Below are 72,089 nucleotides of genomic sequence, written 5' to 3'. Positions count from 1 at the left end.
TACAGAGAACAAACTAATGATAACCGGAAGGCAGGTGGCTGGGGGTAGGGTTGGGTGAAATAGGTGAAGGATATTAAGATACCTACCATAATAAGCACTGAATAATATAATTATTGAATCTCTATGTTGTACACCTGAAACTAATATATCACTGTGTTAATTATACTGGAATTTTAAAAATTAATTTTAAAAACAGAATTCTTCTAATACGGCTTTTTTCTTTTGTAATGGGAACAATATAGAAAATAAAGATAAATGACTTTTTCAGGCTGACACTTTTACAACCTATCATCAGGTTCATAGACTGTAGCACATTCTTTCTCCAAGTGGCTATATTTCAAAGGATACCACTTTAAGAAACAGTAGGGGAACGAAGTTTAAGTCCAGGCCCCCTTAGTAACTAAATGTTTGGACTGAGAGCGGCACTTGGCAGGATGAGTACTGGGTGTTATGCTAAATGTTGGCAAACTGAACTCCAATAAAAAAATTTTTAAAAAATAGCCATTTGGGCTTGGGTAGGTATTTTCATATATAAACCTCAGTTTCCTCCTTTTCCAAATAGGGATTAGAGACAATGTATATAAAACATGCAACAGAAGAGTATCTACTCAAATGAGAAATAGCCATTATTACTATAACTAAATGTATAACAGTGAACTCCTAAAGATGGACTTCTATTAAATCATTAAACAGGTATACTCAGGGATGGCAGGAATACAGAAGTGTCTAAGTGGAGAATGTTCTAGGCTATACAACCTGGGATTTAAAAAAAGAAAAAAAAACTATTTATAAAAAAAATGTCTGATCTGACATTGTCCAAAATCAGTCTTTGGCCATTTGATTTGATATTCATGGAATAAATTTTTGATTTATCCTTAAAGAGGACCAAAAGCAAGAAAGACAGCAAAGATTCAACTCTCATTTTAGAAGACAAAAGAAGAGTGGGAATTGTCATTACCTTCAGGGGTTCGCTACAATTCTGCAGCTCGCAGCAGTCCTGAAGAAGTGAAATTCAGAAGAGTGGAGAAATGTGAATCTGGAATTTGCGTTGACTTTCCACTTAGGCAATTCAGAAACAACCCTGGCTGTCTTAGAAATTTATTTTCAGGGGCACCTGGATGGCTCAGCAGTTGAGCATCTGCCTTTGGCCCAGGGCGTGATCCTGGAGTCCCGGGATCTGGTCCTGCATCAGGCTCCCTGTGGGGAGTTGGTTTCTCCCTGCCTGTGTCTCTGCCTCTGTGTGTCTCTCATGAATAAATCAATAAAATCTGTTTAAAAATTTATTTTCAGGAAGTAGCATTATCAAACACTATTACCTTCCTCAGAGTGAGAATGTAAAGTTGAATTTATTACTTTTTGCCACATCAAGAATCTTGTGTATGGTGAACTTTGGTTATATTCAGAAACTGCACTATATAATTCGGATATATCGCAGGATAATTCATTGATATACTTGTCCTCCTTATATGACCACCTCTATTAAAACTATTTCAGGGACACCTGGGTGGCTCAGTGGTTGGGCGCCTGCCTTCAGCCTAGGGGGTGATTCTGGAGTCCCGGAATCGAGTCTCACATCAGGCTCCCTGCATGGAGCCTGCTTCTCCCTCTGCCTGTGTCTCTGCCTCTTTCTCTCTGTGCCTCTCATGAATAAATAAATAAAATATTTAAAAATTTTAAAAAAAACTATTCAAAAAAAACTATTTCAAGTAGTTGGTTCAATTTTTAATTTCTGGCTTCAAGAGATTTGGGTCTGGCATGCACATATATATATATATGTATGTGTGTGTTGTTGCAAAAATATATCATGATTAATAAGAGACTTTCAAGTATAAAATATGTTATATAACTAACATTCTTGGAGGGATAGTGGGATGGAAGTTAAACGATGAAAGGATTAAAGGAGAATTATATATTTTTAACAATTGATTATTGGTAAAATCAAATTGCTATCATATTTATTCCATTGAATACATCTAAAATAGTCTTATGCTGTTTTATTTTAAAATCTTGTTACTATGAGCTGAAAATTGCACTTTTTTGTACTTAAATTTATGATAAAAACACTTCAACTTAAAATATGTGAAGAGGAGCATTGTTTTTCAAATTTTTTAGGGACTTCATAGGCAAAAATGTTTGAAGACTGCCTGGGTAGACCACTTCTTCTTGTTAATTATGCTGATAGTCTTGCCATCATTTACCCCCTTCACCACTTCAAGAAAAATCTTTCCAAAATTCTCATCTAATCATCCCGTTCCCTGGCTTGAAAACTTCTGGTGGTTGCTTTCAGAGGAAGAATAAAGTCTAACTTCTTTAGCTCTACTTCAGCCTATGGTGCTCCCCAGCCTCTTATTACATTTTGTCACATCTTTCCTAAGACACAGTCTCCAAGAACCCTCCACTGACACCCCTGTGCATTGGTTCTTTGCCTTAGAAGCTATATTCCTTTACCCTATATGGTGAAATTCTACTTATCCTCCAAGGCTGAACTAGAAAAAAAATCATTACTCTCCTGTCAAACAAATGCCTAATCTCTCAAACAATATAAACGTTCTGCTTTGCCCTATGTTACTTGCTGCCTGTCCCGATTATAACATCCATTATGTATTGTACTTTTTCCATGTTTTATATTGTTCACTCAGGTTCACGGAGGATATTCTTATTGCTTCATGTCATTTCAAATAGCAGAAATCCAAATTAAAACAAAGCAAACAATAGAATAATGGTATATAACATGTAAATCAGGAAAATCTTGTACAATTATGTGCCCTGTTTTTAAAATAGCTTCTGTGTTCTTTTTTTAAAGATTTTATTTATTTATGAGAGACACAGAGAGTAAGAGAGAGAGGCAGAGACACAGGCAGAGGCAGAAGCAGGCCCCACGCAGGGAGCCCAACGTGGCACTCGATCCCGGGTCTCCAGAATCAACCCTGGGCTGAAGGCGGTGCTGAACCACTGAGCCACCTGGGCTGCCCAGCTTCTGTGTTCTTTGAAGTGCCCTTATTGCTGAGCACCCAATGAATAATTGCCAAACTTTAATCCACTTGATTCATTATAAACCAGTGCCACTGAAATTAGTCAAGATATGCCAAGGAAACAAAAGCAGAGCAGATATTTCCAAAAGGCAAAGAAGACAAGAGAGGAGGAGGAAGGGAGGGGAAGGGTGTGTGTATGTGGGGCTACTGAAGTGAATTTTACTATTAGCAACAAATTGAGTATGAAGGAAAAGAAATAAAGATGTAGCAGCATACAGAGTAAATCATTGTTGAGCAGTAGTACATGCTAGAACATGTCTAAGCAAGGACAAAAAGAAACAAAATGGCAAGGTGAAAGGTTTTAAGAACTCCTTATGCAACCCAGGGAGGGAAAGAAAAACATACCTTTAGTTCCAAGAATATTTCCACATCAGTGGAATTAGAACAGACCTGTGGCTTATCTCTTGCAGTCAAATGCTCAACCCCCAAACAGGCAAGTGGCAACTGAAATAGTTGCAATAGTTGCTATTAACCAAACTGCTCCTAAGTACCAGACACCACAGCTGACGTGTGTGTGTGCATGCATATATATATGCAAGGATTATGATGCAAAAGCCATGTGGAAGCATGGTTGCAACTGGTTGAAAATTTCCTTTCTCAGATTATAACTGATTCTAGTCGCTAGAGGTAGAAAATTTGTAGATAGAGATAAAATTGCCAAACATGAGGAAAGGAAGGAACTTAGAGATAAATCAGCAGGTCGTACTCAAAATAATCATCATGCCTTTGGATCCAAGAATATCTATCTATAAATCCACTCAGCCTAGCTGGTAAATGTGAGACACGTAGACAGGAAAACCCATCCTTCCATCCCAAGTCAAAATATCTGAATGGTTGTAGCACCTTGTACCTATACTAGTTACTCCATAAGCATGTACAGAACGACTAGATATCTGGATATACAAGAATAAATGATTTATGTTACCATCAACTTGGTAAGATTTTCAAAATTAAGACTGGGGGAAATGGCAGAGGAGGATCCTAGGCTTACCTTGTTACATGGAGGTAACCTAGGTAACACCTTGTCACCTAGGTAACACCCAGTCAGTGTAAACAATGCCCCAAAGACTGACAGAAGATTCTCCAAAGCAAAATGTAGAGAAGAAGCCACAACAAGGAGGGCAGGAGGACACAGACATGGTCAGCAGCCAAACTGACCTGCAGGAAGGTCCATGTGAGGCAGGAATGCTGTAGGTACACAGAAGGGAGAGGAGTAGACCTAACAGCAAGCACCCCAAGTGCAGGAGACCCACATTTAGAAGACAAATCCCTGATAACATTTGGCTTTGAAAACCAGAGATGCCTAACTTCATGAGTTTTTACAATCAGTGAGGCTTAACACCCAGAACTTTAAAAACTAGTGAGTGTGGCTCTGGAGAGCCAGGAGGGTGAGTGGAAACTGAGCTCCTGTCCTTGAAGAGACTGCACAACAAATGGACCCTCTGATATGCCATAGAAACAGCAGTTTGAAAGATGCCTGGAGTATATGGTAAGATTTATTTACTAACCTCAGAGAGTATCCTGGAAGGGCAGGGATCTTTGGATGACTTTTCTAAGAACAGAATTGCTGGCAGGTACCACTTCCCTCACCTGCCCCCCAGTCTACATAGAGGGACATCTGTGGGAAAGAACACAATTCCAACATTCTCCACCTAGTTTGCTAACAGTGTGCCTTGCGCCCAAGTTCTCCTGTGGACTCATTCCCTCCAACACGCCCTCCACAGGTATACATCCAAACTAGCACCATAAGTGTGTCATTGTGCAAGCAGCTGTCACAGGGGTCAGCGCCACCACAAAATGACTCCTGCCTCAGGGAGAGGGGAAGAAAACCACACACACCAGTTCAACTGCTGCCCCAGCAATGGGCTGGGAGCAGTCAAATGGTCTCACTTGCAGCCCCCACCCACCAACAAAATCTGCTCAGGGGACAACACAGGGAAGGTACCTGCAAGGAGGTACTATTGCATCTCTGGCAAACACCTGGTCTGACTCAACTAAGCCCAAGGCAGCCCAGACTGGCCAACACAGGGATCAAACTCTACCCACAACAGGCAAAAAGAGCCATCGCGAATGATTGGACTGAAGGCAAAACACAGCTCAGCTACAACAATTGGGCACACACAACACACATAGGAGACACCCTGGAAGTGCTAGGTTCTGGTGAACAGGGGAAAGTGCGTGGCAGGCTCTACAGGATCTCTTCTTCAGAAGGCCACAACTTTCAAGAACTGGAGACATAGACTTTCCTAACACATAGAAACAGAGATTTATTTAACTTTTTTTTTAAAAAATTTGTTTATTCATGAGAGACACAGGCAGAGGGAGAAGCAGGCTCCATGCAGGGAGCCCGACATGGGACTCGATCCCAGGTCCCTAGGCTCAGGCCCTGGGTTGAAGGCAGATGCTCAACCGCTGAGCCACCCAGGCTGCCCAGAAACAGAGATTTAGACAGAAGGAGTAGACAGAAGAATATGTGACAAATGAAAGAACAGGACAAAAGCACAGCAAGGGAGCTAAAATAATAATAATAATAAGAAGAAGAAGAAGAATAAAATTAAAAAGATAAAAATTTAAAAATGGAGATAAATATACTTGATAGAGAATTTAAACTAAGGGTCATAAAGATAGTCACTAGACTTGGAAAAAAAAAGATCTCAGTGAGCCCCTCAAAAAAGAGATAGAAAACACAAAAAGAACTTATCAGAGATGAAGAACTCAGTAACTGAAATTAAAAACATACCACAGGGAACAAATAGACTAGAGGAAGAATGGATCAGCAACCTGGAGAGAGAGTAATGGAAAACAATCAAGCTGAACAGAAGAAAAATTAAAAATGAGAATAGATGAAGGGAACTCAGGAACACCATCAGGTATAGCAACATTTGCATTATACAGATCCCGAAGGAGAAGAGGAGTAAAGGGAGCAGAAAATTTACCAGAGGAAATAACAGCTGAAAACTTTCTGAATCTGGGGAAGGAAACAGAAACACAGATCCAAGGAGACACAGTCTGTGTTCCCTGCACCCCCACCCTGTCCTCCCACACACACAAAAAAATCAACCCAAGGAGGTCAACACCTAGACACATAGTAATTAAAATGGCAAAAAAAGTGATTAAGATAATTTTAAAAGCTGCAAGAGAATAAAAACAAAAACAAAACCAGTTACATACAAAAGAACCCCATAAGGTTATCAGTGGGTATTTCAAAAGTTCTGTAGGCCAGAGGCGGTGGCATGATATATTCAAAATGCTGAGAGGAGAGAAATCTGTAGCCAAGAATACTGTATTCAGCAAGGCTATCATTCAGTCCAGGAAGAGAGATAAAGAGTTTCCCAAACAAAAGGTGAAGGAATTCATGACCACTAAACCAGCCCTACATATGAGAAAGGGGAGTCTTTAAGTGGAATAGAGAGACCATAAGCAGCAATAAGAAAAGTAGGAAGCACAAAATCAGTAAAATTAAATATATCTGTAAGAATCAGTCTAAGGATTCAAAAAAATAAAAGGATGTAAACTATAACACTGCATACCTACAGTATGGTATCAGGGGAAGAGGAGTAAAAATGCTTCTCTAGTAAAGAGTTAGAGTAAAAAGCTCCTTTAGTGCTTTTAGAATAGGTTTAAACACAAGCAACCATCAACTTAATATAGACTGCTATATGCATGTTATATATAAATCTAATGGTAACCAGAAATGAAAACTCTGTGATATGTAAAAAATGGAGAAAGAAATTCAAGTATTTCACTAAAAAAACCCCAGCAAACTATGATAGAAGAGAGCAAGAGAAGACAGGATCAGAAAAGAACTACAAAAGCAAGTAACAAAATGGCAATAAGAGCATACCTATCCATAATTACCTTTGAATATAAATGGGCTGACTCTTCCAACCAAAAGACATAGGAAGACAGAATAGATTAAAAAAAAAAAAAAAAGACCCATCTATATGCTGCCTATAAGAGACTTACTCAGCACTAAACACACCTGCAGACTGAAAGTAAAGGGATGGAAAAGCAATTATTATGTAAATGGAAGTGCAAAGAAAGTAGATAGCATAATTATATCAGACAAGAGATTTTTAAAACAAAGACTGTAACAAGAGTCTAAGAATAACATTACATAATCATAAAGGGAACAATCCCACAGAAGATACAACAATTACAAATATTTACGTACCAAACATGGGAGTACCCAAAACAAAGCAGTTAATAATAAACATAAAAGAACACATTAATAATACAATAACAGCAGGGGACTTTAACATACCACTTACATCAATAGATAGATTATCCAAACAGAATATCAACAAGGAAGCGTTGGCTTTGAATGAAACATTGCACCAGATGGATCTAACAGATATATTCAGAACATTCCATCCTAGAACAGTAGGATACACATTCTTTTCGAGTGTACATGGAACATTCTCCAGAAAAGATCACGTTAGGCCACAAAAGAAGTAACAGCTAATTCAGAAAGTTTCATGTCATACCAAACATCTTTTCTGACCATGGTATGAAAGTAGAAATCAGCTACAAGAAACAAAATCTGGAAAGAAAACAAATAGATGGAGGTTAAATAACATGCTACTAAACAATGACTGGGTCAACCAAGAAACTGAAGAATTAAAAAAACATATGCAGACAAATGAAAATGAAAACACTATGGTACAAAATCTTTGGGATGCAGCAAAAGCTGTTCTAAGAGGAAAGTTAAGAGCAATACTGGCCTACCTGAAGAACAATCTCTAATAAACAGCCTAACCTTTCAACTTTTCACCTAACCTTTCTAAAGGAGCTAGAAAATGAATAACAAACAAAACCCAAAACCAGTAGAAAGAAGGAAATAATAGTGATTAGAGCATAAATAAATGATACAGAAACTAAAAGACCTCAGTAGAACAGATGAATGAAACCAGGAGCTGATTCTTTGAAAATATAACAAAATTGGTAAAACTTTAGCCAGATTCATTTAGAGAGAAAGAGGGGGGTGGGGTAGGGAGAGAGGGAAAGAACTCAAAATGAGAAATGAAAGAGTAACAACCAACATCACAGAAAGAAGTTATATGCCTACAAACTGGACAACCTAGAAGTGTATAAATTCTCAAACAGAAGCTCCTAAAACTAAATCAGGAAAAAATAGAAAATTTGAACAATTACCAGCAATGAAATTGTATCAGTAATCAGAAATTCCCAACAAACAAAGGTCCAGGGCCAGTTGGCTTCACAGGTGAATTATAGCAAACATTTAAAGAGCAGTTAACACCTATTCTTCTGAAACTATTTCCAAAACATGGAAGAGGAAGGAAAGCTTCCCAATTCATTCTGTGAGGCCAGCATTAACCTGATACTGAGGGACACCTGGGTGGCTCAGTTGTTGAGCCTCTAACTTCGGCTCAGGGCATGATCCTGGGGTCCTGGAATCAAGTCCATATGGGGCTCCATATTAGGCTCCATATGGGGTCCTGCTTCTCCCTCTGCCTGTGTGCCTCTACTTCTCTCTATATCATGAATAAATAAATAAAATCTTAAAAAGCAACAACAACACAAAAACCTGATACTAAAACCAGGTAAGGCACTACAAATAAAGAACTACAGGCCAGTATCTCTGATGAATACAGATGCCAATTTTTAAAAAAAAGTATTAGCAAACCAAATCCAACAGCACATTAAAAAAAAATCATTCACCACAATCAAGTGGGATATATTCCTGAGATATAAGGGTGATTCAATATTTGCAAATAATCAACATGATCTTTTCTCTTGTTGCTGTGATGTATTTTTAAAAAGATCATTTTAATAGATGCAGAGAAAGCATTTGACAAAGTACAATCAATCTGTGGAAATCTCTTCATTTCTATATGCTAATAATGAAGCAGTGCAAAGTGATACTAAGAAAATAGTCCCCATTACAATTGCATCAAAAATTGTAAAATTCCTAGAGTAAAATATCTAGGAATAAGCATAACCAAGGAAGTGAAAGATCTGTACTATGAAAACTATAAAACAATGGATGAAAGAAATTGAAGAGGACACAAACAAATGGACAGGTATTCCATGCTCATGGATTGGAAGAACAAATATTGTAAAAATGTCCCTACTACCTAAAAAAATCTTTATATATAAAATTTATATATTTATATATATAATTTATATATAATTTATATAATCTATCAAATACTAACATTTTTCACAGCACACTAAAACAAATAATCCCAATTTTCTATTTGTATGGACTCACAAAGACTCCAAATAGCCAAAACAATCTTTGAAGAACAAAAACAGATATTATAACCCCAGATTTCTAGTTATATTACAAAACTGTAATAATCACAACAGTTGGTACTGGCACAAAAATAGACACATAGATCAATAGAACAGAACTGAGTGTTCAAAATAAACCCATGTTTATATGGTCAATTAATCTTTGACAAAGCAGGAAAAATTATCCAATGGGGGAAAAGACAATGTCTTTAACAAATGGTATCATAAAAACTGGACAGCTAACTTGCAAAAGAATGAAACTGACCCATTTTCTCACACCATACACAAGAAGAAATTCCAAAAAGATTAAGGACTTAAATGTCAGACCTGAAACCATAAAAATCCTAGAAGAGAGCACAAGCAGTAGTTTCTCTGACATTGGCCATAACAACGTTTTTCTAGATAGGTTCCCTAAGAGAAAGAAAAGCAAAAATAAACTAGTGGAACTACATCAAAACAAAAACTTCACCACAACAAAGGAAACAATCAACAAAACTAAATGACAACCTCCCGTACGGGAGAAGATTAATGCAAATAACATATCTGATAAAGGGTTAGTATCCAAAATATATAGAGAAGTTGCACACCTCAACACCAAAAAACCCAAATAATCTAATTTCAAAATGGGCGAAAGACATGAACAGATACACTTCTTCAAAGATACACAGATGGCCAACAGCCACATGGAAAGATGCTAACTCCCACTAATCATCAGAGAAATGCAAATTCAAACCACAATGAGCTATCACCTCACACCTGTCAGAATGGTTAAGATCAAATCATAAGAAACAAGCATTGGCAAGGATGTGGAGAAAAAGGAACCCTTGATGGGTCCCACTGTTGATGAGAATGCAAACCAGTGCAGCCATTGTGGGAAACAGTATAGAGGTTCCTCCAAAAATTAAAAATAGAACTACTATATTATCCAGTAATTCCACTGCTGAGTATTTACCCAAAGGATACAACAACGCTAATTCTAAAAGCTTTACGCACTCCCTATGTTTACTGCAAAATTATTTACAATAGTCAAATTATGGAAGCAATCCAAGTATGCATTGATAGATGAACAGATAAAGTGGTATACACACACACACACACACACACACACCCATACACACAGTGGAATATTACTCAGCCATAAAGAGAAAAGAAATCTTGCCATTTGCAACAACATGGATGGATCTAGAGGGTATCAGTAAGGAAAAGACAAATAGCATGTTTTTGCTCATCTGTGGAAGAAACAAATGAACAAAGAAAAAAGATACAAACAAAAAATACCTTTTTAAAGATTTATTGATTTTAGAGAGAGAGGGAGAGAAATAATGCATATATGTGTGGGAGGAGGAGCAGAGAGAGAGAGATTTTTCAAGCAGACTCCTGCTCAGTGTGGAGCCAGACACTGGGCTCCATCCCACGGCAAATGAGATCACAACATGAGCCAAAACCAAGAGTCTGACACTCAACTGACTAACCTGCCCAGGTGCACCACACAGATTCTTAACTATAGAGAATACCCTGATGGTTACCAGGGGGAGGCAGGTGGGTGAAATAGGTGAAGGGGATGAAGTACACTTATCATGACGAGCACTGAGTAATGTAGAGTTGAATCAGTATACTGTATGCCCAAAACTAATAACACTCTGTTAATTACATTGAAATTAACGTTTTAAATTTAACATTTTCAAAATTAAAACAATGGGATCTACAAGGAAATAAAAATTTTATGAAGTCATAGGTATCTGTATTTATTAGGACAATGCAGTCCTTAAGTTATTTTCATTCTTAATTTTGCAGATTCTAATACTACCTGTGTTTCATATTGTTGACTATGAAGGTTAGGAATGCCAAATAGAGAAAATCTAGAAGTCTGTAAGTGACACACTTGTCACTTGGGCTCTAAAACTATGCATTAGCATCTACCTTGTGCTCAACGTTGGGACAGGTATTTGCATTACTTGTATCAACCTTCTGAAGCTTATAGTTTAGTAGGAAAAAAGTCTATAGATGAGTTAGGTGCCCAGTTAATGTGCCAGGATTGGCTGTGCTATCTGGGGAGTAGGTGGCAGCTGTGAAGTAGATGAAGAGAGCATAGCAGGTAAGTGATAAAGGCCAGCATTGGACAGATGTGTGTGTGTGTGTGTGGGGGGGTTGTCCACATAAAAGGGTCAGCAAAACTACAGGGAGTTTTTCATGGCTTATAGTTTGGCCAAAAAGAGAATGGGGGAGGGATGATGGGGGCCTAAGCCAGCTTGATGGGGCAGCGGTGTCAAATTATAAAGGCATTAGAAAGAACTAGGACCTTCTCCTAGAAAGCATCCCTTATCAGATATTCATCTGTTCATCTCACCCTGCATAATAGACCACAAAGAGCTGCTCACATTAGACTGACCCCATGTTGTTTCTGCATTCAAAAGTTTATAAGAAAAATATCCACAGCCAGAATATCAAAATAGCTTTAAGTAGTAGATGAAATCAGTTGTCCAATCTACCGTTTGTTGAACTTTATGCTATTGGATAGCTTTTAGATAATAAAATCTCATTCCTGTTGATTTTAAATCTCTGGGTTGTTCAGAGATGGTAAGAAAAAGATTTATATGTGTTTTAACTTTTTAATTCAAAGTATAGCAGATATGTAGAAAAGTGAACAGACCATAAATGTATAGCTTAACATTTTGTGAAAACAAAATGAAGGTCTCCGGTTGAAGGATAAGAACATAACTGGTACCTAGAAGTTCCTCTTGTACTCACTCTGAATTGCTAACCTTACCTTCTCCCCAGATTTAACTATTTCCTTAACTTCTATGCCTTTGATTCATTCTGCCTATTTTTGAATTTATGAAAATGGAATATTGTTTTGTCCAGTTTATTTCAATCAACATTATAGTTTGTTCATTTTTCTTGCTGTATAGCATTCCATTCTATAAACCTACCACAATTTCTTTCTTCTCCTGTTAGTAGACATGTGTGTTACATCTTTTCTTTTTTTGCCCTCATCAGTAATGCATTTGTGAGTATGTCTTAAGAGGACCCAGCACACACATTAGGAAGGTCAAAAAAGATCCTGAATCTAAGTGTAGTGGCATCACTTTCAACTATTGGGAAATCCCAGGAACTGGTTGGGGCTGGGGTTTGTGCTGTCTTGTGTTAAACTGATGGAAGATTGATTTGCAATGTAACCCAAAATTTGGAAGGAAACCTGTTTTTCAGTTACTCTGGGGGGGAGGGTAAGTCTAAGATAGGTCTTGACTTTTTTTTTTTTTTTTTTTTACCACATAGGGGCACGAATATACGAATTTAGAGTTTAAATATGAGGATGTTCAGACAGAAATTAGAATATTTTCTTTTCCTAATTGAGAAAATAGAATTTCTTACCAAGATAAAATTTTCTGATCTGCTCACAAAAGTGTGTGAAAAAACACCTATACTCCATTTCTCCTTGGGTTAATCTGTTGATTTGTCAAATGTTTCTAATTTCTAAAAATTTCTGCCTAGATGATTTCCCTATAGAGACACACAAATGCCACCTAGTGTTCAGGAAGATCAACTGCAGGCTGAAATGTCCAGCTTTCAGAGCTCTTTCTAGCCTGTTTTCCTGAGGAGTCCTTGAGGGGTGGAAAGTAAGAGGAAATAAGGGGACTTGCTGGTGGGTGTCAAGGCTACGACTCCTCCCCGCTGGGAGAAAGACTTGTAAATGCAGTGAAGAATACTGCCTAAACCCTGAAAAGTGAGGGTTAGGTGGACTATCCACCATACGCTGACTTAGATGATTGTTCAGTCATTTGTGTTAAGTATAATGCACATCTTAAAAGAAAATTAAATATAGAAATTTAAAAAACAAGAAGCAGAATTTTCCCATCATTCCAATTATCCAACCCTACAAGCGCTCTGTTCACTGTTTGGACATGTTTTTAGACAGAAGAGGCTCACTGGAAGTTTCTTCATACTAAATTGGTAGAAATTTGGAAGAAAAACAATGCGGTAGGAAGCACCATCTGCCACATTTCCTCAGTTGTAGCAATAAATATTAATAAATCTAAAAATTCCCCCATGAGCTTTCAAAGATCCAAAATTCGTAACAATTGACACTAATAGATGAATAAAAACCAAATCTCAAGCTTCATGCTGTCTCTTAAAATGATACCATTTAAAGACAAGATGTGGCAGGCACATTTTCATCCTTAACCCGATCTTACTAGTTTATACCTCATTTGGTTGATACTTTCTTGCTGCTGACGGTGTAAAGTATGAAATATTGCAGTGAGTTGTCAAATTGAGCTTTTTAAAAAATATTTTATTTATTAGAGACAGAGCGGGCACAAGCAGGGGGAGGGACTCAGGCTCAATCCCAGGACCTTGGGATCATGATCTGAGCCCAAAGCAGATGCTTAATCGACTGAGCCACATTCAAATTTGACTTTTTAAAACAGTTGTCTGATCCTAAAGACATCTGCATTTCTGTGAGCTAGCTGAGCTGGCAGGTTTTCTCCTTTCATTGATACTGTTGCCCCCTGCTTTTAGGCTCAGGAAATTACCTGAGGATTCTCCTTCAATGATCTATTACCATGTTATTGTTCTTTATGCCTCTTAATGACTGTGTTTGACACTGTCATTGCTGTGGTCCACTCTGACATCTGTCACATCTTAAATTCAAGCCAGTCCTTGACCCCACAATCTGAGAAATCACAGAGGTCCAGGAGAGCTTTGGCTATAGAACCACCTTTAAATGTTCTTTCAGGGCAACTGAAAGTGATTTTTTTTTTTCTTTTCTTTTTTTTTTTTTTTTTTAAGATTTATTTATTCATGAGAGACAGAGAGAGAGAGAGAGAGAGAGAGAGAGAGGCAGAGACACAGGCAGAGGGAGAAGCAGGCTCCATGCAGGGAGCCCGATGGGGGACTCGATTCTAGGACTCCAGGATCATGACCTGAGCCAAAGGCAGATGCTTAAGCACAGAGCCACCCAGGCGTCCCCAACTGTGTTTTCTGTATTCATTCATGCAATGATCACCTAATCTGTCCCACCAAGTGCTTGGCAACAAAAATAACACCAAATCCCTGCCCTCAGGGAGAGCTCATTATAGTGGAAACAATGAATGGAGAAACACCCCGGGGCATTATGTAAATTTTTTATGATTATTTTTTATTGAATTTCGATTTGCCAGCATTATGTAAATTATAAAGATGGTCACTTAATCCTCTGGAGTGTTGGGTTGGCTATGGTGTTGTGCAAGGCTCCTGGAATCAGGGACTCTAGCCTGTCTTAAAGATGAAATGTGTTTAATTAGTGAAGAGGAATGAACTCGGAGCAGCATGAACAGAAACCTAGAATTCTCTATAAACTACAGTAATTACTGAGGAAGACAGGTACACTTGGGCACAAGAGCTCACTGTTAGCCTGGGATGTGTCTGCCAACCTCCTAGATGAGAAATGATTCAGATACCATCTGAAATTTCATAAGCTTCCCTGCATCAATAGACACGTATAATGTTTGATTACCCCATAAATGCAAAGAAATACATATATTTATCTCTGCTTCAAACTAGTTTATGTATTGATAAAATAAATGCTAGGAGTTAAACATGATGAGAACAAAAAACTAGTAATCAGTTTGTCTTCTTTGTAGAATGTCTGGTAAATGCCTTTGTTTTAGGGCAAACCTAAATGACAAATCATGAAGATTTCATCTCTAGTAACCTAAGAGAACTTGTTTACCAAATTCAGATAGATGATTGAGTCAAATGGGCAAAACCCTGTGTTTGGGTGGCAAGAGGAATTTTCAGAGTGGTGCTATTTAATCTTGATGACTCATCAAAAGGTATTATCAGATAAATGAAGAACTCTTTATAATGAAAGCCAATTCAGGAAAAAGGACAAAAACTCTTTGACACAGTAAAACCAGGATTATAGTTTACAAGGAATCTGTTCAATGTCATGTTAATAGAATATAGGCATTCACTGAGTAGATTGGGCCATCTAACATTTGGAAGGGAAATATAAAGCAGATATGAGATTCACTAAATGTGAAGGATCCAACAGTCTTGGAAAAACCCATCTAAACTCTCAATAAAGAACATGGACTTCCTTCTTTTGTGATAAATAGTTCGATATATCATTGTATTTTTACTTATTTCTGTTGTGCTGTGATTCTCCTCCTTTGGATAGTAGCCCTAGTGGAAAAAATGGCTCAACAAATTTAAAAAAGAAAAAAAAAAAGTAAAACTCCAGGCTTTCTAGGAAAGAAGCCGAATGTAATGCAGTGAATATACCACAATTTTACATAAATAGGTCCCTGAGATGGTGCCCTGTGGCCATCTCATCCCCTTGCTTCTACAGCAATCCTAGAGAAAAGAACAGGAAGGGTGGTTAAAATGATTGAAATGGTTTTCAACACTCCAGAAAGAAAAAAAAGAAGAAAAAAAAAGGACTAAAAATATAAATTAGGTTAATTTATAATTGTTCTAAAAAGAAGAGGGAGCATATCTCAAACCAGCATTAAAATATAGCATAAAACTATGATGAGTAATAAGAAAAACATGTCATTGGCCTAGAATAGACAAGTAGAACAATGGGTCAGATCACTCTCATACCATTCATTATACGGTCATTCCACTTCAATGAGAAAAGCTTAGGTTATTCAATAAATAGTGTTGCTGCCAGTGAATTCACTTAGGAAAACATAGGAAAATAAGACTGTTTGATACTCTATCCAGAGTTAATTCCTGAAGAATAAAGTGCTAAACATAAAGAAGTAACACAAGATTTGTAGGAAAATATATAAAAGTATATTTTAACCTTGCAGATAAGACACAAAAACTTAGATAATTTTGACTACATACTTATTATACACTTCTGTATAATTGAGACATCCTAAATCCAAAGACAGAACTGATTAGAATAAAACATTGATAACTTGTAAGATAAAAGGCTCTATGCAGAACACATAAGTAGCTCCTATAAATTGGTAAGAAAAAATAATCCAATAGAAATCTTCAAAGCATACGAATGGCCAACCCACAGAATACAGGACAAGAAATACAAATGATAAATTGTTCAACCTCAATCATTGTCAGGAAAATGCAAATTAAGATAATAATAGTACATCATTTTTATAACCTATTAGGTTAGAAAACAATTTAAAAGATTATTAGCATCTAGTATTAACTAAGGGATGGGGAAATGGCACCCTTGAACTCTGCTGGTGACAGTATAAATTAGTGTGTTGGGAAGAAGGAATCTTTGCAGTTTAAATTAAAAATGTTCATAGTCTGCAATCCAGAAATTTTGTTTTGAGGTATATTTCTTAGAGACAAGGACAAGGATTATAGAATGTTTATAGCAACATTATTTATAATGCCAAGAAATAGAAAATACAAATGCTCACCAGTAGAAGAAGGGATAGTTAAATATACTATTTAGTTATGGACAATAGAATATTATGAAGCATTTAAATATGAGCTTTGTCCAGAATACACACACTCTTTTCAAGTATACATGGAACATTCTTTAGAATATATCACATAGATCACAAAACAAGCTTCAACAAATTCAAAAAGATCAGTCATATCATGCATCTTTTCTGACCACAGCACTATGAAACTAGAAATTAACCACAAAAAAAAAAAAAAAAATCTGGAAAGACCACAAATACATGGATATTAAGTAACATGAAAGGGTCAACCAAGAATCAAAGAAGAAATCAAGAAGTACATGGAAACAAACAAAAATGAAAACACAACAGTCCAAAACCTCGGGATGCAGCAAAAGTGGTTCTTAAAGGGAAGTTTATAGCACTATAAGCCTAGCTCAAGCAGCAAGAAAAGTCTAATATAAACAACCTAACCTTACATCTAAAGGAGCTAGAAAAAGAACAACAAATGGAACACCAAACCAGAAGGAGGAAAATTAAAGCAGAAAAAACTGATATAGAAACTAAAAAAACAAAAACAAAAACAAACAGAAGATATTGATGAAACAAGGAGCTTTGTTCAAAAAGATCAACAAAATTGATAAAACTCTAGCCAGATTCATCACAAAAAGGACTCAAAATCAGAAATGAAAGAAATACCACCATAAATACAATTGTAAGAGATTATGAAAAATTATATGCTAATAAATTAGACAACATAGAAGAAATGGAGAAATTCCTAGGAACATATAAAATCCTAAAACTGAAGTAGGAAGAAATAGAAAACATGAACAGATTGATTACCAGCAAGGACATTGAAACAGTAACAGCAACAGCAACAACAACAAACTCGCCCAAAACAAAAGCCCAGAACCAGATGGCTTCGCAGGTAAATTCTACCAAAGATTTGGAAGAGTTAATACCTATTCTTCTTAAACTATTCCAAAAAATAGAAGACAGAAAACTTCCAAACTCGTTCTATGAGGCCAGCATCACCTGATACCAAAATCAGATAAAGACACCACAAGAGAAGAATAGGCCAATCTCTCTGATGAACATAGGTACAAAAATCTTCAACAAAATATTAGCAAACTGAGTCCAAAAATACATAAAAACCAATTATTCACCACAATCAAGTAGGATTTATTCCTGGGATGCAAAGTGGTTCAATGTTCACAAATCAATCAACATAATACATCACAACAAGAGAAAGAACAAAAATCTTATGATAATTTCAATAGACACAGAAAAAGCATTTTATTTTATTTTATTTTATTTTATTTTATTTTATTTTTTTTTAGAAAAAGCATTTTAAAAAGTACATCCATTCAAGATAAAAGCTCTCAACAAAGTAGGTCTAGAGGGAACATACCTCAACATAATAAAGATAATATATGAAAAACCCACAGTGAACATCATTCTCAATGGGCAAAAACTCATAGCTTCCCCCCTAAGGTCAGGAATAAGACAAGGATATCCACTCTTACCACTTCAATTCAACATAGTACTGGAAGTCTTAGCTACAGCAATTAGCCAACAAAAATAAATAAAAGATGTCCAAATTGCTAAAGAAGTAAAACTATACTATATACTATTATTATTTACAGATGACCTGATACTCTATATAGAAAACCCAAAAAGCTTCACCAAAAAAAACCTACTGTAACTGATAAATGAATTTAGTTAAAGTCACAGGATTAAAAAAAAAAAAAAAAAAAACCAATGTGCAGAAATCTGTTGCATTTCTATACACTAATAATGAAGCAGCAGAAAGAGAAATTAAGAAAACAATCCCATTTACAACTGTAACACAAATAAGATACTACCTAGGGAAAAAAAAACTAACTAAAGAAGTGAAAGATCTGTACTCTGAAAACTATAAAACACAGATGAAAGAAATTGAAATGACACAAAGAAATGGAAAGACATTCCATGCTCATGGATTGGATGAACAACCAAGATGTTAAGATGTCTATACAATCCAAAGCTGTAGTGATCAAAATAGTATGGTCCTAGCACAAAAATAGACACATTGATCAATGGAACAGAATGGAAAACCCAGAAATAGACTCACAATTGTATGGTCAATTAATCTTCAACATAGCAGGAAAGAATATCCAATGGGAAAGGTCTCTTCAACAAATGGTGTTGGGAAAACTGGTCTGCTACATGCAAAAGGATATAACTGCATCACTTTCTAACACTGTACACAAAAATAAACTCAAAATGGATTAAAGACCTAAAAGTGAGACCTGAAACCATAAAATTCCTAGAATAGAGCACAGGTAGTAAAATCTTGATACTGGTCATAACATTTTTCTAAGTACATCTCCTGAGGCGAGAGAAATAAAAAAAAATAAACTATTGCCACTACATCAAAATAAAAGTTTTCTGCCCAGCGAAGGAAACAACCAGAAAAACTAAAAGACAACCTCCTGAATCAGAGAAAATATTTTTACATGATACATCCAATAAAGGGTTAGTATCCAAAATATATAAAGAACATACACAGATCAACACCCAAAAACCAAATAATCCAATTTAAAAATGGGAAGAAGATATAAACAGCCCTTTCTCCAACGAAGACATCTAGATGGCCAACAGACAAAAGGAAAGATGCTCATCATGACTTACCGTCAGGGAAATGCAAATCAGAACTATAATGAGATATCACCTCACACGTGTAAGAAGGTTTAGACTAAAAAATAAGGAAAAAAAAAAAAACAAAAAACAAGTGTTGGGGAGGATGTGGAAAAAAAGGAACCTTCCTGCATTGTTGGTGGGAATGCGAACTGGTATAGCCACTATGGAAAACAGTATGGATGTTCCTCAAAAAGAAAAATAGAACTACCCTACAATCCAGTAATCATACTAGGGGATATTAACCTAAATATAAAACACTAATTTAAAGGGATACCCTGATGTTTATAGCAGCATTATTTACAAAAGCCAAGACATGGAAGCAGCCCAAGTGTCCATTGGTTAATGAATGGGTAAAGAAGACATGGGTATATATACACGATGGAACATCATTCACCAAAAAAAAAAAAAGAATGAAATCTTACTGTTTGCAATGACATGGATGGAGCGAGAGAGTATAATGTTAGTAAAATAAGTCATAGAAAGACAAACGGCATATGATTTCACTCCTATGTGGAAAATAAAAAGCAAAACAAATGAGTGAAGGGGGGCGGGGAAGAGCGAGAGAGAGGCAAACCAAGAAACAGACTCTTAACTATAGAAAAGAAACTGATGGTTACCAGAGGAGAGGTGGGGGGTGGGGGGTGAAATAGCTGATGGGGATTAACAAGTGCACTGGTCAAATGAGCACCAGGTGATCTGGGGAATTGTTGAATCACTATATCATACACCTGAAACTAATATAAGACTGTTAAATAAATATCCTGGAACTAAAATAAAAAATAAATTTTTAAAAATGACAATGAGCTTTATTTCTGCTGACATGCAGAAAGGGAAGCTCTGGGAAGCTCTGCGAGAACATTTCCCAGAGTGGGATAACCAGTCGCTTTATTGAAAGGTTTACCAAGTACCCACTGATGCAGGAAACAAAGGCAGAAGAAAAATTATTAAATTTCCTTACTACCTACAGCCCATTGACAAGTCCTTGAAACAGGCAGAGTGACATTCCTCTAGGAACTCAGCTGCCTCACTATTAATAGTTTGCTAGGAGCAAAAGGCAATCTTAGCCCAACTCTCAGGACCTTGAAAGCCCACTTTCACATAAAAATTCCTTTGGAAACTTCCTTTATCTCTACCTCCCAAGATTCATGTTGGCGATCATCCCCCAAGCAAATGACCCACGATATACATCTGAAGGGTCTCGTGACTGAGTTTTTACTAAGCAGTAGTAAATGATCTTTTCCTAACAATAGCCAGCCTTCTCAGAATTCTGGAAACCTTGTTTCCAAAATACCTGGGAGACTTTACACTCTCCCTAACCCCCTCCCAACTTGAAAGGATATAATGGGCCATTCCTTATGATCCCGTACAGCTCTTTCTGCCCAGGGTCCTGTCCTCGTGCTTTACCAAAATCACCTTTTTGCACCAAAGACATCCCAAGAACTCTTTCTTGGCTGTTGGCTTCGAACTCTAACGTCTTTCCTACATCACTCACCATAGTAAGTGATCCAAAGGCCCCACCCAGGGATATCACTGTGAAATCACACATCCGCTTTCTCTTCTTTTTTTGAAAATCCCATTTAGACAGATTTTCCCCACTTAGCTTTGCTCTCACCTTCTAATTTCTTTTGTCTTCTAATTTTCTAGCTACTTTTTTATGTTCATGGAATTTATAGAATTCCTCAATCTTAACCTTCCAAATTTATGATTTAAATGACTATTTTTATAAATTTCAATGAATTCTCTATTTTTTCTGATTTCTTTAAAAAACAAAACACACATTTTCTTCTGACTGTCCAAATTAGTAATGAGAAGTCTCACTGAAACAGTCAGGAGGTCCTGACAGGGGGAGCTCTTGTAGTCAGTTGCAGACCCAACAGGAAGAGCCATGTTTGACCTTACATGGATTTGACCTTACAAATGGATATTATTCTGCTACTCCAGCTGGAGGAAGGGATGCTTTCCTCATCCACAATAGCTCAGCCAATGAAAAGCCACCAGACTTTGAACTCCCAGCTTACTCCTATAACTGTGTTCCAAGCAGCATAAACCCTACATGTCTTTAACCCATTAACCTTTGCCAGGATATATAAGCTAAAGCTTATAACTTTTTAAAAAAGATTTTATGTATTTATTCATAAAAGACAGACAGAGAGAGAGAGAGAGAGAGGCAGAAGCATGCTCCCTGTAGGGAGCCTGATATGGGGCTCGATCCTGTGACCTCAGGACCATGCACTGAGCCGAAGGCAGATGCTCAGCCACTGAGCCACCCAGGGATCCCTAGAGCTTATAATTTGACTAAATATAGCTTGAGATTTTGACAGAACACTAACCTTAGGAAAACAAGGACCCAGGTGTTCCAGAAGATTCAGCTTGACCATGCTAGAAAACAGCTTTCCCTGATGGTCACAGGTGTGCTTGAGTTCACATCAAGAATGCTTCCCCTGCACAAAACCCTCCCTACTCCTCTGTGTCTCTCCCTTAAAAACTCCCTGCTTGGTCTGGGACTTGGGAGATGGTCTTTGGACATTAGCCCACCATCTCTCCAGGTTGCTGCGTTCCTAAATAAGACAACCTTTCCTTTCCTACCAATACTTGGTTCTTGAGTATTGGCTGTCCATTGGCAAGCAACTGAACTTGGGTTTTGGTAAACACTCGGCCATTTGGTTCATAACAGCCTTCCCAACTTATACTCTTTCTCCTTAAGTGTGCCTCTCCTTTGTTCCTCAGACTTGCCTAGAGTTTTGCCACAACTTATTTTACTAGGTGATCAGTGAAGGGATTCAGGGTAGACCCCAACAGCTCCAGGGCGGGTGAGCAAACAGATGCAGTACCCATGGAGTTCATTTGGACTCACTTCTTCCTTGTCTCTGAAACTCCCTCTGCTACCTCCTCTTCTGAAGCTATTAAAACCTGCCCCTTTAAAGTTAAGTCTTCTGAAAATCTATATAGAACCCAAGTTTCTCATGTTCCCTGGTCTAAGGCTGAATTGCAAGTTAAAGAGCTTTCTCAAGTGACGGAGCACCCCCATACGTTTGCTAAAGAATTTAACATAGTGATTCAGACTTACCAACCCGGTTTCTCAGATATATATCAATTGGTCCGCATGCTTTATAGTGAGGGCCAGGCTAACGTTGGATGAAACTAGCCCAATGGGAATACCCTGAATAGAATTTAGAGAAACAGATCCCTAACTTTTGGCAAGATCTTAGAAAACCTGCTGGAGATCTTCATTGAGCAATTATAATGGCTTTTCCTAAGTCTGTTGATTGGAACAAAATTCAGGCTTATACCCAAAAGCCTGTTGAATCCATTCATGATTATTACAACAGACTCCAAATTGTCTTTAAAGAAAATTCTGGGCTCCCTTTTGATGTTGAATTCAACCGGGTAGCATTTAACTATACTTATTAATGCGTTAATCTGGGATCTTTCTCTTTTAGTTAGAGGGACCAGGAAAAAAATGGAAAAGTAGATTGGTCCACTCTAGATTTAACTCACCTGGCAAACCAGCTTGCTCACCTGCTCCATCAGTCATCTGGAGGAAGGACTGCTAACATTTTCAATGCCCAACTCCAGCAAACGAAAGTCCCTCGACAAAACCAGAAGCTATTATTGCAAGAAACCAGGACATTGGAAAAAAGATTGTAAGAAATTTGAGAGCTTCATGTGCCTTCAGCCCTGTTGCCAACCTTTTCAATGTCCTTGTAAGTCCCGAGGATGGGTCTCTGAGGAAATTCGGAGGCTCTTCCAAATCCTCTCTTAATCAGCTTGGGGACACTACTCTCCAGATTGGGAATGAATGGCCCTGTCCTTATTGACACTAGAGCGACACCCTCAGTGCTTAACCCCACTGCTCTAAAGCAGCCCCGTCCTCAGAGCACCAAAACAGCTCAAAGAGTGGGAGTCTCTGGTAAACCTCACCAGGTTCCTGTCTAGGAACCTATTCCTTTCTGTCTAGATGCTTTGAGAAATTCACACTCTTTTTTCCTTAGTTCTTCTGCCCCTATTCATTTACTGGGCTGAGGTTTCTTAGGAAAATGTCATGCCACAAGTTTTCTCAAAAGGGGAAAAAAAATCAGTATTTTACAGTTGTAACCAAAATATAGCGAACAAGGGGAAATAAATGACCCTTCGGCATCTTGTCTTTGTTCTGCCTCTGATGACACTATAGCTGAGTCTGCAATTGCTGATCATTTCTTTTTTTTTTTTTTTTAAGATTTTATTTATTTATTCATGAGAGACAGAGAGAGAGAGAGAGAGAGAGAGAGAGAGAGAGAGAGAGAGGCAGAGATACAAGCAGAGAGAGAAACAGGCTCCATGCAGGGAGCCTGATGTGGGACTCGATCCTGGGTCCCCAGGATCAGGCCCTGGGCTGCAGGCAGCGCTAAACTGCTGAGCCACCCAGGCTGCCCTGATCATTTATTTCTATGGGATCAGCTACCACCCTCTTTATGGGTGGAATCTTCAACTGATATTGGCGGAATCTACCGTGTACCTCCCATCAGGATTCAAATAGATAACTCAAGACCTCTCTCTAGAATTAATCATTACCCTATAAGGAAGCCTTTCAGGGCAACAAGCCCTAAATAGGGGACTACGAGGCTCAGGGCCTTATTATTCCTGGTACTAGTCCCTGTAATACCCCTGTTTTATCTGTGAGAAAACCCAGTGGCCAAGGATGGGGATTTGTCTAGCACTGCTATTCCTCAGGAATATGAGTATTCCCAACAGTCATATACTGACATCCAGTCCCACTAAAAAATTTGTTTCACTGTAATTGACCTTTCTGGTACATGTTTCAGTATTCCAGTTGATAAGGATAGCCAGTATTTTTTTTTTGCCTTCACTTGGAAATAACGGCGATCACAGGAACAGCAATGCCACAGAGTTACACAGAGCATAACTTTTCACAAACCTTAAAGGCTGATTTGGATGATAGAAACTTTTCTGTAGGTTCTACTTTGTTATCAAATGTAGGTGATCTGCTCCTCTGCTCCCCTTCTCAATCCTCTTCATAGGAAGATAGCAACCATCTGTTAAAGCTTTTGGACTTAAAGAGACACAAGGTCTCCAAAGAAAAGTTGTGGTTTGCTCAAACTCCTGTTAGATATTTAGGGGATCTGACCTCAGAACAAGGACTAGGTTTGGATCCAGATCAAGTTCAAGGCATCTTGAGTTTCCCAAAACCTAAAAGTAAGGGCCAGTTTTGAGGCTTTCTTAGACTGACTGGCTATTGCCAAAATTGGATTGTAAGATTACATGGTTGGATTTCCAGGCTAGATGGCAGAGTAGGGGGACCCTAAGCTCACCTCATCCCACGGATACACCCAGATGACGCCCACATCAGTGTACATAGCCCAGAAAATGCCCCAAAGCCTGGCAAAACAGATGCTCCATCGCTAAATGTAGACAAGAGGCCACATTAAAGATGGTAGGAAGGGCAGAGACACAGTCAGAAGCTCAACGGAACCACGGCACTGTCCATGGGAGGGAGGGACACCAGTGGGTTTGGAGAGAAACAGACCCTTACATTAGAAACCTCCAGGCACAGGGAACTCACCTAGGGAAGGCAAATCCCTGACATTAGGCTGTTAAAACCAAAGGGGTCTAATCTCATGAGTTCTTACAATCAGTAGGGCTTAACACCTAGAACTTTCAAGATCAGCAGGTTCTGCTCTGGGACAGCCAGGAGGACAACAGGAAACTGGGTCCTCACCCTTAAAGAGACAGCATAGAAGCAACAGTTTGGGGTATTAGCTAATCCCAGAACATGTGCTGGAGGAGCAGAGAACTTTAGGAGACTTCTCCAGAACAAAGGAGCTGGCAGAAAGGCATTATTTCCCTCTCCTCACTCCCCAGCCTAGATACATGGACACCTGTGAGAACAAGAGCAGCTCAAACACTTTCCACCTAACCTGCTAACAGCCCAATGCCCCTGTGTTCTCCTGCCCCCTCCAGCCAGGCTGGGGCTCCTTCCCCCATGACAGACCCTGGCAAAACTTACTCAGACTATAGGCCCTATCCCCAGACTTCTGTAGACCTTTCCCCTCCAGCCTGGCCAACCTCATCCCAGGCTGTTGCAGGCTTCCTTCCCCAGAGGACCACACCTGGCTGACACCACAAACCCCAACCCAGTGCTCTCCTGAGGACTCGCTCCCTCCAGACCTGTGTGAAAAGTTTTCTAAAGTGGCTCCAGGTCAGTTGTGGGAGGGGACCTGGAGCCACTAACACCACAGCCCCCTCCCTGCATTCTCCTGTGGACCTACCCCTCCAATAGATGTCTGGCAGGGGACCACCCAAAGTGGTGCCAAAAGCCTGGCAGTGTGCAAGCAGCTCTGACAGGAGTCAGTACCATCCCAGAGTGATTCCTGCTAAGGGAAAAGGGAAAGATAACCACACTCCCAGCAGTGGGCTGGGGGCAGACATCTGGCCCGACTGTAGTCCCCACCCACCAACAACATCCACAGGGGACAACACAGGGAGAGCACGTTGCAGTTTGCTGTGACCTCAGCTCTGGAAAATACTTGGTCCAACACAATCCAAGCCCAAGGTAGCCCCACACTGATACACTAAATGCCACAGGGACAGGCAAAGAGAACCATTGCAGATGACTAGACTGAAGGCAAACACTGCTCAGCCACAACAGTAGGGTGCATGCAACAGACATAGGAGACACCCCTGAAGTGCCAGGATCTGGTGAACAGCAGACATTGTATTGCAAGGCTCTACAGGATCTGTTCTTCATAAGGCCACTACTTTTAAGAGCTGGAGACATAGCTGACTTTCCCAACACATAGAAACAGAGATTTAGACAAAATGAGGAGACAGAAGAATATGTGCCAAATGAAAGAACAGGACAAAAACACAGCAAGAGAGCTAAACAAAATGGAGATAAGTAATATGCCCGATAGAGAATTAGAGCAATTGTCATTATAAAGGTACTGATTGGACTTGAGAAAAGAGTGGAGAATCTCAGTGAGATCCTCAACAAGGAGATGAAAACATAAGAAAGGACCAATCAGAGATGAAGAACTTAATAACTGAAATTGAAAATTCACTGGATGGAATAAACAGTAGACTAAAGGATGCCAATCAATGGATCAGTGACCTGGAGGACAGAGTAATGGAGAGCAATCAAGTTGAACAAAAGAGCGAGAAAAAAAAAAAAAAAACAATAACAAATGAAAATAGACTTAAGGAACTCAATGACACCATGAAGTGTAGCAACATTCACATTATAGGGATTCCCGGAAGGAAAAGAGAGAATAAAGGGGGCAGAAAATTTGAATAATAGCTGAAAACTTCTTAAATCTGAGGAAAGAAACAAAAATCCAGATCCAGGAGGCCCAGAGAGCCCCCAACAAAAATCAACCCAAGGAGATCCACACCAAGTCACATAATTAAAATGGCAAAAAGTAATGATAAAGACAGAATTTTAAAAGCAGCAAGAGAAAGGAAAACAGTTACACACAATGGATGGAACTCCTATAGAGCTACCAGCTGATTCTTTAGCAGAATCTTTGCAGGCCAGAAGGGAGTGGCATGATGTAATCAGAGTGCTGAAAGAAAACAAAACTTGCAACAAAGAATGCTCTATCCAGTAAGACCATCATTCAGAATAGAAGGGAAGATAAAGAGTTTCCAAATTTTTTTTTCATTCATGACCACTAAGCCAGCCCTACAAGAAATATTAAACGGGACTGTTTGAGTGGAAAGAACACGAGTGGGAGTAAGAACAGTAGGAAGTACCAAAGCAGTCGAATTAAATATATCTATAAAAATCAGTCAAGAGATTCACAAAATAAAAGGGTGTAAAGTATGACTCCATATACTCAAAACCTGGTGGGAAGGGGAGGAAGAGGAGTAACAAAGGGGTTCAAGCTTAAATCTAGATCAACTTAATACACACTGCTATAGGCATACTATCTTGTATGCCTCTAATAAAGATTAGAGCAGAAAAAAAATAGAAACTAAACAGATCAATGAAACTAAGAGCTTGTTCTTTGAAAAGATCAAGAAAATTGATAAGCCTTTGGCCAGGATCATCAAAAAGAGAGGGAGAGGAGGACTCAAAATCAGAAATGAAAGAGGAGAAATAACAACCAACACTCAGAAAAAGATTATGACAATATTATGAAAAATTATCTGATAAAAAAATTGGACAACCTAGAAGAAATGGATACATTCTTAGAAACCTATAAGCTCCCAAAAGTGAAACCAGAAGAAATAGAAAATTTGAAAATTGAATAGTAATTAAAAAACAAAAACTCCCAAGAAACAAAAATCCAGGACAGGATGGCTTCACAGATGAATTCTACTAAACATTTAATGAAGAGTTTATATACTTATTCTTCTCAAACTATTCCAAAAAATAGAAGAGGAATAAAAGCTACTAAATTTGTTCAATGAGGCCTACATTTCCCTGATACAAAAACTAAAGACACTACAAAAAAAGAGAACTACAGGCCAATATCTCTGATAAACATAGATGCCAAAATCCTCAACAAAATATAATCAAATCAAATCTAACAATACATTAAAAAGAATAATTCACCATGATCAAGTGGGATTTAGTCTAGGATTGAAATGGTGGTTCAATATTTGCTAAATCAATATGATACATCACGTCAATAATGAAAAGGATAAAAACCATCTGATCATTTTAATAGATGCAGAAAAAGCATTTGACAAAGTACAACATCCACTCATGATAAAAGCCCTTAACAAAGTAGGTTTAGAGGGAACATACCTCAACATAATAAAGGCTATATATGAAAAACTCACAACTGATGTCATCCTCAAAGGGGAAAAACAGCTTTTCCCCTAAGGTCAGGAACAAGACAAGGTTGTCCATTTTCATCATTTTCATTCAATATAGTACTGCAGCTAGGACCACAGAAATTAAACAATAAAGAGAAATAAAAGGCATCCAAATTGGTAAGGAAGATGTAAAACTCTCACTATTTGTAGATGACATGATATTATATATCAAAACTCTAAAGATTCCACCAAAAGCCTATTAGAACTGATAAATGAATTCAGTAAAATCTGGGATACAAAAATCAATGCACAGAAATCCATTGCATTTCTAATACACTAATAATGAAGTAGTAGAAAGAGAAATTAATAAAACAATCCCATTTACAATTGCACCAAGAAGAACAAAATACCTAGGAATAAACTTAACGAAGATGGTGAAAATCTTGTGCTCTGAAAACTATAAAACACTGTTGAAAGAAATTGAAAACAAAACAAGTGGAAAGATATTCCAGGCTCATGGATTGGGAAACCCAATATTGTTAAAATATCTATATTACCTAAAGCAATCTACAGATTTAGTGCACTCCCTACCAAAATACCAAAAGCATTTTTCACAGACCTAGAGCACACAATTCTAAAATTTGTATGGGAACACCACCACAATGAAAAAAGCAAAACAAACCCTGAATATTAGCCAAAGCAATCTTGAAGAACAATATCACTGGATGTGTCATAATCCCAGATTTCAAGTTATACTACAAAGCTGTAGTAAGCAAAACAGTATGGTACTGCCACAAAAAATAGACACATAGATCAATGGAACAGAATAGAGAGCCCAGAAATAAACACATGCTTTTATGCTCAATTAATCTATGACAAAAGGGATAAGAATACATACTAGGAAAAAGCCAGTCTCTTCAACAAGTAGTACTGAGAAAACTGGACAGCTGCTTGCAAAAGAATGAAACAGGACCACCCTCTTACACCACACACAAAGTAAACTCCAAATGGATTAAGGACCTAAATGTCAGACCTGAAACTATAAAAATCCTAGGGGAGAGCACAGGTGGTAATTTCTCTGATATCATCAATAGCAAGGTTTTTCTACTTATGTCTCCTGAGGCAAAGGAAAGAAAAGCAAACATCAGTTATTGGGACTACACCAAAATAAAAAGCTTTTGCACAGCAAAGGAAACAATCAACAAAACAAAAAGACAAGCTGCTGACCGACTGGGAGAAGATATTTGCAAATGACATGTCCAATAACAGGTTAGTATCCAAAATATATAAAGAATTTATAGAACACTACCCCCAAAATAATCTAATTTAAAAACAGGCATAAGACATGAACAGGTATTTTCCCAAGGGCATACAGATGGCCAACAGACACACGAAAATATGCTCAACATCACTCATCATCGGAGAAATGCAAATCAAAACCACAATGAGGTATCACCTTACACCTGTCATAATAGCTAAAATCAAAAACACAAGAAACAAGTGTAGGCGAGGATGTGTGCTTTGTTGGTGCCACTGCAAACTGGTACAGCCACTGTGGAGGTTCCTAAAAAATTAAAAATACAACTACCATCTTATCCAGTAATTCCACTATTGAGTTACTTACCCAGAAGATAGGAAAACACTAATTCAAAAATATATGTGCACTCCTATGTTCATTGCAGCATTATTTACAGCAGCCTAATTTATGGAAGCAACCCATGTCCCCCGAGAGATGAATGGGTAAAGATGCCGGGTATATACAATGGAATATTACCCATTTAAAAAAAACACAATGAGATCTTGCCATTCTCAACAACGTGGACGGATCTACAAGGAATGATGCTAAGTGAAACAAGCCAGAGAAAGACAAACACCACATGATTTTACTCACATATAGAATTTAAGAAACAAAACAAACGAACAAAGGAAAAAAGAGCCTAACAAAAACCCAGACTCTTAACCATAGAGAACAAACTGCTGGTCACCAGAGGGGGAGGGGCGGGGGAATGGGTCAAACAGGTGAAGGGGGTTACGAGTACACTTATCATGAGGAACACGGACTGCAGAATTGTAGGATCACTATATTACACACCTGAAACGAACATAACACTGTCCTGGAATACATAACTATACTGGAATTTTTTTAAAAGTTGGATTCCAAACTTTGCTCTCTAGGCTCAGCCTCTGAATACTTTGGTAAAAAGGGACAAGCCTAACCTACTATTGGGAAACCGAGGGTGACACAGTCTTTGAGACCTGAAAGAAAACTCTAACAAAGCCCCCCGCCCTCAGACATCCTAATCATCAACTTCTCTTTGACATGAAAGGGAGGGAATGTCCTTGGAGTGCTTGCCTAAAACTGGGGGACTTCATCATCCCATAGGGTATTGTAGCCAACAACTAGGCCTGTGGTGGCTTAGGGACATCCACCTTGCCTTAGAGCCATTCCTGCCACCACCTTTTGGATTAAGGCCACTGAGGGAACAGCCAAGGGTTTCCTTTAAGCATCCTTGTGCCCTGTGCAGCAAATCCCTTCTGAAGCCTCATCCCACCTAACCCTGTCCAGCCTACTGCCTCACCTTCTAGGACATTCTCCTGTTAACTGCTCCTCCCGTTAACTTTTTCTCATTGCGGTAGCCTTAGCCCTGCCACCCTTCCCTACTCCTTCATGGATGAACTCTCTGCTAACTACTTAATGTTGACAGATCACCTTTTGGTTCCCTGTGACAATTTTTAGAAAGTTCTAACCAATGTAGACTTTTCATGGTTCACTGATGGTTCTTATTTAAAGGATGGAAATGGTAAATATCATGCCGGGCGTGCTACTGCAACTCCCTTGGGAGTCCCTGAGGCAGCACCTTCACCTCTGGCCAGTTCAGCCCAAGAAGGCTGAGTTATTCACCTAACTTTTATACAAGCTTCTTTTTAGCCACGGGTAAAACCATAAATATTTATATTGCTAGTCGGTATGCCTTTGGGGTAGCTTATGATTTTGGAACGTTATGGAAGCAGCGAGGTCTCCTTACCTCCAATGAGGATAAGATTCAAAATGGCTCCTTTGTCTAAAATTTACCGGATGTTATACTTTTGCCGGCAGCTCTTGCTATTACTAAGGTTCCATTACTGGGCATTAGAAACTCCACTCTCTGGAGGCCAAAGGAAACCATTCTGCTGATATTTCTGCCAAAAATGCTGCTCTCAGGGAGACGATAGCCGAACCTTTGTCATCCTCCAAAGGGAGTTCTTCCAAATTATAATTTGGAAAAATTGACCAGAGATGCCCAACACTTGGCCCCAGAAAAGGAGAAACAATTTTGGAAATCTCATAACTGTTGCTTCGATAAAAAGAGAGAAAGAACTCTAATTTGAACCAAACAACAATCTTGCTCTACCTGAAATTCTAAAATTCCTACTACTTTGTAAGTACTTTGTACATGTATTAAATCACTGCTCTCCATCATAGCATTCATGGGCCAATATTTGTAGAGAAATATTAAGAAGGCTACAACAAGACTGTCTACCTTGCTTGTCACACTTGTCCAAAATACAGTTCTGGGAAACCTGTCCATACTACCTGTGGATATTTTAAATTGTCCAATAGACCTTTTGAGTTTTGGCAAATGGGTTTCATGCTATTTCCCTCATCTCATGGACAGAAGTAGGTTTTAGTCATGGTTTGCATGTTTTCTTACTGGTCCAAAGTTTTCCCTGTAGATAGGCCAATTCTATTAGAAAAAATTTATCACCACCTGGGGAACCTCTCTTGAAGTGCATAGTGATTGGGGAACCCATTTCACTGGCCAGTCTACACTGGCTGGCTAGTATTACAACACATCCATTGTGCATATCATCCTCCATTCTCAGGATTAGTTGAACACAATAACTGCACTATTAACACTCAACTGGCAACATTTGTAGAGACCCTCCAACTACTTTGGCCAAAGGCATTGCTATTGGGCCTTCTAAATCTCAGATCCACCCTCTTTGGAACTTAGAAACTCTCACCCTTTGAGACAGTCGCAGGATGTCCATTGCACTTGACTGCTCCTCTTTTGACCCAGGTTGATAAAGAGGATACTTCAATATCGTAAAGGTCTAGTTACTTCTATTAAAAATAACCATGCCTTGGTAGAGCAGTCTTTTCACAGTGCACTCCTAGGGAACAATGATCTTAAGCATCACACCTTGCAACCTGATTTTGCCTATTGGGAAAGATACCTCCAGAAAGACACTCTTCAATTTTCTCTGGAAAGGCCTTCATCAGGTACTGCTACCCGAAACCTGGCCACCAAGCTCCAGAGAATAACCTGGATCCATATGGCACATCTGTAAAAAGCATCAAACCCTGACTGGACCCACATGCCATCTCGTGACCTAAGAGTAAAGATTTCCTGGTGAAACAGGCAAGATCTGGAGAGACAGCTTTCCCAAGATGTCCAGACCACCCAATATACCTTTTTCTCACTGTTGATTCTTATAGCTCTCTTGTGAAAAGAAAATACCCTTTAGCTGCATTTCCCAATCTCTTGCAAAAGGAGGGATCTTCTTTGGATTTATAACATTTTCAAAAACAGCTTATGATCCTGTGAGCATTTCCGAAGAGTTACAAGGTTCAGAATTCACAAAATTTTCTTTTACTTGAATTACTAATGGACTCTGGATCCCTATCCAAATTCATTGTTTCTGAATTTAATATTTTTTTTTAATTTTTATTTATTTATGATAGTCACAGAGAGATAGAGAGAGAGGCAGAGACACAGGCAGAGGAAGAAGCAGGCTCCATGCACCGGGAGCCCGACGTGGGATTCGATCCCGGGTCTCTAGGATCCCGCCCTGGGCCAAAGGCAGGCGCCAAACCGCTGCGCCACCCAGGGATCCCATTGTTTCTGAATTTAAAACTGCAGACTATTACTGATCACACATAGGGTTCTAAACAGCTCTTTTGAAATGATACAGTTTTAAAATGTCTTTGAAGTTTTGCAATTCTTGCAAAAAGTTTGTTAACTATTGCTTTGTGTTTGGGCTGTATCTTCCCAAATGTGCTCGGGTTATTTCATTCAATGCTTCTGCCTCATAGTCACTTCAAGAGGAGACTTCCAGGAGGCATAGGTGACTCCACGTTTGCCTTCATATGGAGAAGCTTTTCCTCCCTAAGGAAGTGCTAATAAAGGTTCTCAGATGGCTACTTTCAGATCTAGGGCCCTGGTCTAGAACCAACACACAATTTGGAATCACCACATTGCTTTTGATTCTGGACTTGTTGTTTATCAATCTTTTGCAGAGGAGATGTGCAATAAAGTGATACTGGTTTCAGCACTCACTCTCTGGGGAAGATACAGGAAGTTCCTGAGCATTTCTCCCTAACTCTCCCTGTTACCCAAATGGGCTTATGGTTTCCAACCACTCTGCACTTTCCCTTCCACGTGAGACATGCCAGCCAGGAAAGGTCCTTCCCGACATGGAGAACAAAACCACGAAATATAAGGAAATTGACTGTTGATCAGCAATGCTTTCAAGGAAAGATGTTGATCAAAAGAGGGAAACATAAACATTAGTAATGGGAAACCTCACTAAAATGGAGTCGGAAGGTTTCAGCAAGGGAGCTTTCATACTGTATGGCTTGTAATCAATTGCAGACCCAACAAGCGATGTACTTGACCTTGTAAGTGGATGCTACTCTACTACTCCAGCCAGAGAAAGAGATGCTTTCCTCATCCTCCAGGCAACAGCTCAGCCAACAAGAAGCCACCACACTCGGAGCTCCCAGGCTACTCCAATGGACTTTCAGCTCGTAACAGCCTTCCCAACTGACCCCTCTTCTCAAGAAAGCAAGCCTCTCCTTTGTTCTCCAGACTTGGCTCCAGCTTTGTGGCAGATTGTCCTGGGCCGCAATCCCCACCTCCCCCGCAAAAAAACATCTTTTGCTGGTGAAATAACTGGCCCTTTCTAAGGTTAACAACGATACTAAGTGGAACTTTTGTTTCCCTCCTTGTAGATTCTGTTTACGCTAATTTTTTGTTGATTTTGGTCTTCATTTTTCTTTTTCTTTTTGAGATGGCCTTCATTTTTCAAATTGCATGTTTTCCCCCAAAGTTGTGATGACTTTGGGCCATCCACTCATTTCAGAGAGAGGGAGACAGAAACAAGTAGGGATGGGTTGGTGAACGCTGGCTTCATGGAAGACAGCAGCCTTTTCCCGGAGGGACTTCTGGATGGCCAGATTTTCCCCCAGTGCCCTTTGGTTCCTCCAGAAAAGAACGTGGGAGCCAAGTGTGGGAAGGAGTTGAGGATGCACCATTTGGGGTTTGGATTTTCCTTCTGTATCCTCCTGGTCTAAGCAGGGCCTGCTGTCCTTGAGTTCAAATTCACCCCAGTGTAAACCTCCTGACTCCTAGAGGGTAGCAGGGTGAAGGATGGTTTTAATTCACCCCCGGCCCCCCTTCCAGCCTCTGGCCTCACGCCTGGACTCAGACATCATACAGCCTCGGTGCAGAGCCTCAGCTTCCGTCAGTTACAGCCTCCAGCGGGCTGTTGCTCTGCGCTTCCTCTGCTTAGTCAGGCCCCGCCTTTTGTACTCTGTCTTCTTAGTATTTGAAGACTTTTTCCCAAGTAAAAAGGAGATAAACACATTCGGTCATTTTTGTTTTTAATTGGAAGCCTCAAAGTAGTCTGAGTCATCCTGAAAAACGGGGATAGTTGTCCAATGAAGAAAGTTAACTCACTAGGTCTGTAACTTTTTTGTTTTAACCACTAGATGGTGCTGGCACATCTGAAGATGAGGAGCCGGGCCCCTGCCGGCCCCTTCCAGGGATTTGGACGGATCTGTGCTCTTCAAGACTGCTCTCATTTGGACAAAAAATTTGCTTTTAGATAAGGCCACAGGGTTTTTAAGGAACTATTCTATTAAAAATATCCTCCGTATTACAGGGGGAACACTTTAATCATAGTCTTTGAAGCCTGAAAGATAGTTTAATCGTTGCTAGATGTGCAAACTTAGATGAGTTCTGAACACCCAGACTCAGGTCTCTCATATATGAAATGGCAAAATAACTCTGTTAGAAGGTGGAAGAGGGGGCAGCCCGGGTGGCTCAGCGGTTTAGCACCGCCTTCAGCCCAGGGTGTGATCCTGGAGACCAGGGATCCAGTCCCACGTCCAGCTCCCTGCATGGAGCCTGCTTCTCCCTCTGCCTGTGTCTCTGCCTCTCTCTCTCTCTCTTTCTCTCTGTTTCTCATGAATTAATAAATAAAATCTTGAAAAAAAAAAAGAAGGTGGAAGAGGGTCAGCAGCGTATCTTCAATTCTGAGGAGGCATTTTTATACAAAAACAAACAAACAAAGCAAGCCACTCCTACCTTTTACAGTTATTCAGAGTAACTTAACCAGCCAGTGGGATCCTGGGATCCAGCAGAGATCTGCCCCCAACGTTGGCTTGGCCCACCTGGACCTCCACCCACAGTTTTTATGAGGTGAGGGGCATGATGGGTCACAGGGTAGTTCTCTAAAGTTGTGCCATTTGTGCAGCAGAGAATCTCTACTAGTTATCTAAAGTGGTACCATCTGGGACACCTGGGTGGCTCAGTGGTTTAGCATCTGCCTTTGGCTCAGGTTGCAATCGCGGGGTCCTGGAATGGAGTTCCCCATTTGGCTTCCTGCAGAGAGCCTGCTTCTCTCTCTGCCTGTGTCTCTGCCTCTCTCTGTGTCTCTCATGAATAAATAAATTTTTAAATATATTTTAAAAATGAAAGATACAAAGTGGCACCATCAGTATGCCAGAGGGAAGCGCAAGATGGAGGGCCAAAGATGGAGTCAGTGTTGTCAGCACTCCTCCACCCCACCGTCAACATCTTTACTGACTATCATTCTTGCAGGTCAATCTGCCATGAGGACCCTAGGGTCAGATATGGGGAGGGGACATCCCTACCTGACAGCATCAATATAAAGAGCAACATGAGTGACCTGGTAAAGTGATCCCTTCCTCTGACTCAATGGTGGTAGTAATTGTGAGCTTCCATGTAAGTGGTGGTCCATGACAGGGAGACATTTCCTGATGCACCAGAAAGGAATGTCAACAACATGAGACTAGGGGCCAGAAGATGAATGTTTACAGGCAATAGATATGACAAGTCTTGTTTTAGCACAGTCACTGTTTGGTCCCATGAGCCAGTGCCACCCCTGGCTTTCACCATTCCTCCTTCTTGACATGTAGGAGTGACGATCACTCTAGCTACTTCCAGCTGAGAAGGGGCACAATCGTGATTTGAGCAATGAAACTGTCTTCCATCCAATTGCAGATGTTCCTAGTGGTAAGTTGAGCCCCACCCTTCGGAGAGCCATTCTTTAGGACCTCTCCTGGAGAGTCTTAGCACCTGTTCCACATTACATAACAAGGTAAATTAGGTCGGTTCGGTGAAGCAGTGGTCGGTCTCATTTCAGGAGGCAGGCCTGCAGGTGGGCTTTCAGAGTCAGGCCTGTCGTGTGCAAGCAATCAGATAGAAAATTAGCCAGGTATGCAAAGAAACCAGAATTCAGGATCCAGCCTGGTTTTATAGATAAATAATAAACATTCAAGGACAATTAATCAGAACTAGAATCTAACACCCATAGAGGTATGTTAGGAAAACAATTTTGTCTTTCTTCACTAAAGTCGGCCCCATTTCTAGCAAAGGTAGCAAAATTAAGATTAAGTTGTCTGTAAGACAAGTCAGGTTTAACAAAGTTGGCCTATTTGCATAAGGGTAACAAGAATAGTGACTGACCATTTAGATTCTTCTAAATTGGCTTTGCTAGAATTTTCCATAAAGAATTTCAGAGTGAGCCTTTAACAGCCTTCCAAGTCTAAGAGCCAAGTCAAATACTCATCATCAGACTTTCCAGTAATATCTACAGGTTTGATTGCTTCCTCTTTTCTCGAGGCCCCCCCCAAATCTCCCAAAGTTCCTGAGCCTGCAAAAGTGATCTCCCTTACTTACCTGGTAAAGCTCCCAGGAACCCGGTAAGCAAGGTACCAGGGCAATTTTTTTCCAAGGGGCTTCATTGGCTGCATAAAGTCAACCTGAGTTCCATAAACCTATCTTGTTATAACGGAGTCTAAGCATCTCTCTCTCATATATAGCATTTCAATCAAAGCCTTGGTAATATAACCAATATTTCTAATGGTGTCATCTTAAAAGGAGAACAGTTTCTTATTGAACTTATGCAAATAATTATAATTGATTTCCCATTTTGTCCTTGCCACAAGCCCTGGCCAAACCCTCTGGGTATGAACTTACATTCATAACTCACATCTGGCATTAATACCCCCCAGGGCCTGTACTTGTTTTACTACCAATTTTGCCATTAAGAAAGCCTCTTGCTGTTTAGCACCCAACCCCCTTGGTTTCCCTTCTTAACCAAGGCATATAAAGGTCTTAGTATCTGTGCCAGAATGGGATAAGAGGTCTCCAGTAACCCAATGAACCAACAAAAGCCTATAATTCTCTTACTGTTTTAGGGATTGGGAGGGCTTACATTTGATCAACGACCCCCTCTAGCATCCTTTTGGTCTTCCCCAGAATGACATTCAGGAGCTTTACTGATTGACCCAGCCCTTGGATCCTGTAGATTTATCTCCCGTCCTATGGCCGGTTGCGTGCAGGGTGGCGGGTCCCGTGCAGGGTGGCCGGGTGCTGTGGCTCGTGCCTGGGGCACTGACGGCACCTGGGCCCCGAGCCCTGGAAGCCAAGGGCATCTGGTGTGGAAGACTGGTACGCCTCAGCTGTGCCGCCACTGTGGGCCGCTTTGCCAAGGCCACTTAGGATGCCACTTCCAAGACCTACAGTTACCTCTGCCCTAATCTCTAGAAAAAGAGAGTGTTCACCAGGTGTCCTTCTCAGGGACTCACTGAACATCTTGTGAATCTTGTGAAGACCACACCACAGTCTCCGAGCAGAGGCCCCAGGCTGCAGCCGCGGCCACCACATAATTTCATACAAGAAAAATAAAGGGACTTAAAGCCTATTTAAAAAGATTGGTAGATAGATGGATAAAAACAGAAAGACAGACAGAAAGGCCACCTGTACACCAGAGGATCCCTAGTCCTTATCTAAAGGGGCGCCTTCTATGGGCCAGAGGGGAGAACAAGGAGGAGAGCCGAGCTGGAGTCCCTGTCCTGAGCCTTCCTACACTGCAGCTCATATTTTGTAGGAGTTGATTATTTATTACATATCTCACAGGGGCATGTAGCAGGTGCACAGAAAGTGCTAGGAAAGGCAACACCAAGTAAATATTAGGCCTTTAAGATCATCACTTCAAGGGCAACATAATTTCTGGCATCATTAGTTTAAAATGAATTATTTCTTCTCTCATCCGTATCTCACTTGAATGATAAGGGGTTTTTTTCCCCCATTTTTTTCCCAAGTGAAGCAATGATTGTGTTTTTTAAAAATCTGAAAAACAGTTATATAAGTAAAGGTGTTATGTGTACTCAGTGACCCACCTGAAATGGCCACAGATCTTGTGCACTCAGCAGCTCACATCATGGACATTTCTGGGGGTTCCCTGGCCAGCTCACGTGGATTTCCTCTTCTGTGGGAATTGTCTATGATACTCAGAAATGACTTGTTTTTACCATGAGACACCGTCCCAAGTCCTGGCTATTCAGTTCTTCCTTGAGTTCCATTAGAGACCACACGATCCTTACAATAAGTTTCTTAATCTGCTTATCTGAGTTTCATTTGGATTTTGCCACTCAGATGAATTTTAATGCAGCAAGGTGAGACAAAAGATTATTTTTAACAGCATCAGAATTTCTCTTAGGGATAGAACTGTTTTCCCTGAGAAGAAAATACCTTCCAAAGTAGCTTTGAATTTATGGTAAACTATCTAAGACGGAACTTGGCAGGAAAAAGCTGCACTGCTACCGAAAGGATTCAGCAGGAACTTGACATCAGAGGTGAGCAGTGCATTGTGTGTTTGTGGCAGCTGAGGATAAGGGCAAAGAAAGTACATATAGTATAGATCCCCAAAGCTAAATAATTCAGCAAAAATGGAAGGTGATCCAGAGGTGATCAAACACTGGGCTCCTTTGCCCAAACCCCAGGAGAATTGGCGGGACACAGAGAAATCACAGCCCACGGAGTAGCTTTATTCCACTTTTATTTTATTTCAGAGGTTAGGCTACTTCTGGTATTACAGAAGTAATTAGGCTACGCTGGAATTATACCTACTAGGACAAATGCTAATCAGCACATTTTCTGATTTAAAACCACCAGTTTTTATGTGCTTGTCACACCTTAATATCATCTTACATTTGCTTTCCCTAAATGTTGTACTTCAGTTTGACCCTTAGTAATGATCTCAGTTATCGATCTAATTGGCCAAACCAAATATATTCATGCAGCGTGTGTTTACTAAGCATCTTCTAGGAACTGCACTTACAAGTTCAATGTCACCTAGATTCATGGATCTTAAAGTCTAGCTGGAGAGAGAGAATATTTATTGCAACAACAAACAAATAATTTAAAATTGTGACCAGCACCATAAAAGATCAAGTAGGATATAGAGAAGAACAGGGCTGGGGAACTATTTTAGATACAGTGGCAGAGGAACATATTTTTAATGAGCATGAAGAGCAACCCAGCATGGAAGGAGGGTTACAGGTGAAAAGAGAGCATGTGTGAAGGTTCTGAGGGGGAAAAGATGGGTCACATTTGAAAGGCAAGAGCAGGGTTTCAGAATTGTAGTTCTGCGTCAGAGGAGGGAGCGATCTGATAAGGACTTGGGAGAGAAAGCCTTTTCCAGAAATTTTTCCATTCCAGTGAGCAATTCAATTTGGGCATGACAGTAGACATATTTCCTATATTTAAATCATTTCCTCCATCTCCCATAACCCAGGGCCAAGCTTGGAGAGCTGACTTCACACAAAATGTGATACCTCTCCTTTGTTGTGGAGTGCATAAGAAAGTTGCCACCACCAAACTGCGTGCCCTTATCCTACTGACGCTACAAGATGACGTGTGCTACAATACATCCTTATTCCTCTTTGCTTCCAGAAGCTGCATGTGAAGACTGACCCGGATTGAAGCCACACATCCCAGCCCATGAAAGTGCTAAACATGAGCATAATCACAATGAGGCAGGGCAGCTACCATGGGATCCTTCGTTTCCTATGATAAAGGGAGAAGTTACCAGAAGACAAAACCAAAGTGCTTACAAAGTGGAAGTTGAAGGGCTCCTGTGGGTGTGACAATAATTCACCAATGAGAAGGATGTTATTTGCCTTTTTTGGTAGCAGCTAGCTTGTAGAAAAGTCATGATATTAAAATTCTCAAGTTACTGAAAGGAAATCTTATTCTTTATGTGGGAATGTTATCACCATATCCTTCATGCTTTCCTGGAATTTCTGTTATCTGATGATGGTTGGGGCAAAAGGCTTTTAGATGATAAGCAAGAAATCTGGGTCTTCTCCAAAGCCTGTGATCTTGGGCAAATCTTTACTCCTGGGGGGGCCTTGTTATCCCCATCTCTACAATTAAGGACTCAGAATAACTGTTTTCTGGCATGTCGTCCAGTTCTAAATTCAGCGATACTATGGGAAAACACAGTGATGTTGTAAAACGATTGGGAAAGATTGGAGTCAGCAGAGCTCGATGTGAGTTTTAGCACGAAGTCATGGTTCAGGTCTCAAAACAATTCTTAACCTTTTGAATCTCAGTTTCCTCATTTCTAAACCAAAATCACAAAAATAACACAAAACTAAATTATGTCTGGTTGAGGTCAAACGAAATGGCAGATGGGAAAACTGCATAAAACCCAAACCTCAGCATGTATGTGAGTTTTATTACTATAATTATGATGATGAAAGTAAACATAAACAATACCAACCACATTTCCTGATCATCTCACAGGCTGTGAATAGGGGGTCTCTCTTTTTTTAAAAGATTTTATTTATTTATTTATTCATGACAGACACAGAGGGAGAGAGGCAGAGACACAGGCAGAGGGAGAAGTAGGCTCCACGCAGGGAGCCTGATGTGGGACTCGATCCCGGATCCCCGGGATCACGCCCTGGGCTGAAGGCACCACTAAACTGCTGAGCCAACCGGGCTGCCCAAATAGGGGGTCTCTTAATCTTCATGCCAACTCTTCGGGTTAGTATGTTTACTCTCACCATTTCCTGGAGATGGAAACTGAGGCAGAGGAGTTTAAATGACATAGCAGTGACAAAGAGGCCACACAACTAGGTGGTAGCAGAAGGCAGTTGTACTCAGACCATAGTTTGGCTTCTCTATCAGTTCTAATCTGAAAAACTTAAAGTGAAAGGACATGATATGCTTTTTAAAAAAATTAATTTATTTTAGAGAGAGAGAGAGAGAGGGAGTGCCCATGTAGGAGCAGGGGATGGAGGGAGGAAGAGGAACGGGAGAGAGAATGTTAAGCAGACTCTGCAGAGCCCAGAGCCCAACAAAGGGCTCAATCTCACCACCCTGAGATCATGACCGGAGTCGAAACCAAGAAACCAAGAGTCAGATATTTGACCAACAGGCGCCCCAAGGACATCATAGGTTTACTGTGACCACGAAGGATGGTTAGTTCTACTCCTAAAGCTTCTTCAGTCATACCCTAAATCGAAAAGCCTAGGTATTTTGTTTTTGGTAAAATTATCCCAAATAATTCACAGATTCTCAATCTTGCAGCAAAATATACTGGTTTTAAAATTTTTCCTAAAAGTCATACATCAAAAGAAATCAAGATGACCAGCACATAGAAATCCTATCCGTAGAGAAATTTTGGAAGGGAAATGTAGCAAGTTTAAACATACAGTTCCCAAACCTCAGGAAACCAAAAATAAATGCCCAAATGAGGAACAGCAAAACAATGCCCATGGTTATGTTCTTGTGCTGTAGAACCTTAATGTCTGTGAAGCCATCCCATTTCCCCACCCCCATCCCCAGCGAGCACTTAGGAAACTAACGGCTGCGTCTCCATCCAAATCAGGCTTCTGCACCAAGGCTGCGCTAATGACAGGCATGTTCCTGTGGCAGAATTTCAAAAGCAGCAGGCAACAATTTAATTAGTTCTAAGTCAATAAATCTCCATGAACTCTAGCAAGTCAGAAGAACATAAGCCTCGCTAGCAATTATCAGCAAAAGATTATTCATGTAGAACCATGATGTGCAACATTTGGCAATAGCCAACATGAAATATTTATAATTTTCTGAGAACGACTAACAATGAAGAATGGCATTAAAATGCATCAGAATTAAGTCTCCTAGGATCCTTGACTTAAAAAAAAAAAAAGTCGCACAAAAGGATACAAGACACAGGGAACCCCTGATTGAGAAATGGTCATGGGACAGACGACTCACAAAATAATTTCACAGGTGCTTTGCAAAGTTTTTCTGAAAAAAGGTGCCTGCAGGACTATTTTATTTTATTTTATTTTATTTTATTTTATTTTATTTTAATTTTTTTTTGCAGGACTATTTTATGTAGCAAAATGCAGTCCTGGTAGGAGTGGGTGGCACTGTGTTACTCATGTGTGTGTTGAATAGAGCCGCTTACCATATAATTCGCTTGTTTGAATAATTCCTTAACATGAAGCAGCCCTTGGAATCTGCCCCAGACCTCATTTATGGATGTTAAACACGGCTTTGGGTGAAGAGGTGATTTTCAGCTTCAGTGGAAAGTAGTCTAATCTGAGAATTTGTGAGTTTTTGTTAAAGAATCTAATGAGACAAGCCAGAGGAGCATGCGTACTAGGCACCCCGCCTCACCTCCCTCAAGGTACGTGCACCACCCCCACACACCTGCACGCACAATTCAATTCGAATCCTGCAAATGTACTCTGGTTAAGGGTGACCCCTGGACTGCCTTGAAGTAGAACTTAAGATGTCCCCCTACAAAGCCCTAAAAACAACTCAATTTCCAAGAGCGGTAGACGAGTGGAATGTCATTTTTCCTGCATTCTTATAGGATTGCTCTTAATACCTGTTCTTTTTAAGGTTTTCATGGCTCGTCCTGCTGACCTTGCTAAGCACCACAGGTTAGGGTTGGCTGTGAGTGATGGAAAATTCAAAATAATATTTTCTTAAACAAGACAAAAGTAAGAGTCCCAGTTGGTGGTAAAGGCTAGTGTGATGGTTCCCAATGGCCCAGAGCCCCCCATCTTGTTGCTCTGCAGGTCCTGGCCTCCCCTCATGGACCAGGTGGTAAAAGCCACATTCCATCAAGAATTGGTGTAGATACGTTCCGTCCCCTTGAACCTGGCCAGGCATTTAGAAAGTGGCAAAAGTGATGCTATGTGACCTCCCAGGTGGGTAGAAATGGACATGAAACTTCAGCCAGCTCCTCGTGGGACATTTGTCCTGGTAGCCTGCAGCTATCGTGTGCGACATCTGACTACTATGAGGTGTCTATGGGGGAGGAAGAGAGAGGGTGGATGGGAAGCTAGGCAGAGGAGAGAGACAGGCTGGCAGGGAGGGAGAGAGAAGCTGGGCAAGGCAGTTATTTGATTATTCAGAACTATTAAAATTCCATTGCTGTTCCAAAATGGGTAGAACAAATATTAGGGGACAAATCGCGGTCTCAACTGTGATACAGATGCTGCAGCACAGCAGCTTTTTACAAATGTTGACAATTTCTTACAATTTGGCAACACAAAAATTTGGTTTCCAGTTGGTGCAGGATTATCAGGCTTTATAGATAATTCTATAGATATTGAAAGCTGAGCACTCTTCCATTTACCTTGGGCAGAGGGTACTCTTGAAATACGTCTTGTTTGCCCAGTTCTTCCCAGACCTGTTTTCTGATGAAAAAGACTTTTTTAAATAAAAGTAATATACAAACCATATAAAACCCTCAAGTGGTATAGAACAGTGCAAAATGAAGAAATCTTTGTCCCCCGTACCACACCCCTCCAAAAAAAACCCCCTCATTTCTCTTTACTCAGAAGGGACTACTACTGGCAGTGTCTTATGAATTCTCCAGAAATTTCATTCAATGGCCGTACTATCTATCAATCAATTGATGGATTAATTGATCTCAACATACAAACAAGCCTGTACTGATGTGGTGTGCTATAAATGCTCCCATAAACTTTCCAATTTTTCCACATGAAAGCATATTTTGGAAATCTTTCCACGTGAAAGAAACTTTTTTTATTGATACACAAAACTTGAATATGTTTAAATTATAGAATTTCATAAATTTTGACACATGTGTACACTCATGAAGCTATCATCACAATCAAGACAATGAACGTATTCATCACCTCCACGTGCTCTCCCGCCCCTTCCTTCCAGCTTCAGCCCACATGCCAGGCAATCGCTGATCTGCTTCCTGTCTTTATAGATTAATTTGCGATCTTTAGCATTTTATGTAAATGGACTCATACATTAAGCGCTTTATGTGTATGTGTGTCCGTCTTCTTTTACTCTGAGTAACCATTTCGGGAATTAGCCATGTTGTTGCATGTATCAATAGTTTGTTTCAGTTGTGTGCAGAGTACTACTCTATTATATGGATACACTTTAATTTACTAATCAAATTCATCTGGTGATAAATACTTGGTTTGTTCCCAGTTTTTGTCTATTATGTATAAAAACCGAAATATGCATTTGTGTCCAAATCTTTGTATGGACAGATGCTTTCATTTCTTTAGCTAAACAAGAAATAGAATGGCTAGATCATACGGTAAGTGTATTTTCATCTTCCTAAGAAATTGTCAAAATGTGTTTCGAAATTGACTGTATCATTTACCTTCCCAGCAGCAGTGAATGAGAGTTCCATTTCTTCTACATCCTCAACTCTCTGACTTTTAAATTTTGGACATTCTGGTAAATGTGTGCACATACTCATTGTAGCTTTATTTTGCATTTTCCTGATGACTGATTATATGGAGTATCATTTCACATGTTCACCTGCCATTCGTATATCTTCTTTGTTCCATCCAAATCTTTTGCTCAATTTTAAATCGGATTATTTTTCTTACACTTGTGTTTTTGAGATTCTTTACTTAATCTGGATGCTACGGCTTATCTTTTCATTATCTTAGGTTTCTTTGAGAGTAGAAATCATCTTTGATGATATACAATTTTTCATTTATTGGTTGTGTATCTAAAAAACCTTTGCCTAACCCATGGTCACAAGTATTTTCTCCCATGTTTTTCCTTCCAGAAGTTTTATAGTCTTCATTTTCTATTACAACACATTTAGATCTATCATCAATTTTGAGTTAATGCTTATGTATAGTGAGATACAAATCAAGGATAATTTTTCTTTCATATGGGTATATACTTTTCTAGCACCGTTGGTTGAAGAGACTACCCTTTCTCCACTAAATTGCCCTTTCAACTTGAAAATTTGAAGAAACAAATGACCATATGTGTGTGAGTCTATTTCTAGATTCTGTTCTATTCCGATCTGTTTGTTTATTGTTGTGCACTGCACTGTTTGGATTGCTCTAGCCTTAGAGTATGTCTTGAAGTCAAATAGTGTAAGTCACCCAACTTTGTTCCATTACAAAGTTTTAAAAAATTATTCCAGACATTTTGTATTTCCTTATAAAGCATATAATCAGCTTATACATTTGTATCAAAAAAGTACACTGGGACTGCAATTTTGGGAATTGACATCTTGTACTATTACTATACATCCACTACTATCCTAATAGACAAGACTATTGAGTCTTCTGATCCATGAACGTGGTATATATCCATTTATTTACATGTTTACTTTCAGCAATATTTTGACATTTTAAATTAACTGATCTTACACATCTTTTCAAAGATGAACCAGAAGGTATTTCATATTTTTGTTACTATTGTCAAAGGTATTTTTAAAATGTTTCAATCTCCAATTGTTTGTTCCTAGTATATGGTGATGTAACTGAATTCTGTGTATTGACCTTGTATCCTACAACCTTATCAAATGCACACATTTATTTCTAAACACAATTTTGGTGGATTTCCTAGGATTTTCAACACCATTGTGTCATTAGTGAATTGACAGTTTCACTTCTTCCTTTCAAATCCGAATTTGAATGCCTTTTATTTCTCTTTTTTTTCTTATTGCACTGGCTAGAACATCCTGCATAGTGTTGAATACAGGTGGTTCAAACATACATTCCTGCTTTGTCCTTTACCATTAAGTGTGAGGTTAGATGTAGGTTTCTCATAGATACACTGTATCTGGTTGACCAAGTACCCTTCTACTGTGAGTTTGCTGGAAGCTTTAATCAGGAATGGATGTGGATTTGTTAATGCTTTTTTGCATCTGTTGAGATGATCATGTTTTTTTCTTATTTAGATTTCTGATATATTTACTTACATTGGTCAATTTTATAATATAAAACCAAGTTTGAGTTCTTGGGAAAAATTCAAGTTCTCTGGCCCCTTTAAATGGCCCCAGGATGCAGGCACTGGCACTCTAATTCTAGGAACTGCATTCCTGCCTCCCTAAAGCCCTGTTCATGCTCTCCTTTCCAACTCAAAACCTCAGTTTCTGATTTTCTCCTGGTCTTCTTCATGGGCAGTGTGGCTTAGATCTGCTTTCCCAGCTTTCATCTCAGCTTCCCTTCCAGGACAACACTTCTAGTACTTGCCTTCCAGCAGGGCACCTTAGAATTTGGGCTAGAGGCACCCACCTCAGACTTTGTAGGACCAACAATCTAGCTTTGCTTTGTGGGACCTTCCTCTCCAACCTCTCTCAACAGAGTGGCATACACTTTCATAAATGTATTTTTTCATCTGTAATTTTATTAGCTCTCCTATTTATAACATGGAAGGGAAAATTACAAATAAAAACAAGATATATAGTCAAGTACCTACATGATTATGTCTACAAATGTACATATTAAATAATAAAAATTATAGAATTACATAAAATTAAGCATAAAGTAATGTAAATAAGCACAGTACTTTGAAATATTGAATACCAAAAATCCAGTCTAGAGTAGAATAGAAAGGAATTTGCTTTATGTCTGTGACTTCTTTTTTCTGAATAATGTGTGACAGAAAGAAATAGATGTCTAATACAGTTCAATAGTCCAGATTCCTGACTCTTTTGATGTGATTATTGTACATGTGTATGTAACTGAGGGAAAAGACTGCTGAATGTAGAAAAAATTGTTTTAAAATTCTACAAAAAAAAACCTATCCCATAAAGTAAGGAGGCTAAACCAGAGAGAGTAAATTACCCATAAGAAATGGCCACACAAGAAGTTAGGAATTAGCAACACAACCAATTTTTCTGAATACAGACTAATAACTGTGGACTGTTGCCCACATCGCAAACATCGTGTTCCAAGAGTGTGCTTTCAATTGGTTTTCTGGACCTCAGCACCCAGTTGTCTATGGAAGCAATGTTTTAAGAATTTGCAGGCTGGTCTTTGAGACCGGTGGTCCCTTTATCTACTATGTAAAGTGCTAGATATTGACAAACAAAACTGGGAAGAAAAATACCACCGGATTGTCAGGAATTTTTTTAAAAATGAAAATGAAAGAAACTATTGAGTGATTTTGTTTTTAAAGTGTGAACTCTGTTGGCAGCTGAAGAGGAGTTGCTTTCCTGTCATGAGGCTGAGGAGGTGGATAAAGACTAATCTGATTCCGAAGACATTTCTGGATTTTAAAGATTGGTGGCACTATTTATCATCATATAATTGCTGGAGAAAATACATGCCTTTTCTTACCACAGGTGTTTTTCTTTCACTCTTCACCTATGAGTTAAGGTTGTTGTTGGTTTTTTTTTTCCCTTACCTTAGAAAGACAGCAGGGAAAGAGGTGGCAGTAGAGAATTTCTTGTCTGCCAGGGTGGCATAGAACAAGATAGAACAATTAGAGAAAAGAGTATCTTACAAGAGTATTGACAGAGTTGGGCAGCTAAATTAGGGGGATGTGATCCTCTGGAGGGAAGAGGAAGAAGGAAGGATGTGACTGAACCTGTCCGTGGAAGTTGCCAGAGGACAGGGACCATGGTGGCACCTGCAGCCTTGGTTGGGGCAGTGAGGAGCCTTCAGAGAGGAACCCCAGTGGGGTGTGCAAAGATCTCATGCTTATAATCTAAAGAGAGAGGTCCTAGTTTTGTATGAATATTTAATTTGTAAAAGCTACATCAATCAAACAAAAATTGTACATGCCTTTACATGTTTCCAGAGACCAAACATCAGCAAGGAAAAGGAAAAACCTTCAAAAGAAAAAAACACTTAACGAATCACAGGTAAATATTTATGCAACTTTTAAGAGCTCTGCTGCCACATTTGAGTTTAAAATGCTTTGATATTTAAAAAAAAAAGATTTATTTATTCATGAAAGATACAGATAGAGAAACGCAGAGACACAGGCAGAGGGAGAAGCAGGCTCCCTGCAGGGACCCTGATGTGGTACTTGATCCTGGGTCTCCAGGATTAGGCCCTGGGCTGAAGGCAGCGCTAAACTGCTGAGCCACCCTGGCTACCCCTTCAGAGTTTTTTTTTTTTTTTAAGATTTATTTATTTATTCATGATAGACATAGAGATAGAGAGAGTCAGAGACACAGGCAAAGGGAGAAGCAGGCTCCCTGCAGGAAGCCTGATTCAGGACTCGATCCCAGGACCCCAGGATCACACCTTGAGCCAAAGGCAGATGCTCAACCACTGAGCCACGCAGGTGGCTCAAAACCCTTTGATATTAAGGTGCGATCCAAAATAGGATTCCTTTTGAAAACCATGGATCGAGAGCAAGAAAAAGAGTACTGTTGGGAATACTTTGGGCAAGCATTTCTTTTATACCCACCAAGCTAGGGACGGGGGTTGTCCACAACAGAGTTCCCTCCCTTGAGGAGCTCAGGGCACATGTGACAACGCAGACAGAAACTCCTAGTTGCCATGCAGAGTGACAAGTGGCATTTAAGAGAGAGAATGTATACACTGCTATGGAGGACCAAGGGAGAGCAGAAAGATTGACAAAGCAAGAGATTCCAGAAAATCTCCTCCAAGACAACTGAACCTTTGACTTTGCCCAGAAGGACCTCCTCTTACCAATGTCCTCGAGGTCATTGTGCTTGCAGGTGCTGTCTCTTGCATTTCCTTCTTCCCTTTGCCCGTGTCTGCTTCAGCCACCTTGGTCTTGGCAAGTGGCAGGGGAAGGGGAGAAAAACGTTATTAAGTGGAGCCATTTTCATCACAAGATGCTACATCTGCAGATAGAACAGCCTCAGTAAAAATAGCTGTGGCTAAAAATATCAAGTCAGCTACAGTGCCCCCCCCCCGAGCCATTCTGCATCCATACTTGTTCCAGTCAAAGGCTGAAACCAAGCACAGTGTATGGAATCTGTAGCCTCCATTTAGGAACACCAGTGCCATCCCTCCATGAAATAGGTACCCCCATCCAATGGTCATTTGCTGTTTGGAATAAGTATCATCAGCTGAGGTTGAACAAAATCATTATTCACTCCTTCTTCACACATTAAGGAAGTATTCATTGAACACCTACCATGTCCTGGATGTTTTCCTTCACTTTGGGGCAAAAATTCCTGAACTTGAGTTCCTCTCAGCGTACTTCTAGGTTAATTAGAATTTTTCAGATGTGGTACATTCAAAACAAAATATAGAAATGAAATGGATAGTGAGGAAATAAATATAGCTGCCATTCAGTCTATTTTTTTAAAGGATTTCATTTATTTATTTGACACAGACAGAGTGTATAAGAGGGGGAGCTGCAGGCAGAGAGAGAGGGAGAAGCAGACTCCCCCACTGAGCAGGGGGGAGCCTGGTGTGGGGCCCGATTCCAGGACTCTGGGATCATGACCTGAGCTAAAGGCAGATGCTTAACCGGCTGAGCCACCCAAGTGCCCTACGCTTTGTTTTAATTTGAATGCATTTATTGATCTCATGGATGGCCCTTTTAATAAGTGAAGTTATGCTTTAAACTTAAAAATAATTTACTAGTAACATAGTATTTTATTAATTTTGTATATTAGCGTACCATCACTGAAGCAGTTTGAAAACCACTGATCTATGCTAGTGTCCTACACCTTATGGGAATCCCTTCCAACAGCCTGTATCCGTGGTCATCTGTCTTGGCCCTCCAGGGACAAGGCATAGCCCATTCCATTTTCAGAAATTCTACTAGCAATTTTTTCTTGTTACCTTTGTTACCTCATACTTGGATTTTTTGCTGACCAATCCCTCACTTTACTTTCCATGAAATCCCATGGGGGCATCTGTTTTTGTTGTATTCTCACACCTGTTATTATAGAAGCTCCTCTGCCTTTATGATCTAGCTGGGCTTTGTGAAATGAATGACCCCAAAACTTCCAGGCTTAAAACAAAATGCAGGGTCTGGTGGTTTTCCTGGCTGTCCCTGGGTTTGCTTGCGTGTCTGGGTTCAGTGGGCTGATGGGCTGGGGCCCCAGCCAGGTGTGTCTTGGTTCTCCTCCCCATGCTCTTTCCACGCTCCTAGCTTGGGCTGCTCTACAGCTCATCGATCTCAGTGTAGTTGGACTTTTTACCCAGCAGCTGGCTCCCTGGAGAGAGAGCTGAAGCTGCCAACCTTGTAATGCTGGGCTCAGAAGTCCCAGGATGTCATTTCTTTTGCATTCTGACAAGGACAGAAGTTAAATAAAATAAGTTGCAAGGCCAGTCTGGATTCAAGGGGAGAGGAAATAGGTTCCAGGACTCCACTGGCTTGCAAGCAAGCAAGGGCAAGTGTCAAAGGTGAGAATGTTGGGGGCCATATTTGCATAAAACCAACCACACCCTGAAAACCATTTTTTTTCCTTCTGTAGGTTCTAATGGCTAAAAGAAATTTATGGCTGTGGTCCTCCAATGTGTTCTCAGCATGTAGCTGAACAAATTATTCTTTTAAGACCTTTAAAATCAGCCTCTTTTCCTCCTTACTAATATAAAGGAAGCACAACATAACCTCTAACTTTTTGGGGTCTCTGGCTGGGCCCAACAATTAAATAGACATAAGACTGATGAACAGGAGAAAAGCAGAAGCGTTTCTTTTTCCATGGACATGGAAGTCTCCACAAAAAACAAACAAAAACCCCCAAAACACAAAGACTCAAAAAAAGTGTCAAAATATAAATTCTTTTATGCCAAGTGAACAAAGAGTGAACAGGCAATTATGAAAAAGTAACTAAGTGACATGGAGAAGCTAAAGGAAGAAAAGAATTGTTTAACACAATCTGTGTGTACAGAATCCTCTTCGGCCTCATTCCTCATCCCTGGCGATAAGAATGTTTCTTTCCTCCTGATACAGAGAGGACAACTCTCATAGGGGAGTTTTTATCTTGCTTTCAGGAAGCAAAGAGGAGGTCAGGGTATCTTTCTTGGCCCTGCTGGTTTTCAGTGCCTTCAGCTCCAAATAATCCTTTTTTTAAAAAAAAGATTTTATTTATTTATTCACGAGAGACACAGAGAGAGAGGCAGAGACAGAGGCAGAGGGAGAAGCAGCCTCCCTGCAGGGAACCTAATGCAGTATTCAATCCCAGGACCCCAGGATCACGACCTGAGCCAAAGGCAGATGCTCATCCACTGAGCCACCCAGGTACCCGCTCCAAAGAATTCATACACCAAAGTGGCATATTTACGGGTGGCCTATACTACTGAAGCCTTCGGTAGTACAACTTCTGACACCTATAACTCGACACCTATTTCCAAATTAGATCAATTCCAAACATAAGGGAAATCTGCTGCGCAGACATCCCTTCCCCAGGACGACTGGCACATGCTCTGGAGTTTCCCAGCAAACAATTTGTTTATGCAGGTTGGTCACCCAGGAGAGGTGGCAAAAGGGAGCGGAGTCCAGTCCTCGTTCCCTCACTAAGCCTTGTACCCCTGTGCAGGACTGAGTCTTCTTGCAGAAATTTGCAGCTGCTCCATGTGCATTGGACACAACACCATAGTGTGCAGATCCAAAGAGGCCTGGGCATCTATGGCTTGTCACCATGACTTGTCACCAAGCCATAGTGGCTTGCTACTTTCACAATGTTGAAATGCTGGGTGGCCTACCAGCGTTCTTCTTAAACCTGCCAAGCTCTCCCCACTCCCATTTTTTTCACTTTGGTAATTTTTCTTCCCAATCTTTTGCTAAATGTTCCTGACTGATTAGAGTAGCTCTTTCAACACATTCTTCGGGATACTAAATTGTTCTATGCGATGTTGAGTTAATGTCTTCTGTGCATGTGATTTTCTTGCAAGTTATCTATTGTTTCTGTGGTTGTTTCCATTGTGATCGTGTGCTTTTTCAAACGAGCATTTTAACAACCTTATTGTTTTTGCTTTTGTTGGAGGTAATCGAATAAAGAGTGCTGATAAAAGTCCCTACATACTAAATATAAATATAACAAACACACACTGGACTAATGGCTAATGCCAGGGGCCAAACTTCATAGTTTTGCTACATTCAGAATAAAATGATGGTACGTAATTGTTACTGCCCTCTGCTGGTTATGTTTTTGCTCTAAAAATAGTTCTGCTCCCATTTGTGAAGGCTTGCAAGTTCCAAGTTTACGTATCAGAGTTTCCGGAGGTAACTATAAAGAACAGTCTTTGGGAGACTCCGTGGAGGAGTATGATTCACTGTTTTACAAGCACTAATTGTCTGCTCTTAGAGTGCTTAAGTGCTCACGCTTCGAGTCAATTTTTAAAGTAATTGTGTTTTTGTAAAAATAGCATTTTATGAGTTGAATGAGTCTTGAAAACCTTAGTTAACATAGTTAAGCCATCTCAGTCAAATCATAACCTTTTTTTTTTTTTTTTAAGAAAAAAGATTCAGGGACGCCTGGGTGGCTCAGTGGTTGGGGGTCGGTCTTCAGCTCAGGGAGTGATCCTGGGGTCCTGGGATCGAGTCTTGCATTGGGCTCCCCATAGGGAGCCTACTTCTCCCTCTGCTTATGTCTCTGCATCTCTGTGTGACTCTCATGAATAAATAAATAAAATCTTTAAAAAAAATTAAAGCAAAAAGATTCAACAGCATCTACAGCAAATAATTTTTGGAGTAACTTTCAATGTAAAGACACTTTACCTCTTTTGATGCTACAGCAAGGTAAGCTCATTCTCTCTCCCCATTTTGAGCACCATTCAGGGTGGTCGCTCTTAAAGAGCATCTCCACATAGTTCTGATCTAACATGACTGCTGTGCGTGGCTCTCCCAAAGGAGATGTTGCCCTTCCTTCCTTGGGGACCCAATGGACCTGGAACCTATTTCTGCCACAGGTAAGTCACCTTAGTGAATGTCCTGGCTGCCTCCTCTTGCTTGCTGGGAGGCTCCATTGAGGTGTGTCTTTTTTTTTCTTTTTATAAATTTATTTTTTATTGGTGTTCAGTTTGAGGTGTGTCTTTTCTGAATCCCTGCGTGAGCACCTGCCTGAGTGCCTTAATACATGCTTAAATGCTTAATAAAGAGTCGTTGGAGAAAATAAGTGTCCCTAACTATTCCTCAGAGCTTGGTACACCACCATCCGCGCCTCGGTTTCCTGGCTCTGTTTCAGGTCTTTTCTAGTCTCTCCAACTGCTCTGGAGAAGTGGAGGAAGTCAAATGGTTTATTTTGATGATAATTGCTATTTTTAATTTGATCAGCATTGCTTCATAAATGAGGGCAGCCAGTGACTGCTCCTTTTAACTATATTTCCACTGACATTGCATATTTAAAGGCTTGTGGAGAAATAGCATCTCCTGTTTTTGAGCAAGAAGCCAGTGAAGTAGCCAGGTTGGGGGGACAACGGGGTCAGAGCACTCTCTCTGCCACTTCCTGTGGTGTGGCTTTGGGGGCCCCCCACATACGTGGGCTCCATTTCCTTGCCTTTTGGTGACAAGTCTGGATTGAATGACCTCTCAGCTTTCAGCCAAGTCTAATGACTTCCAATTCTACTGAAATTTTATCATATGGAAGAGCCATGACTTGAGTGTCTGTCTTTAGACTCTTGGACCAGCAATCTTTCCACTCTACCAATTGGTTTCTCCTCCTTATACACCTTATAGAGTCTCTACAATTAGAAGCAAATTAGCTTTGAAAGTGTGGTACTAGAGAGCTAATTTAAATCCACTGTCTACTAGGATTCCATTCTCTTGTTCTTGATGTTTGATAGCCATGTTCACTTACAGCAAATGTTCCTTTTTCCATCTTAAATTTCTCCCCTTTTTGCAGTCCTCTGCTTTTCCTCTGATTTAATTGTATTCTGCTTCTGCTACCTTTCCAAAGTGCTAAATTTCTCTTGAATCAAAAGCTTGCGAGTTTATCTTCCGCAAACTTCATGAATATTTCACGCTGTTTTGTCATCTGAGTCACTGGTGGAAATATAATACAGTAACAGAATAAGTGAAATAAAGCTTCCGGGAATAATTACCTCGTGTGACTCCCCCATGAAAAGCCCCCATTCCATCTTTCCCTAAACTCTTTCTCATATGTTTGCATCCAGTTGTGCAAAGGCCCAGCCATCAAGAAGAGAGGCCTGCATTCAGGAGTTGCTGGTTGTTGAGAAAGGTGAGGGAGGGAGTAAGATGTGAAATTATGACAGTAACCAGGGAAGGCTTTTTACAAAGGGGCTTGCATCAAAATTGAAATGCGGATGCCTGTACGAGGTCAATGTGAGGATGTCTGGGAGGCGGTTGTTCTGAGGGTGGAGGATTCTACAGAGAGGTCTTGGCAGAATCATGAACATAAACATGGCACCTGCTGCTTTGGGATCTCCCTGGAAGGCAAAGTAAAAAGAGAAAAATAAAGGTTCGGGAACAGAACCCTGAACACCTTGGACTTTTATAGGATGGATGGAGTATGCAAAGCCCACAACAGAAACCTGAGTAGGAGAGTATAAGGGCATAACTGTCCTTGACATTCATTCATTCATTCCCTCAACAAAAACATACAATACATATTTTAGGACCTGGGAATTCAGAAGGATAAGAGAGACATGCTTGTTTTCCTCAAGTCTGAGTTCTAGAGGAGAGACGAATGTTAAACCTACAATTGTCCATTTACTTAATTACTCTTTGGATCAGTAGTTTTAAAGGAGCATCAAGCTTGCATGAAAAGATGGCAGGGCAACTGGACCCATTCCAGGGGATTCAAGAATGTTTTCTGAATAAATGAAGTTTGATCTGACCTCGGAAGGCTGAGTGGGCATTAGCTAGGTAAAAGGGACAGTGAGGTCACCTCAGGAAGACAGAAATGTGTGGACAGGACAGGAGAATCAAGCATTCCATCCTTTGATGCAAAGACTGGTAAGGTTGAAAGGCAGAGATCTGGGCAGACAGAGCCTTGAGAAAAGCCTGGTGACTTAGGTAGAGCACATAGGCTGGAAGATGGTTCTCTCTATCCTCTGGGAAGCAAGATGCTTTTTTCCCCCAGGTCTATAGTAACTTACTTACTTACTTTATTTATTTATTTATTTATGAGAGAAAATGAGAGAGAGAGAGAGAGAGAGAGAGAGAGAGCATGAACGGGGTGGGTGAAGGGAGCAGCAGGAGCCCTAATGTGGGGCTAGATCCAGGACCCCAGGATCATGACCTGAGCCCAAGACAGGGCTGAGCCACCGAGCCACCCCTACAGTAACTTTATTATTTTTCTTTTTTTTCCCAAGATTTTATTTATTCAAGAGACACACAGAGAGAGGCAGAGACATAGGCAGAGGGAGAAACAGGTTCCCTGTGGGGAGCCCCATGTGGGACTCGATCTTACAATCCCGGGATCACACCCTGAGCCAAAGGCAGAGACCATCCAGGCATCCCCAGTAACTTTATTTTAACAGAGAAATCAGGCTGCAAAAAAGTCTACATGATTGGAGTAGATGGCTATTATCTTTCCAAAGGGTGAAGCCTGCACCCAGCTGGCAGCAGACAAAGGTTAAAACCAAAGCCCGGATATCCACCCTCCTGGTTGTGGCCTGCATCGCCTGCTTGAGGTGAGATGAGGGACGGCGCAGCCACACTGGATGAAGGAAGAGGTCCAACTGGGCACAGGCGACATCTCGGCAGGAGACAAACACTCACTGAAGAGGATGCTGCACCAAAAGTGGAGTTGCCTTCCCTCTGCTAACTCTCTGATGAGAAAGGCGAGGGGAGGAGCTGTAAATCGTGTTCTTCATTCTTCAAATAAGTAAACCCTACAGGATGGGGTTGATGGTCAACCAAGCGGTAGAACAGGATGAAAATCCAGGCTAGTCACAGATCTCTCTGCGCCTAAGGAAAAAAACAGCAATGATAAGGGAAAAGAGAAGAACATTAAAATTCCTCAAAGTACTCCAAAGAAGAACCGTCTTCTTTTTTTAAAAATAAGACAGGAAATGGCATCTTATCTTTTCTTCACTGCAGTGGCATGAAAACCTGCTGGTTATCATGAAACAGGATTTCTGAAACGAGGCCTGTGGATAAGCTTGCGGGACCACGGGAGGACAAACACGAGCCTGACTGCAAATGTGACGACGAGCCCTGCCCACAAGGCCTCTGGTAGGTGCTCCTCTCCTGCTGGATCTACAGAGATGTCCCCAGCACCATCGGGTGCTGCCGTGAAAGCTGCTAGAATGTTGCAAAGGTGTGATCGATGGCTTTGGGTGGGGAGGCTGTGTCTCTCTTGTACGTGTAAACTCTTTTGGAACAGCTGGAGCTAAAGGATGAGCAGGACTTTGGTTTTTGAGCCACAAAATATAAGACACCTGCCTCCACCCTATTTCCCTACACGTTCTTTTCTGTGAAACACATTCAGCGTTTGAGTCTAAGTACTGGGTTCAAAGAAATGACCTGCTCACCACCCTCCTTCCTTCTCCTTGTGAAGCTCACAACGGCGGAGGCCAAAGACAGGAAGGTTGTGTCTGTTCCCTCCCACCAGGGAAATAACTGGGTGGCCTGGTCAATGGCATGGACAGGGTGGCCCCCTTGCCCGGGGTGACCCCTGCCACAGAGATGCGGCTAGCCCTTGTCATGTAGATGGAGAACTCCTTGGTTCTGAGCTCTTGTCTTGTGAAACAAAACATGCCATCTGGTCAGTGACGTGCTGCCAGTTAGGGGAGGAGCCCACTTTCTTGAGGCTGGAGCTCAGCTAATTAACATTAGCTAATGTCACATTAGTCACATGCTCATGACACAGTCGGCCACATCTTTTACTTCCTGCAACCACTGTTTTTACAGGTCAGGAGTAGTCAATCCATGCACCATTGATTAGAGGGTTGGAATACATGGGATGATCAAAATCTTCAACTGTGACTCCACCCTTCTGGCATCAGCATCTCTGCAGACCACAGTGAAGGCTCCCACACGCTCACCATACAAGCCCACGTTCTTGGCACAGGATTGGCGGTGACCAACATTAATGCCCTGGTCGATGAAGTGGCGTACAGCCCACCATCCTTGTCACCATCACCACTGCCAAAACCTTGGGAGACCGTATCAAAGAATGCAAAGAGATTGTTTCTCTCACTGTTGCTGTTTCCTTCCACTGCTCAGGGTGAGGGTCCACTCCCATGGGACTGTGGGCACAGGCTGCAGGAGAACACTTTGCTGTGACGTTTTCAAAACACCCTCTATAGCACCTGTGAAGTCAAAGCCACACATCTCGGGGTCATAGTGTTGATAACCCTGCAGCTATGTGGCAGTGTCCCTGAAAATGGGGGTGTGATTTCTGCAGGACGATCTGGGCAGAAAGACATCTCAGTTGAACTCTAAAAATCTTTGTAGAAAATTGGCTCCAATCCTCAAGGCCCCAGTTCAAGAGAGGTCTTCAGGGTGACATACCAGCTACTTTCAACACTTAGTTGTTCTCACCCAGGGCTAGCTCTGCTGATGCTTTAAAATTTAGCAAACTCTGCAATGGGCAGCTATTCTTGGTCCAATTTTTTTTTTTTTTTTCCCCAGAAATCTGGGCTTCTGCCTTCTGGACATGAGGAGGACATGAAGCTTTTCATTATCACCCTGGTGGGCTCCAACTCCCAGATAGATGCCTCTTCTTGCTGTTGGTGTCTCTCTTAAAGGCTTTTGGGACCCCTGGGATAGGATCTGGGGGCCCCATCTCCACACGGGCCCACCAGGAAGCCAGAGTAGCAAGCCCTGGGCTGAAGGTGGGGGTGACCCTGGGTGGCATTGGACCAGGGTGCAGCAGGACCATGGCAGGAGGAGCAGAGTGAGGGAGAAGGCAGTGGGTAGCTCCAGGGCAGAGCAGAGGGCCCAAGTGGGATGTCATTAAGCAGCAGATTAATGTGATCATATTCTGACTTTAAAAGGTCAGTGTGATTGTGGTGTTTCCTTCTTACAGAAACTGTTCTACCTCTTTCTGAACACCTTGGGATACTGATCATACACTGTGAGAACGCGCTGAATAAACACCTGACAATGATGAAGAAGCAGAGAAACAGTAGGACCCCCTCCCTGGCCTTGGACAGAAAGGTTCCTGCACCTCCTCTGTGCTCCTGACAGCCTCACAGTTCCTAAAAGCACTTTTCCTTCTTCTTCAGCCAATATTGGTTGAAGGGAATCCCATTTATAGAAACATCCTTAGTGATCTGCACTTTGTTAAAATAAACTCATTTCTTTCTGTTTATGTTCTGCCTAGAAATCAAGTACAGTCAATGATCGATTTCCTTCCTCTGTTGAACACTTACTTATTGAGCACATGCTGGGTTCTAGGCACTGTGCTTGGCTTTTGAAGAGCCAAAATCACCACCACCACCGACAAAATCACCTCAATGCCAAGGAATGATTATATTTTGCCAAAAGTTCATACATAATGGTTATTTGGGGGGGTTCTCTTAACATTCTTGCCAATAGGAAATAAATGATAAATGACAGTTAAATGTTCAAACCAGTCCAGAAAATCTTATGTAACTTCATGGTAGTAATAAAAGAAAGGTCCAGTCCCTTCTCTGTGTGCGTCTGTCTGTCCTGATGGTAAAGAGGTTGCACAATGCTTCCTTTCTACATATGAATTTCTAGCTAAAATCTTGAAATAGATGAAGTCCACGTCTGGTTTCCTTCCACGTCCTTTCTACTCTCCCTCACAGTGGTGTGCTCTCTATGGATGCCCCAGCCCTCCTGCCTTCTCCTGCAGCCTGGCGTTGGACCTAGAACCCTGGCCACCTGCAGCACTGCCTGTAGGCCCAGCCCATCCCCTGGAGGTGTCCTGTCTCTTTGGACAGATGCATTCACATCTGGAAACCAAATAAATGGATGGGTGGAGGTGGGCTTAGAGAAAAGGAAGCACAGAGGCCTATGGGATTTGCAGTCTGCAGGGAAGACAGACATCAAACAATTACCTAATTATAATTGGGATAAGTATAAGCCGTTTGGGCACTATGAAAGTATATAATACAATGATCAACCAAGCCTGGGATTAGGGAACCCTCACTGAGAAAAATGGCATTTAAGGTGACTCACGAAGCATGAATAGGAGTCTTTATATAATGTAGACAAATCCAATTCTTCCATGTGAGCTCCTCTTTTGTTCTCACCTAAATCCTTGGTTCTCCCATAAATGTCCTGGGCTCCAAAAGCACCATCCTTACCGGAACAACCCCAGGACAGGCACACTGACAAAGTGTCAGCCACCCTGGATTGAGGGTTCCCTGGAGAATCAAAACCCTCCACATGCATGTCCACAGCCTACACCCTTCTGGCCGAGAGTCAGATGAACTGTGTCACCTGGGAACTCCAGTTGTGTGTATTAAGAAAAACAGGCTTAGGAGTTGGGCCACACTGGGTTCAGATCCTGACTCTACCAAAGGAGCCATACAAATTTGAAAGCATTTCCTTCATCTCTTCCAGTTCCAATTTCCTCATTGGTAATACAGGGAGAAAACACAGCTGCCTTTTATCATTGGATCACTAGGATGATTTGACATCAATAAGCAGGAACCCTTGCTTCAACCAGCTTAAACAATAAGGAGATTTATCATCTTCCAGAAGGGGCGGTCTATCAGAACCCTGGTTGTGTTTCTCTGTGATTCTCTCGGTCCACTCTGCTCCTTGTGTAAGCTTCAACCTCGCAAGTAGCAAGATTCCAGGAATGAGATTAAAGGTCATCACAGACTAAGGAAGAGAAGCTTCTTTCCATGGCTCTCTTTTAGGAGGACACATTCCCAGAACCTCTGGCACACTTCCCCCTAAAGCTCTGTTGGCCAAAATTTGGTTATAGATTCCTTCCTGAAACAGAAACTGTCAAAAGGAATGGAAGGATGCTCGGACAAATCAGAGCCAGCCTGATGCTGAGAGCATGGGGTGACTTCTCCTGGGACACATGGTCAGGTGGGGGTGGATACCTGAACAGAATTAGGGCTCCCTGGGAAGGAAGGAAGGAGTCAGGGATGCTGGGGAGAGTCTGCTGTAGAGTGTGGGAAGCATTCAGGAGAGTTGCTCATGAAACCCTATTACTATGTTTGACTTTTATAAATAGCTAATCAACATTGACTCGGTAAAAGGGCAATGTGGGAAGCTTCTACAGTTCTACAGAAACCAAAATAACTAGCGCATCCACCTCAGCTCGGTGGCATTTGCCAGAACAACTCCTTACTCCTTCCCCAAGGACATCCATTCTATAACAACAGGCCTGGCAGCTGATAGGTACCTGGGAGCAGGAGGAGCTGTGACATGTAAAAAGGTTTCTAGAAAACCTTGTAGTATGTGGAGGTTCAAAAGTCATAAATGGATAGCTGTCCGTCCCTAGAGAAGGGCATCTCAATGCAAGATGCCTGGGTTTCCTCCAGAATCTTATAGACCCAACACTTCAGAAACCAGAAACCCACTTGGGCCCTTCAAGCTTTCTGTCTCTAGCTTCCTTCTGCAAACACCCCCACCCTGCCCCATAGACCCCTGCACCGCCTAGCCCACCTCAACAACTCACCCGGAACACTGGGTCCCAACAAGACTCTTGGTGACTTATCCACTGTGACAACAGTGACCTCCTTCCATCTTGGAAATGCAAGCTTCAGACTTTTTCAGAGCCTTCTACTAGGCAAATCCAGGGAAGCCTGACAGGAGAAAGCCTGGTGGGGGCGGTGGGGTTGGTGTTAGTTCAGCTATTTTAGTTCTTCTAAATGCAGTCAGCGTGGCCTCAAATAGCTGCCTCCTCGGGTACCGCCTGTGATACTCTCACTCGGCAGTTGGCCTCTTTCAGTTTGTTTTTCTAACCCATTTGGCACCTTACCCTAGTTTCTACTTGTTATTTGGCCCCTAGGATGGCTGACCCAGTGTCGAATGTTTGTTTTGGCTCGGATCTTGCATTCCTCTGGGGACGTGACTTTCAGGATTTACCTGTCTGTACACGGCACTGAAACGGCCAGCAGTAGATGCCTCACTCTTGGGCCCCATCCCAACCCATAGACCAGTCCCACCTGCCCCAGGAAGAGAGAATTCTGTGCTGGAGACTCATCTCTCCTTCCCCTCCGCCCTGTGAACACTCTGCTACTTCAGGGCTCTGCAGGTGTAGGAAGAAGGCAATCTGACTGGATTGATTCCATCTCATGTGTGAATTAACAATGCCTGTTCCACACTTAAGCTTATTTTTTTTTTAAGATTTTATTTATCCATTCATGAGAGACACAGAGAGAGAGGCAGAGACACAGGCAGAGGGAGAAGCAGCCTCCATGCAGGGAGCCCGATGTGAGACTCGATCCTGCAGGTGCTCAACTGCTGAGCCACCCAGGGATCCCCCTAAGCTTCTGTTTTAAGCATATTTCTGGGCTTTATTTTTTTTTAATGTTTATTATTTATTTACTTATTTATTTATTTATTTTAGAAGAGCAGCAGAAGGAGAGGGAGAGAGAGAATCGTAAGCAGGTGCCACGCCCGGTGAGAGCCCGATGCAGGGGCTCTCTCTCTTTGACCTGAGCCAAAACCAAGAGCTAGCTGCTTAACTGACTGAGTGCCCCCAGGTGCCCTATTTCTAGTTTTTAGAGGTAAACAAAGGTAATAACACAAAGTATTCAATATTGGTGGTATAAGAAGTTTCAAGCTTATAAGTCACTTCTTCCTGGGAGGTGAAATCTCCCCAAGTCTACCCTCAGCTGCCTCTTATTTTCACATCTCTTATTCAACTGCTGAAATCACAGAACCCATAAGTGTTTCAGTTTCTCAAACGACTTCTATGGTTGTCACAGTGGGTACACAGATAAGGGAAAAATACACTCAGTGTTTTTGTGTGTGACTTGCCATCTGGAGCTACTTCCCATTCTAGCTTGAATAGTCGCTCTGATTATTACCTTTTTGTTGTTCTGTCTCACTTAATAGAAGAGCTCCACAGGATGAAAGGCAAGAAGGGGAATAATCTTAAGGAAGGAATAAGTTGGGTTTTAAAGTGTAAAATAAGTACTTGAATTGTGTCTTGAATTTTAGTACAGTGGTCCCTTGCCTTGTCTGTGGAGGATTTGTTCCAAGAACAGTGGATGTCTGCAACCGTGGCTGGTACCATGCCCTATATATAGTATGCTTTTTCCTATATACATATACCTATAATAAAATTTAATTTATCAGTTAGGCACAGTAAGAGATTAACAACAGCAACTACTAATATAAAAGAACAATTATGCAATATTTACAATAGACGATTATTACAATATGCTATAATAAAAGTTTTGTGAATGTGGTCTCTCTCTCAAATATCTTACTGTACTGCACTCACCCTTCTTCTTGTGGTGATGTGAGATGATAAAATGCCTGTGTGACTAATTGAAGCAAGGTGAGTGACATAGGCATTGTGATGCAGCATTAAGCCATCTTGATCTTCTGACAATACATCAGAAGGAGAACCATCTGCTTCCTGACCTTGGCTGACCGGCTACAGGCTATAACTGAAACCAACGAAAGTGTCCTTTGACTCCAATTCATGGCACTTGCAATTTCCCAGGTGTTGGGAGTGTCTTTGGTTCAAATGAGGAGGCTCTGGGTGGTTCCTGGACAGCTTCACGATGGGGGTTGGTCACCACAAAGATCCGCCATGGATTAGCATCTCAGAACTTTCATCTCCACTCCCTATTCTCAAGGGAGGGAAGAGAGACCAGAAAACAAGTTGATAATTAATCACATTGACGTGACGAAGCCTCTGTAAACATCTGTAAAGTGTTCTAGAGCTCCTGAGTTGGTGAACACGTTCATGTGTTGGGAAGGTGGCACATCCTAACTGCATGGGGGCAGAAACTTCTGCGCTTGGGACTCTTTTGGACTATCCTATGTATCTCTTCATTTGTGTCCTTATCATATTCTCTCTTTTTTAAAAGATATTTATTTATTTATTTATTTATTTATTTATTTATTTATTTATTCATGAGAGACACGGAGAGAGGCAGAGACACAGGCAGAGGGAGAAGCAGGCTCCCTGTGGGGAGCCTGATATGGAACTCGATCCCAGGACTCCGGGGTCACAACCTGAGCCAAAAGTAGATGCTCAGCCTCCGAGCCACACAGGTGCCCTATCATATTCTTTATTATATAATAAACTGGTAAATGTAAGTGTTTCCCTGAGCTCAGTGAGACATACTAGCAAATTATTGAACCTGAGTTGGGGTGGGGGTGGTCCCTGGAACCCCTGATATGTTGTGGCCCAATCAGAATGGAGGGTAGATGACCCGGGGACACACTACCTTCAGCTAGCATCTGAAGTGGGGTTGTCTTGTGAAAGTGAGCCCTTAACCCATAGGGTCTTCTGCTGAGTTGTAGGACACTCAGCTGGTGTCAGAGGATTGGTCGATGGGAGAAAAACCCCACGCATCTGGTGTCAGCAGTGTTGTGAGTGCAGAGTAGAGGAATAGAGTTCTTCCTTTCATTTAGTAACTAATGGGTATCAGGGCCGTTACCAGGTGATGTCTGATTGTACACATGAACCACCTGTCAATTCCTGAGTCAGAAATGCACGTGAAATTTTGTGTGATTCTGGAGACTCTAAAGATAGAAAAACATATATCTGTAATTAACCGTTTACCTGCACTTCTCACCAAACCTCTACTTAAACACCAGAACAGGAACCTCTGAAATGATCTACACAAATCCTTCTTTTGGTAACTGCCATGTCCGGGTCAGTGGTCATAATAATTCCAGATGTTTCTCTAGAGCTGACTAATTAGAGGTTTGAATAGACTTCCAGAACTTCCCACAACATATAAGATCTGTGTAATTCTCACAACATAACTGTCTATGATGATACTGGGGAAGCCAGCAAAGGAAAGAGACCTGCTTTGGAGTCTGATTTATCGATCAAATGCATGGACACTGGAACATGACTGAAGTCAAGAGAGTTTCCATGAGCCAATGAACCATTTTCTGGAAACTGCTCAGGACTGGCAAAAGGGAGTTGCACAGGAGGACAAAGTTTATACCACTCTCAAGTTGATATCGATACCAATATGCAAGTTTGTTTCCATTAGACAGGCTTCCAGTTTGAGAAATAGCACATTCTTGGTGTAGGCTGTTTATCTTCCTTCCTGAAGTGATACTAATTTGGTTATCTCAAAAAAGTGGATGATTTCTGGAACATTTAATCTGTTTACTATGGCAAAGCCAGGAAATATATCTATTGACATTCAAAATAAAAAGACATATTTGCAGCTAGGGAAAAAATGGGAAAAAATAGTTCCCCAAACTGAACACCTTTATAGGGTTTATAGATTGTTTAATTTGAAACACTGACAGGAGTTAGTCAAATGGCATAGCACGTTTTATTTTCTGTTTGAGAAGCACAGACTGAAAGGAGCCAAAAGACTGAGAAATTTAAACCTACTATAAAACTGCCCTCATTTTTCATAATTAAAGAGTAGGCTCTTCTGATTCAGAAATGGGCCTGAATCAGGGAATGTTTCATAAAAAAACTAAATTATGGCCACCCTTCACAGGGATAAGAGAATTACATTAACAGCCTTAAAGAATGACAAAACTATTTAATTAAATAAAGACTAATCATTGGAAGTTCACTCATTACTTGTATACAAAGGCTACCACTAGGTTGGTTTCCATTTTTTTTTTTTTTAATGCATTTCCTTTAGCACTGAATAAACATATCCCATCTTTGATGATCACTAGCAAGTAGTCTGTCTGGAATGACACCAAATTCTAGACTAAGAGTGTCCAAACTAATAAACTATGTTGGTTTTATCTATAGCATATCAGAGATATATCAGTTGCTGGCTTTTGTGGGGGATATTTTTTTAACATTCCCAGAAAAAGAATTTATAGCTGCATGACAAATGATGGCATATTTCTCCTATGGCCACCAGAGGTCTACTCACTACTACAAATATTCCAGGCCTTGCTGCTGAAATGTGAGCCACAGACAAGCAGTATGGACAAACCAACTGGTAAGAAATACAGACTCTCTGGCCATCCCCCAGACCTATCGAGTCGGAACCTACATTGTAATATTGACAGACAATTTGTGGGTGCAGGGAAGTTTGAGAAGCACTGTTCTAAGTTATGGAAAGAAAACATTTTATGTTTATAATCGATCAGAATTGGCAGATTTGAAAACTCAGAGTATCTTACCATCTAGTTCCAAGCTAGATCTCCTGTCACCACGTTATCTAGGTTTTCATAAAAGCATTACAGCTCAAAAACTATTCTTTTCTTAAAAACTTTTACCCTAAAGGAGTGCCTGGGTGGTTCAGTCAGTTAAGTGATTGACTCTTGATTTTGGCTCAGGTCATGATCTCAGAATCTTTGGATTAAGCCCCGTGCAGGTTCCACGTTCAGTGGGGGTTCTGCTTGAGGATTCTCTCTCTCTCTCCCTCTGTCCCTCCCCATGCTCACACATTCTCTCTCTAAAACAAATAAATAAACATTTAAAAAAAAACACTTGCCCTAAACTATTTTTTCCCTAAACTATTTTTTATGCAAACACTAGTCCCATAAATTATCAGTCATGAATTCTTATTTAATCTGTTTTGTAGATTTTTGATGCTGAAAGAGCTCTTAAGTATTATCTAACACTAGTCTAAATTTTTTCATTTTACAGAAGAAAGCCCTGGGTAGAGGATTTTCATACTATGGCGACCTAAATGAGATTCCCCTTCCATTTCCCAATCCAAAAAATGTGCCTCTCAAGAACCAGCATCTACTGTGTATATAAATGAGGCTTTGGACTCTCAAAGAAGGAAGCAGTGCTGAGCCAGCTGAGCTCAGAGAAAGGGATAGGGCTAATGAATCAAGATGTAGACCCCAGGGATAGAGTGTCCATCCTCTCTTAATTGAGTGTGTCAAGATTTCCCATGGACATACACAAAAGTTTGGGCATGTCTTTCCTGCCATGGGTGTTGGGAGAGCCCAGGGTGACCTAAGAGCAGGGATGCTTCCTAGGTGCCTCAGAGGGGACAGTCTGCCTCTATACTAGGCTCACAGGAGTGAGACCTCTTGGCCTGAGAGTTTCCTGATTTTTAAGAGTAGCTCTGAAAAATTAGGCCTGAACTCCAGTTGGCCAATGGAGGGGGAAAAAAAAATCAAGGACCTAAAGACGTCCAGAAGCCAAAGAGGACAAATAGATTCGACATTCACATCGCACACCCAGGGAAGAGACCTGCTGAATCAGACAAATCAGTTCTTAAATTAAAAAAAAAAAAAAAAAAAAAAAAAGTAAAAGAAGCACTTAGGAACAGAACTACAGAATAACAAATAAAATAGAAAGATTTCCTAGAGCTTTTAAAAACCTTACCGAATCAATGCATGAATGCAGAGGGTAGATGATGACTGGTGAGATTTGTGTTAGTGGCCTGCAAGAGAGGGGACCATCCACATCATGAACCACAGAGTGAAACACATCACATGCTGGAAATCACAAGGGACAGGCTTTCCCAATTCTTTCCCAAGAATTTGGGAAATGGGTGCAGGACACCAGATATTTGACTAATAGACATTCTAAAGAAAGAAAGAACATAGGAAGTAGAAGAAATCATTTTAAATCACTTAGGAGAAAATTTTCCTAAGCCAAAGAAAGATGAGTGTACAGGGTAAAAAGGTTCAGAATTTTTGGTTAGATTGATGAGGCAAACACATGCTGAGGCGTTAGCTGGGTAAAACAAGTTTCCAGGCTTTTCCTTTTTTGACTGTTGCTGGACTTTTTATCTGCAACACTGGAAGCTAGAGGAGATTGAAAGGAACCCCCAGAATCCTATACTAGGCTTTTGCAGTTGTTTACCTGTTAAAGTGAGCGGAAGATATCTAAGGACGTGCATTAATTCAGAGAATAAATCACAGAATGCCCCATCTGAGGTAAATACTTGAGAAAAAGATCTTTCCAGAGACCAATGAACTGGAACAGAGACTTCAAGATGGGGAAGGGGAAAGCAAGAAACAATTAGAGATGAATAATGCATCGATTTTAGAAATACATCATTAAATATTAATGGATAAGAATATAACGTGTAATGTCAATCCTGCACATGGACCCCGAGGACAAACACACAAAACAAGTATTAAGTAAAATTGTGTCCAACTAGTTCAGCAAAACCTCAGACTTCAGAGTGCAAGAGGAAGCGAAAACATTCCAGGGTTTAATTAAGGGACAAGAGACGTCTGGATGGAGGAGAAAGGGGGAAAATGAAAGAATTCTAAAGATTTCATTCCATTAGGGCTGTGAGCAAAACATGATGAAATCAGAAAGAGGAAATCAGTAGGGAAAGAGCGGGTCTCCGTGGGAGAAACAGCTTTGAAATAATGGGGCAACAGACACACTCGGTCTGCTTTCCAGAGCAGGGAAAAGGCAGGTCATGGTGCGAATGGCACATGATGGTAAAACTCCTAAATTAACGAGATGAACATGGAGCACAAAGTGCTATGATCAGACCAATAAAAGTAAGAAAGGAAAACGAGGAGCAACAATGTTAAATGAAAACTATAATGTAGCAGGGAAGGAATAGTGTTTCCTTTCTTCTGCATTATTTGGCTTTTTTCTGGCACTCATCTACCTTCCTAAATTGGATGCTAGTGCATATATTTCTTTCTTTTCTGAAAATGTAAGCATTTAAGGTTTTTTCCCCTTTTGCTCAGTACAGCTTTGACTGCAATGACATGTAGCATTTACCCTACTTTGTAATTCTGTTTTCTAGGAAGTTGGGACTTCTTTTGACCCACTGATTATTTATTCTTATTTCCCCAAAACCGGGCTCTCTGAGGGATGCAGTGAGGGATTACCTTTCTGGTATTGACGTCTAATTCAATAGTGTTGAGGTCAGAGATTATCATCTCTACCATGTAGATTTAAAAAATTATTTGGTTGATAGTGGCTTTATGGCCTCAAATATGATTTTTAGATATAATGGCCTTCTGATCAAGCTTGCTTTTTCTTGCCTGCTTGATCTATCAATTGCTACAGGGGTATATTGGAACCTCCAACTATCATGATATGTAAATTTAATATGTAAATTTCTTCTTGTAATTCTTCTAAATTTTGCTTTATATATTTTGAGGTTATTTTATTCAATTCTATACAAATTTAGAATTGCTGTAACCTTCCTTATGAGTTGAAATTTTTATCAATATATAGTGATCTTCTTCATTTATCATTAGTGCTTTTTGTTTAAGGTTTCTTTCTTTTAAGATTAAAATAGCCATCCTACCTATGTCTTTGTAAGTATTTGCTTCATATTACCTTCCCTTATCTTTTTTTTTTTTATTTAACCTTACTGTGCTCTGAAGTGCTACGTTTGTTTCTTGTAATCAGAATATAGCTGGATTTCTTTCTTTTTCAAAAAAATATTTATTTATTCAGATGTCTGGGTGGTTTAGTGGTTGAGCATCTGCCTTTGGCTCAAGGCATGATCCTGGAGTCCTGGGATCGAGTCCTGCATCCCATGCAGGGAGCCTGCTTCTCCCTCTGCCTATATCTTTGCCTCTCTCTGTGTCTGTCATGAATAAATAAAACCTTAAAAAAAAAGATTTATCTGAGAGAGAGGGAGAGAGAGAGAATGCACATGCCACGAGTAGGGGGAGGGGCAGAGGGAGAGAGAGAATACCAAGAAGACACCTTGCTGAGTGCAGAGCCCCATGAAGGGCTTGATCTCTTGACCCTAAGATCATGACCTGGGCTGAAATCAAGAGTTGGATGTTTAACTGACTGAGCCACCAGGTGCCCCTATAGATAAGATTTCTAAAAAAAATCTGGTATATCTTTATCTTTGAACTGGAGATATTAGTCCACTTATAATTAATGTGCTTATTATTTCATACTTTCTTTTTTTTAAAGATTTATTTTTATTTATTTATGATAGACATAGAGAGAGAGAGAGAGGCAGAGACACAGGCAGAGGAAGAAGCAGGCTCCATGCAGGGAGCCCAACGCAGGACTCGATCCCAGGACTCCAGGATCGCCCTGGGCCAAAGGCAGGCGTGAAACCGCTGAGTCACCCAGGGATCCCCTATTTCATACTTTCTAATTGTTCTCCCCCTACCCCACTCTTCCAAGTTTATCTCCCTCTTATGCTTTTCTTGCCCTCCTTTGGATTACATGTTTGTTTCATTCCTTAATATTGTCTTTCTAGTATTTTCTAAGTCATACGCTTTTTAGTAGTGACCCAGAAAATATAACATGGATATTTAATTCATGCGAAATTCATTTAACAACATGCGAACTTAATCAATAGCATTACCTTCCTCCAAAAGCGTTGAGAGTCTTAATTAGCTTTTGTAAAAATTTACCTCCCCTCTGGACTTCTTTGCTATTCTTGTACAGAAATTTAGATCTAGCTTAATTTTGTAGCCTTATACATTAGGCATTATTACTATTATTATTATTGTTGTTGTTGTTGTTGTTGTTTAATCAGTCAATGTTAATTTCAATTTTCTTTGTTGACTTCTTTGTGTCTCAAACCCTTTCTGGGCTCATTTTCCTTCTCTTACAAGGAAGTACTTTTGAGAGGGTCTATTGATCATGACCTCTCTGTTTTTACTTATCCAAACACGTCTTTTTTTGACCCTTGTTTCTTTTTTAAGATTTTATATATTTATTTGAGACAGAGAGCACGAGCAGGGTGGAGGGGCAGAGGGAGAGGGACAAGCAGACACCCCACTGAGCAGGGAGCTTGATGGTGGGGCTCCATCCCAGGACTCTGGGAACATGACCTGAGATGAAGGCAGATGCTTAACCAACTATTTCACCCAGGCACCCCAATCCTTATTATTAAAAGAGACTTTGCTGATATGCAATTCCAATTGAATAGTTTGTTTAACACTTTGAAGATATTATCTGATGTCTTCCTGGCTCTCCTTGTCCTTGCTGTCAATTAAATTGTTATTTTTTTATAAATTTGGTGGACCAGGCATTCTCCTTTGCCTGTTGCAGGCCCAGACTATGCCTGTTACCCTGGTCTCCTATTTGGTTAGCATCCCCTTTCCTTCTTAAAAGTATCCTGCTTTGGATAATAAATTACATAGGTGGCCAATTAATGGCCAATCTATCCTTTCCCTCTGGCTACTTTTAAGATAGTCTTTATCTACAGTGGTCTTCAATTTTATTATATATCTTAGTGTTGAATTTCCTGTTGTTGACTCTGCTTGGGATTGGTTGCGGTTATGGAACCCCAAGACATAGTTTGTCCACCAGTCCTGGAAAATTCCCATTTACTGTCTTTTGAAATGTTTCTTTCCTCCTTCTCTGGTTTTTCCTTTAGGTAACATCAGATGTGTTTTAACAGTGGCCATTTTTGCTCCACTGTCCGTATCTCTTAATTGCTCAGATTTTCCATTTCCATGTCTGTCTCAGCTGTCATCTGGAATATGTCACCAGTTCTATTTCCCCATAGTTGACAATGTATCCAGTCATTACATTTCCAATTTCCAGTTTTTCATCTGAATGTATTCATTTGAGTTTTTTTTTTTTCACATCAATCTGGTCAATTTTCGTAATCTCTTATTACATTGTCATTCTCTCAATTTGCCTTTTTGTCCTCTTTACACATACTAAGCATATTTGCTTTATATTCTTTGATAATTCCAGTAGTTATCAACTTTGCACATCTGACTCTACAGCTTCCTGTCTCTGCTGAATCTTCCTGGTCACAGCCTACATCCTCCTTCCTCATCTGTGGGAGGGAGGTCTACTTTTAGAGGGTGTTCCTCCAGGGGTCTGGGAACATGATTCCCTCAAGGGCACTCCCTTAAGGAATTCTGCTTTATTTTTTTAAATTAAATTAAATTTTTTTTTTTATAATCCTGAGGTCTTTTATTTTCTTTACATTTATCATGCCATGAATTCATAGGGAATGGGTTCCAGCAGTTCAGGCTCCTTTCCATTGGTTCTCACAAAGTGTGCTTCTCTGGGTGGGGCAGGCTGGTGCTTCAGTTGGACCCAAGTACCTTTCTCTTTGTCTTCCTTCTTTTTCTGATCATTTTCCTTCACACACTTCAGGAAGTTATCTCAGCTCTTTGAATGTTTAATATGCTCAATGTGTATATTAATTCTCTTGGCAAGAATCTTGCCCTTAACTTGTTTGTTTACAGCAATGCCAACAGCATGCTGAGTAACACTGTAGAATCTTCGAGTTTTGCCATGGTAACATTTGTGGGGCATTCCTTTTTGAACAGTGCCCATTCCCTTGATGTCCACAGTATCAGCTTTTTTATAGATTTGCATGTACGTGGCCAAAGGAACAACTCCATGTTTTCTAAAAGGCCTTGAGAACATATAGTGGGTACCTCTCCTCTTTCCCTTTGTGTTGGTCATTTTGGCGAATTACTGAAAGATGGCGGTTCCAGCAGAAAGGAAGGAATTCTGCTTTAAATACTTGTAGTATAGTCTTGAGATTAGAAATGCCCACAAAGAGTTTTTCCCTACCTTTCTCTAGTCAAATAGCAATCAAAACCAATATTTAGGCAGGTCTACTCACTATCTTCCTCTCCAAAGTAAGTTCTCCCTTCAAACTGAGCATGCTACTCATGGAAGTACAGTTTCATGAAGGGTGTCTCATACATGATCTCTCACATTGTTCTGGCTCTGGGCTTTGTCTCCCAATCCCCCTGTGTGGATTGTTAAATTTCAGGCTCTCTGTCACCAGGCCGCCAAGATACGTCCAGAGACAATTCCAATGCCAGTGCATGCCTTGTGGATTCAAGATCTCATGTCACTTCAGGACACTAGA

The 72,089-nt window shown here is 40.5% G+C and overlaps 2 pseudogenes; both read right to left on the bottom strand.

Moving 5' to 3' along the window:
- Window positions 1-37,710: 37,710 nt before the first annotated feature.
- On the bottom strand, window positions 37,711-58,156 carry LOC112916296 (aspartate aminotransferase, mitochondrial-like; annotated as a pseudogene).
- Window positions 58,157-71,167: 13,011 nt separating this feature from the next.
- Window positions 71,168-71,700, bottom strand: LOC112916260 (large ribosomal subunit protein eL21-like; annotated as a pseudogene).
- Between the last annotated feature and the right edge of the window lie 389 nt (window positions 71,701-72,089).

The sequence above is a fragment of the Vulpes vulpes genome, chromosome 7, assembly GCF_048418805.1.
Source record: "Vulpes vulpes isolate BD-2025 chromosome 7, VulVul3, whole genome shotgun sequence".
NCBI classification, from domain to species: Eukaryota; Metazoa; Chordata; class Mammalia; order Carnivora; family Canidae; genus Vulpes; species Vulpes vulpes.
The sequence above is the reverse complement of the archived record's forward strand: the minus strand, read 5'-3'. Positions and strand labels throughout refer to the sequence as shown.